Raw genomic sequence first — 72,089 nt, 5'->3', positions numbered from 1 at the left:
GGCTGTAAGAGCCGGTATATTACCAGGGAGTCCCCTTTGGGATGATATGCAGAGAAAACCTATAAGGACAATAACCGAGTTTAACAAAAAGGCCTAGAGATTTGTAAATGTAGAGGAGGCAAGGTCAGCATTAAAACTGATCCCTCAGCCCATAACTGCAACGACAAATGTTAACTCAGCCTTGACCTCGGGTACCCCATCAACGTCATGACCCTCTAGAGATAACCCTTCAAAAAGAAAGAAAAATGTAGGGAATAACTCTGAGGCGTACGTGGGGAAAAAGAAGAAGGGAGACAAGTACTTCTCCATTTATACGGTGTATACCGAGCTCAATGAGACTCGGGAAGATATCTTCCTCGCTAATGAGAATCAGGTCCCGTTTAGGCGACCTGGCCCAATGCGAAACCAGAAGACAAAGATAGACTCCAATAAGTATTGCAGATGCCACAGGGACATCAGACATACTACTGATGAGTGCCAACAACTGAAAGACGAGATCGAAAGCTTGAACACAAGAGGATATTTTAGACAATATATAAATTGGAATACCAATCAAACATCATTTGGACAGAGGGTAGCGTCTGCGCAACCTACCCAGCAGAATAACAATTCCCGAGCAAGGGAGGATGATCGACCTCCCCAATAAATGGGGAGGATGTGGTAACCATCTCTGAGGGACCACACCTTGCCGGATCAGGCAGAAATGCCCAGAAAAGATACGTAAATGAGCTCAAGACTAGAGACGGTTCTCCTTATGAACCTGAACCACGAGCTCCAAAGCTACAAAGGGTTGAATCTTAACCCATTACTTTTACTGAAGAGGATGCATCACATGTATATTTTCCCCATAATGATCCCCTGGTCATCACCCTTCAGCTCGCAAATAAGAGGGTACGCAGAGTCTTGATTGATAACGAGAGCTCTGTTAATATCCTTTATAAAGCCACTCTAGAAAAGATGGGATTCACGCTTTGAGATTTGAAAGCCTGTGCAACAACGTTGTATGGGTTTTCAGGGGAAGGGATTACTTGTACAGGATCCATCGAGCTCCCCGTAACCTTGGGAGACTATCCAGTCTCGGTAACCAAGATAATGGAGTTCGTGGTCGTGGACACCCTGTCGGCCTACAATGTATTGCTCGAGAGACCAGCCTTGATTGGGCTGGGGGTAGTGTCATTTATTAGGCATTTGGCCGTCAAGGTCCCAACGTCTAGTGGCATTGGGACGTTGAAGGGAGACCAGCTCGCTACACGAGAATGATATAGCATACCCATGAGAGGGAAAAACCAAACAAGTGCACAGATGCTTATAGTTATTCGGGAGGTGGACAAATCTGTATTTGAGATAGAAGAAGAGATCGACCCTAGGGTTGAAGAAAAGGCTGATCTCGAACCATTGGAGGAGCTTGAAGAAGTAAAGCTCGATGAGAAGGATACCACAAGGGTGGTAAAGATAGGGAAAAATATTTCCGAAAATGAAAAATAGCAATTAACTTGCTTTTTGAAAGGAAACCAGGATTTGTTTGCATGGTCACACTCGGATATGGTAGGGATTAGTCCAAGTATTATGAGCCATGCACTCATTATAGATAAGAGCTTCCCCCCGAAGCAACAAAAAATGAGGCTCATGGATGACAATAGAAAGAAAGCCTTAAAAGAGGTTGTTGAAAGGTTAAAACCAAGTTGGTTTATCCGTGATGCTTTCTATCCTGATTGGATAGCCAACCCTGTGCTGGTCCCAAAGCCCAACAACAAATGGAAAACTTGCATCGACTATTCCGACCTCAACAAGGCATGCCCCAAGGACTGCTTTGCCTTGCCTCGAATCGACCAGCTCGTAGATGCCACTGCAGGCCAGGACATCATGTCATTCATGGATGCTTATTCTAGATATAACCAGATTGCCATGCATGCACCCAACCAAGAACATACGAGCTTCGTGACCGACAAGGGCTTATACTGCTACAATGTAATGCCTTTCGGACTCAAAAATGCTGGAGCCACATGTAATGCCTCAAAATCCCTAATGCAGTTTAGGGGTTGGATTAGTAGGCCAGGAGGGCCATAATTGATTTATTATTTCATTAAACTATTATATGCAGTTTAGGAGTTGGATTAGTAGGCCAGGAGGGCCATAATTGATTTATTATGTCATTAAACTATTATATGCATGTTTATGTGAATTATATTATAATATGATGTTAAATGCATGCATGTAGGTCCACATTTAATTATTAGGGCATTTTGGTAATTTGGCCCGTTGAGGGCATATTTGTACATTTTGGTGCATGTTGTTCTTTATGGATGAGATCCCATTATTATGTGGATATATTTGAGTTATAAGGCATGAGACGATCTTAGGTTGCAAGCTAGCGGTTTTGTCATAACGGGGTCAATTATTGGGATATTGGATAATGAGAATGATTATTTGAGGATATATTGGGAGTTAGTGAGATCAGGAGGAAATTCTGGGAGTTTTGACTATTTTGTCCCCGGGGGCATTTTTGGGACCCCGAGCATTAGGATTTATTTGAGGTTGCTTAAGCTTGAAGTAGTTTGTCAGAAAGAAAACTACGTTCAAACACCTTTCTCTTTTTCTCGTTATTCCTTTTTTACCGTTCGTCGCAATTTCGAAGGAAGCTTGGGTTTTAGGAGTCGAAATCAAGCGAGGATCGAGGCATAGCGATCCTAGGAAAGATTAGAAGCTTCTTAACCGAAGGATTTAGTGAGAAACAACTTAATCAAAGGTAATCCAAGCTTTAAGTTTTGAGTTTTAGAGTTTTTAAGCTTTGATTTGGATTTTGTGTGTTAATGAATCTTTCATTTTTTTGAACCCCGAGATTTGATGATTTTGGATCATTGGGATGTTTGGAAACTTTGATTTTTTGGATTTGGAGATGTTTAAGTAGGTTTTTGGAATGATTAAAAGGTGAGAAATCAGGATTATGGCTGATTTCCAGGTGGGGGCCGCAGCCCTATTCTTGGGCGCCGCGACCTAAGCATGGTGCTGATGGTGGTGGAGTTGTGAGTTCTGGGGGCCGTGGCACTGGGGAAGGTGTGCCGCGTTGCTTGCTTGGTGCTCCTGCCTTGGCTGGGGGCCGCGGTTCAGGGTGTGGGGGCTGCAGCGCTTGAGGGTTTTTATGGCCAAATAAGTGTTTTGATCATGGGAACTCAAATCATAGGCTTTGGGATCGTTCCTACTACCCAGTTTAGTAGGATTCGATGTCTCGGAGGCTAGGTCTTGGTTTGGGAACCTTTGTTATTCATTTTATTGATGGAATCCCATAATTGGTTATTACCAGGTAACCGCTAAGGAATAAAAAGGTTGATCGTTCTCAAGGGTCGTTCTTTTACTAGTTCTCGCTCGAACCAGAGGTAAGAAAACTGCACCCTATGTATATGACATGCGTGGTTATTATAGAGGCATGTTGATTGTTAAATGTGGACATTGATTGCAAATTAAATACTTATGTATGGCACTGACTAGTCAGAATCGGCATCGGTTGCGTGTTACTAAACTAAGAGTCAGAAACGACATAAGCGTCATGAACGCAGAGCCGATAAAAGATTAGATCTAATCGACATCAATATTGAATGACTCATATGGAGCATTAATGCTGGACCGACCCTAAGTTCGATGAAAATTATAAGCGCTTGTCTGGTTCTATGACTAGTTACTCAAAGCTAGGGCCAAAGGCCCAGGTGACTGTTTTGTCACATGGCTAAGGGAACGGAATCCCACGTTAGTGACTCTATGGTCACTCAGTAAGTTTATGCTAGTGACTATTTCATCAGATACCTATCTCGTTTAAGCTAGTGAAATGATCACTTATTTGTAAAAGGAACAGAACCCACCTTAGTGTCTTTTACAAATGTCACTCCTTTATTTTGGACTGAAAGTCTTGGATGGTTATTATGATAATCGTTTGATATCATATTCTTGCAGTATTAAGTTTTCTTGCTGGGCTTTGGCTCATGGGTGCTATGTGGTGCAGGTAAAGGGAAAGAAAATCTCACCCAGCCTTGAGTGGAGAGCTTAGGTAGTGATGTGTACTTATGCGGCCGCTTGACCACCACGGCCAATGAGTTCTTAGGGGAATTAGGGGGTTTACCCTATTTTTGCCGCTTAGATCGGCGGGTTGTAAATTTTATAATGTAATGACCATTTTTCATTGTAAATAACTTGTAAACATTTTTTATGGGCCCATGATCAGTTTTATGTTTTAAATAAAATATATCATTTCCTTTTGATTGATTTTCCACCTTAACCTATGAATAACACCTAGAAGCACGTTTTTAACCAAAGAACTAGTTAGTGTAACATCCCAAATTTCCTAATGTGGCTTAGTGCCTGGATTAGGGGGTCGGGAGGCAATAATTGAGTTAATACGTGAATTATATTATAATATAATTATGCTTGTATTTTAAAGATATTAAATATGTGTATGTGGGCCCGTTTCTTATAAGAAGGGTATATTAGTAATTTGACCCATTTGGGGTATAAATGTGAATATGTGCTTGTGTGATTGAGACCACATTATTATGTGGATATATTTGGGTTACTCGACGAGAGGCGGTCCCGATGAGTAAGTTAGCGGAAAAGTCACAACAGGGTCTTAATACCCGGTTCGGGGTAAGCTTATGGGTATTCTAGTAATTTAGTACATTACCGGGAATTAGTGGGTAATGGGAATGTTTTGGTAACCGTGTGAGAATATTGAAAGTAGTGGGAATTATAGGATGCAAATTGTGGATAGCGGGATTTAAAGCAAAGGACAAAATTGCCCTTGTGGATATTTGAGGTATAAGCTAAGGACAAGGGGTAACTTAGTCTTTTCCACTTAGGTTTAGGATTTAGCTGGCTGGGATATACACAGAAAGTTTAGGAAATTACATGAAAAAAAGGAATTCAGCAGCTCCCTTTCTCTCTCCCTCGTTTATTCTAGGTGCCATGGAAGCTTGAGGAGTTTTTGGAAAATTGAAGTGGATCAAAGCTTGGGAAATCAAGGTGTTAGGCTTGGGGATTAGTTCAAGGGCGTTTTTCATCTCTGAGGTAAGATTTAAACTCAGTTGATCTTGGTGATTCTGTGATTGTTGATTGAAGTTTAAAGTTTATGCATGTTAGAAAGTTGGATGGTTGAGTTTGTGAATTTTGATAAGTTTTGTTATGATGTATGGCTGGGTTTTGTTTTTGGAAAGGGTTGTGATAACTATGGGAATTGAATTAGAAGGTTAGAGTGGAATTGGATGGGTTTTAATTGAGTTCGGCTGTAGAAAAACCCAGAAATTTCTGGGTTCGTGGTGGTGAGTCGCAACCTGCGAAGGGATTTTTGAGCCAGCAGGGCTCGGAGGCAGGGGCGGGCCGCGGCACGCATTGGTTTCCAGGGAGGCCGAGCCTCTGAAATTAGAGGCGGGCCACGGCTCGGGTGTGAGGGGTCGCGACTCTTAAGGGGAATTTTGGCTTAAATGATATTTTTAGATTGAGAACCTAACCATTTGGGCTTGGGATTGATTCTACTTCCTTGTTAAGTGGAATTTGATGTCCCGGGGGATAAGAGTTGGTCTGGAAGTTGTTATTTACCTGTTATTGATGGGAACTTCCTTATCGCGGTTGTGACTAGGTTTTCGCTAAGGGCTTGAATCGGGGGTCGTACTCAGAGGGTCGTTGCTAATAACCCGCATACGGACCAAAGGTAAGAAAGTTGCACCTGTTATGTGAATGCATGATTAGAGCTTAGTTAAGGTGATGAACATGATTATAATTATGTTGCGAATTTCTGATTAGATACGCTGTAACGTGCATAATTCTGATTATGCTTATGACTATTGAGTGAATATATTATAATGCATTGTGTGATTATTTGATAAGTATGCTATATGAAACATGTGACTGTCTGTTATGATTGTGAAGCTTAGTTTATAAACTAGGGTATTATTAGGATGTTAAGTGGGGATCAACTTATTAGTTGAGAATATGATGGGCTCTAGGAGATCCTTATTGGTTGAGAATCCCAAGGCTTCAATTTATAAGTTGGAGGCACGTGGTGGCTTGACTTATAAGTCAAGGGCATAAGGAACTTAGTTTATAAGCTAAGATTGGCATAATGCACGTGGAGTGCAGGCCACCATGGCTGGGCCACCCTGGGAGTGCAACATGCACTTGACTGGCTCGGATGCCAACAACTTGAAAGAAAGTGCAACATGCACTTGTGTGACTCTATGGTCTCCAATTGGGTTTAATGAATGCACCAGATTCAGTTATTACTGTTTGATGGTTGTTTTATTCACTGAACTGTTGATTATGTTTTCTTGCTGAGTCTTCTGGCTCACAGGTGCTTTGTGGTGCAGGTAAAGGTAAAGAGAAGCTCAACCAACCATGAGTCGGAGGGCATTAGCAGTGGTATGTACATATGCAGTCTGCTCGACCACCACGGCCGAGATGCTCAGTGGAACGAGGGTTAAACCCAGCTTTTTCCGCTTAAGGCGGCTTATTGTGTAATCTGAGTTTTGTAATAAGCTTTTAAACTAACGTTTTTGGGATCCCATGTAAAGAACATGTTTATAACTTAATGGAAATGTTTATGAGTTGATCAAAATTTTTAATACCTAAACCCTTAGTGGCTTAATAACATGTTTAGTCCAAATGACTTGTTTAGCAAGTCCAGCAGTGGTTTTAAACACACTTGGTAATGGACCCTAATTAGCAGGGCGTTACAGTTAGCGAGTTAAATCACGGTTCAAAGTTCACCGTAACTGTCTTGGGGTAACCAGGGCATTACACCACATACCAAAAATTGGTAAATAGGATGTCCGCTGAGCAGATGGGGAATAACATGGAAGTTGATGTGGGCGATATGTTAGTCAAGTCCAAACATAACAATAACCATGTAGACGACCTCGCTGAGTGTTTTACTATACTCCGAAAATACAACATGCTCATTCGAAGTATCCTCGAGTAAGTTTCTTGGATTCATAGTGAATGGTCGGGGTATAGAGGCTAATCTCGACAAGATCAAAGCGTTAATTGACATGCCCTCACCTCGAAAGCATAAAGATGTTCAGAGCTTAACTGGACGAATGGCGGCCTTAAGTAGGTTTATCTTGAAATCTATAGACTCATGTCTTCCATTCTTTAATCTTTTGAGAGGGGGCAAGAAGTTTTAATGGTCGGACGAGTGTGAACTTGCGTTTCAAAATCTTAAGAAACACCTCGCTGAATCGTCGATCTTGTCTAAGCCGATCACAGGGGAAGTTTTATACTTATACTTCACCACAACTGAGCATGCCATTAGTGCAGTACTTGTACGGGATGATAAGAAACTAGAAAATCTTGTATACTACGTCAGCAAGAGGTTACTGGGGGCAGAATCGAGGTACACATTAATGGAGAAACTGGCTTTCAGCCTAATGCATGAATCTCGAATGTTTCGACCCTATTTCCAAGCACATCCTATTCATGTGTTTACTGATCAGTCGTTGAGGCAAGTATTATCCAAGCCAGGAGCATCTGGGAGATTGTTAAAATGGGTTGTCGAGCTCAGACAGTTCGAGATCACTTATCATCCTAGAACAACAACCAAATGACAGGCTTTAGCAGATTTCATTATCGAATGCATAGGGATCTCCAACAAGGAATTTGTAACCCCAGCCCGTGAGCTGTGGAGGCTTTACATCGATGGGTCCTCCAATGAAAATGGATCAGGGGCAAGGATCATTCTAATCACCCCAATGGGAAATCGCTTCCACTCGACGCTAAGATTTTGTTTCGAGGCATCAAACAACGAGGTTGAATACGAGGCGTTGTTAGCAGGTCTTCGGATAGCTGCCGAGCTCAAAGAAAAAGCTATTCATTTCTATAGCGACTCACAATTGGTTGCTAACCAAGTTCTGGCTGAATATCAGGCTTGTGGCATAAAATGGCAGCTTACCTGGAGAAATTTAAGGCAACATTTGGGGGGTTTGAGTTCTACGCTATAGAACAAGTTCCCCGGGAACAAAATTCAAATGCAGATGCATTGGCCAGGCTCGCCACGACTAATGAAGCTAACACACGCAACGTGGTCCCAGTGGAATTCTTACCAACCCTAAGCATAGCTGAGCCTGAGGAAGAGGATGTAAACATGATTGACTCACAACCCACCTGGATGTAGGGGTGAACATTTGGCCCGCAAAACCCAAAAACTCGCAAAACCCGCCCAACCCGAACCCCGAGAACCCGAATTTTTGGAAAAACTGTTCATTTCGGGCTTAATCCAACCTAAACCCGAAATATGTCGAGTCAGATTCGGGTTTAAAATGCAGTAAAAACTTTTTTTAAAAAATAAAATCTGAAAAAGAAATATGATAACTCTAAAAACTTTTTCTTCTTCTCTTTCACCCTCACTCACGCACGGTCGGGCCTCCCTCACTCAGCAGAGCCACCTAGCTCCCTCACTCACACTAGCTCCAGCTCCCCTTCTTCTCTCTCACGCACGGTCAAGAGAGGAAAGACCCACCTAGCTGCGCAGGGAGCACGCCAGCCGCGCAAGGAGCACGCCAGCCACCAACAGGGACCGCCTCCCTTTGCCACTACCAGCCAACCTCGTCCCCTCCCTTCGCCGCCACAGCGCCACCACCACGATCGATTGTTTCTGGTTTGGGTTCCAACCTCTGAAATACTCTCTTATGCATTTTCGATTTTGTTTTTTTATTTTGGTGTTGCTGTGTGAGAATTTGATGTTATTTTGGTGGACTAAAAATGGCTGCTCTTTGTTGCAGTTTCATGTTTAATTTTAAACAATTAACTGTTCCCCATTTTTGGCTCAACCCTTTGTTTAAAATTATACATACCACTTGAGGTTGAATCTGAGTTTTGCTTGAATTGGACAAGTTTTTGGTAGTGTTGAAGCATAATAGTTGTGAAAATGATGGAAGATTAAAAAAAGGGAGATAGGAATGTCTGAGTCAAAGTTTTGAGTCCAGCTTTGATTAGTTTAAGCTAATGAAACATATCTCCTCGAGTTCAAGAGTGCTGGGACGTTTGAGTTTTGAAAATATTCATAGACCATACCAATTTAATTTGTGAAGTGCTAAATGTATTGCAAAATACCTCATTACCTTCGACTGTTTTTGTTTTGAGAACATCCCCAAAATATGCAGTGTTAATTGATTGCCTTTCTGGGTTTTTATTTTTTATTTTTTTCTGTGATATTGCTGAATTGTAGATTTTGTGTTGAATTTTTGAATGGGTTGCATTGCTCTTTGCGATTTTTTGGTCTAATATATGTTTATATTGCTGAATATGTTTGGTCTAATATATATTGCTGAATATGTTTGTGTTTATGTCTAATATATGTTTATGTTTATGTATATGGTTATTGACCTTATATTATAAAATTGGCAATAGTAATATGAAACTCTGGCTAATGAATAAATCTAGTTTTGGTTTTGGATCATCAATACTTGAAAATCCTTGTTGGTGGAATGTACTTTTACCAATTAGACAATATAAATTATGGTACAATTTTATAACTAAAGTACACTAAAATTTATAAGAGACTAAAAAAAAAACAAGGACATTCAAAGTACACTAAAATTTATAAATATTTATTTTAAGTGTGTGAATATTTTATAATTTAATATTTATCTTTTATATTAATAATATTTGTAGAGATGACCAATGATCCTACAAGTGTTGCTGGGCCAACTTCATCCTTTGTCAATTTTCAGTCTTTAGCCTCATCTGCACAACAATCTATGAATTGAAAGAATTGCTTGTAAGAATTTATTCGTGAATGCCTTTACTTAGTATGTTGTTATTTATTATCCTTGATTTCTTTTCTTTAATATTTTTTTTTCTTTGAATTTTGAAAGGAATGAAGGAAAGGAAGGAAGGAAAGGGCATGGACTTTCTTTGTATTTTGAATTTTCATGGAGTTTATGTTTATTTATGGTTGTAGACTTATGGACTTTATTATGGTTTTGTAGTTAACTAGTTATGTACTTTAGTTTATTATGGACTTTATATTTGTTTATGGTTGTATTTTTGGACTTTGACATTTTTTATGCTTGTAATTTGTAATTCGGACTTTGTTTGTATTTTAAGTGTTTTTGGACTTTTGATTGACATTATACTTTTTCAAAATTTTTAACACCGACCCAATTTGTAAAAAAAAAAAATTAAATATCAATTTGTAAAAACAAACCATAAAAATTAAAAAAAGTGTAAAAATATGGTATTTTTGCAAAATTGGGCTTTTCGGCCCAAAACCCAGCAGGCCTAGCTCAACCCGAACCCAACCCAAAAAAACCTGAAACTCGAAAAATTCGAATCGGTTCGGTACTATTTTTCTCCACCCGAAACCCGAACCCGATGAACCCAAAACCCGAAAATCCGACCCGTGTGCACCCCTACCTGGATGACCCCGATAGTTGACTACCTCGAGCCGAAAGTCTCCCAACAAACCAGAACGAGGCTAGAATGTTTATGTACCGAATACCAAGATATACCATCTTGGAAGGAAAATTGTACAGAAGGGGATAATCTATGCCATTACTTAGGTGTGTAACTCCCCCCAAGGCAAATAATATTTTGGAAGAAATCTATGAATGATTTTGCGGAGACCTCACCGGGGGGCATAGCTTGTCGAAAAAGGTGATTAGGCAAGGATACTTCTATCCAACGATCAAGGTAGACTCATTCGAGTATGTCAAACGCTGTGATAAATGTCAACGGTTCGCTTTGATACCGCGGGCTCCACCCACTGAGCTTACCATGATAAGCTTCCCATGGCCATTCGCGATATGGGGAATCAACCTCATAGGCTCCTTGCCAACTGGAAAAGGTGGAGTAAGATATGTTGTAGTCGATGTCGACTATTTCACAAAATTGACCGAAGTTGAACCCTTAGCAACCATCACCTCGAAGAAAGTCCTAGATTTCGTAGTGAAAAATATCATCCGTAGATATGGGGTGCCCAGGAAGATTGTATCGGATAATGGGACCCAATTTCACAGTGATTTGTTCACACACTTTTGTGAAAAGAATGGGATAATAAAAAGTTTCTCCTCCGTGGCCCATCCCCAAGCAAATGGCCATGTCGAAGCGGTTAACAAAATTTTAAAAAGTTATATGAAGAAGAAGATAGAAGAAGCAAAGGGGAGATGGCCATAGGAGTTGCCTCAAGTCCTGTGGGCATATAGAACAATGACAAGAACTTCGACGGGACATACCATTTTCTCCCTGGCTTATGGGTGCGAGGCAATGTTGCCCATCGAGGTCGAAATCCCAACTATAAGACGTTACACATTTGACCAAACCTCGAACCACTCCCACCTCGAAGAAAGTATGGACCTGATCGAAGAAAGACGGGATGAAGCCTAGTTGAAAAATGTTGCATACCAGTAAAGGGCTACGAGATATTTGAACAAGAAGATCCGAGACAAGAAATTTGGATTGGGAGACTTGGTGTTAAGGCGTGTGTTTTTGGCCACACGAGACCCATCTGCTGAGTTACTTGGGCCTACTTGGGAGGGACCTTACCAAATCGAGTCCATTATTCGACTTGGAGTTTATAAGCTAGCGAGGCTGAATGGAGGATTGGTTCCGCGAGCTTGGAATGGTGAACATCTACGACCTTATTGTCAGTAATGTAGGAATGATGTCTATTCATTTTAACAAAGCATGTATTTGATTTTTTTTATTTTTATCAATAAAGTATTAAATTACATTCAAATGTTGTATTTTTATTGTTATACTTTTTTGCAAACCCTCAAAATTCAATAACCTAAGATCGCAATCATAGGATATTAAGGGGCATAAGTGGTATACAATCATACCATAGGCTCAAAAAAATATAAAAAATAAAAATTAACTCTAATAGCAATGTCTGGATTACTAACCCGACATGAAGAAAATAATAAGTGTATGGATCACTAACCAAACACGCGAACTTTCTAGATTATTAACCCGACATGAAGAAAACAATAAGTGTATGGATCATTAACCAAACACGCGAACTAAACAAGTCTGAAACAAACCAGCAAGACCTAATCGACAGTCAAAAGTTGGAATTCTAGATAAACCAACTATAAACTATAAGTCGAAACTAGGGTTGGAAATTTTTATAAATGAGTTTTGACCTCGCAACCTCGAGATCATACTCGAGGATGGGGAAAAGTAACTGGAAAAACAAAATATAACTAGACTAACAAGGTTACATATGAGAGAAGTATTTTTCAAATACATGGTAAAAGTAAAGTTCGCCCTTGGTAATAATGAAGTCGAATATGGGTATTTCAGACAAACTATGCATGAATGTATGGAAATTCGAACGTAAACCCAAAATATATATTTGTGAAAATAAACAATTATAAGAGCAAGTCCTTAGTAACATGCTTGAAATATTTTGTCCCAGAAGTATGATGCATAATGTAAAGGCAAAAAGTTAAAGGTAAACAATGTGCAAAAAGGTTTTCGAGCTAGAAAATTGAAAGCACAAAAACTATTACTATGATATAGAGTCATAAGATAAGTAAAATAGCTCATAATCAAGCTATAAATTGTCTTTGCCACAAGGGCACAAAAAATATAATTACAAGTAATAATGGTTCGCAACCCATGATTCTGATTTCAGGGGTTAGATGCCCCTTCAATTGCAGGCCCGGAAACTTTCGCTGCTTCCTCAGCCTCGAGTCTGACCTCTTCCTCCTCAAGACGAGCTTGCCATTTAGCAATGAATTCGATCTCCAGGTTGGCAAGGAAGATGGTGTCGAGGTCTGGGTTGTTAACCCAAATTTGATACATTGCCATGTCTATAGCATGATCCTTTTTGGTCTTGAACTCCTCAAGAAGATGAGCCTTCTCACCCTCGATAACTTCGAAGGTCATCTTCTTTTCCTCTTCCAGTTTGGCATTGAGCCTTCGATTCTGCTTGATCTCGGAGTCCCTGGTCTCGACCTCCTTCAAGGTCGCCTCCAGCTTCGATTCAAGTTTGGGAATCCTTTGGACCTCTTTCAAGGTTGCTTCCCGTCTCGACTCAAGCTCAGGAATCTCCATGATTGTTACATCCCTTGTGGAAATTTCCAGTCGAGCTTCTCTGAGGTTGTCCTCGAGCTTTAACTGGGCATCTCAAGCCTCCTGCACAAGCACTTTGTTCGTTGCAACCTCGTTATCCAGCAAGAAGTGGTACTGAACAAAGGATATGAATGCCTACACATAAAAATAAACAAAAAGGTCAGCAAAGTACAAGTCAAAAGTTAGTACAGAATAAGAAGGCTAAAACAAAAATGACTGACCGAGGAAAATAGCTCACCACTCTTGTCAAAAAGAGTATTGGCATCTCGGCAAGAGGTCAGGAATTCCCACTGAGGGGCCCCGAGGTTGCTGAAACTTTGACCCACGCGAGTCAAAGCATCAGAGCCAAGGTTGACTCCAGGGGTTCCAGCAGCATTATCGACCACGAACTCGGGCACATAAGTCGAGATCGATAAGAAGTGGTCTCGTATGGGAGCCTAGACTTGTCTCGCTTGGACTGCAGGAGGAGGCACAACCTTGAAAGGTGTTGTGGACTCGGTGGCCTGATTCGGCCCAACGGCATGACTTGGGTCTTGGGGCACTTGGGACGGGGGGACTACCTCGGTCTTTCTGGACAGTTTGGGGGGACAACCTCCCTTCTGTGACACTCTTTGGCGTTTGTTTGCCTTCGAGGCCATAGGCTTGTTAAGCACATTATCTAGATCCAAGTCCATGTCACCTGAAAAAAGAAATGGTTGTATGTAAGTAATCGAAAAAAGGTTACTACAAGAAACAAGACTCCAAGATAAAAGAAACCTAACTGGTACTTTCGGTCGAGCTTGAGGTTGGAGACCAAGAAATTCCCCTCTCTTCTGATGACTCTAGGGGAGTCCCCTCTCTATAAGTGGGGGATAGTCTCGAAAGGTCCCTATACACATTGGTCCCATACTGTACAGCTACCCCATCCTAGACCTCATTTAAGCTATACGTGGTCTGGTATTGTCCTAACCAGCTATCGAACCTACAGACTCTAAGCTCAACTCTTTAACATGCTAAGAATTTATCCCTAAGGTCCTCGAACAAGATCATCACGTCAAGCTTGTGCTTAAGCAATGACAGAGACCACATGGAGTGGTCCAACACTACTTTACCTTCATCAGCCGAGATCATTGAGGCCTCGTCGTGGTTCATTACCCAAGACTAGTCGTTCATGATAGCGAGAGGCAGCGACACAGAGTTGTGAGCCTGAGGTCTTCATCCTCGGGGGAAGTTTAGCGGTGGGAAGTGGCACATCTTCCCACCTCTAGTATTTTTGAATCCTCGAATCATCCGTGGACTCGCCTTTGCTTAAAAGGCCACAAGCTCGGAGCTTGTCTTCATGGAGGAGGTAAGTGAGGGACCTTCGACCATAAGGGAGCTGGAGAATTGCTGCCCTATGCTCCTTCATGGATTTTGTAGGAGTAGGTCGGTGGTAGTTGGCTGCATGCAAGAATATAGTGAATATTCTGAGCTTAATTACTCCAAGAAAAATGGAAAAGATGTGTTGAACTACTTACAGATGCGTTGGAAGGAGTAGAATTGGGAATGAGCAAGCCCATCTGTCCAGAAGAATGTCGTTTTAAAGTTTTGAGGATTGTTTGGGATGTCCTCGAATAATCGCTTTTCCTTCGGATAGCTCGACAGGTAGTAGAACCCGTCTCCTCCAAGAGCTCGAGAAGGGTTGCTCTTAAGGCAAAAGAAATATAATATCTCTTGTGTTGAAGGCCTGTCCCACTTCGTTTCATGGTAAAGTGACATTAGGGCTGACAAGACCCTGAAAGAATTGGTCTGAAGTTGGAAGGGGGCGAGACTGGCCTAATCCAAAAAAAATTGAAGTAATTTTTCAAGGGTAGCAGGGCCTCAGCCCTCATATGTTCGCAGCTCCAGACATCGAGCCTAACTTTACGATTGGGATTGCCATCTCCCGGGGCATAACTCCTTTCATTGGAGGTGGCAGGACGGCACGTCAGTGTACTAGAAAGCTTGAGACTGTGGTAGGCTAGTAGCTCAGAAATATGACTGGTGTGCAATCCCCAAGTGATGCATGTCCATACTCGAGTGTGGTAGGTGGCACGTTTTTTGAAAAATGGATTTCAAAAGTTTTCTTCTCATAGGATTCGAACCAACACTTTTGAGGGGGCAAAATGTTACACCCAAATTTCGACATTGTCATAAATGAGCCTCAAATATAGGCTCGTAAAGCGTAAGCTCAAAAATAACAAGCAGTAGTTGGACACTTGTATATATTTGCATGATTCCTGGCTTGTTCTTGTTGACGATCGGGCACAAGTTCAGAAGGCTCAAGCTTAAGCATCAAGCTCGAAAGAACGAATCGTCTCTGATGCATATGGGTGTTATTCGAGCCTTAGTTGCAAGCTCGATGAAATCTTTGGCTAAAGAAGAGATTGACTTGAATAACAAGCTCGAAGTGTTGGGCGATCTCGAAAGCGCGTAAACCTTGCATTCGGGGTTAGCAACGCGCTTTGAGCACGGCAACTGTTAGGAGATTCCTATTCCTTAGGGATTTTTTATTATCTAATATTAAATCCCAATTATCATGGGATATTATGTAATTAATGAATTTATTTTTATTTATTTCAAATTGGAATTGTAACTTCTCGAAATAAGGGGAAGATATTCTGTCAACCAGGTCTATAAATAGCCTGGGGAATTTCATTTGTGGATACGTACATAAATTGAACTGAGAAAATTATGCTGAATTACTTTGATAATGCTTTGAGAGAGTATCACGAATCAATAACATTGACTCGTGGACTAGGCAGATTTTAACTACTGAACCACGTAAAAAATCCTATTTTTCTTTTCTTATTTCTTAAATCCTTGTTTAGTGCTCTTCAGATTTAAGTTGACAAAAAATGACATCAACACTTATAATTTATAAAATAAAATCACATGGGTTCTCCTCCGGCTAGCCATCACCACAGAGGGGCTCATTACTAAACCTTATTCCATCGTTGCCCCGTCAGGGTCAAGACTATAAGGCGACCACACTCTATGGTGTCATATAACATATCTGATGTGGAGGAGAAAGCTAAAAATAATAATTGGTTCACTCAAACCTAACCCACACTAATGGGTTGCCATATTGAGCCTAACTGTAGGCTCACATATAAACTCACCTTCTCGAAACAGTGGCACATCTTACCATATTTTTCATACCTTGATAAAATCTTGTCTTTAGCTATACATAATACTTATTAAGATACATCATAATTTCATTATCATAATCTCATGCATGGTCTCATATCATATACTATACATATAACTTTATATGCCATGCATATGAACTAAATATGATATGTCAATGTACACATACTTATCATTCAATAAAAATCATCATGATAAACTTCACATAACACATAATTTTTGTGTTGCAGTTGAGTACTTTACTTACCTTGTTTCCAAAATATATTTCACCGTGTAACAAATAGTGTCTCAGGTGTCGATGTGCTTATCCTGACAAGGGCATGAATTATTACATCATTTCAAACTTATGCTTTCTTATAATTTCCATTGTCATATATATATATATATATAATCCCAAAACATTCATAATTTATCACAAAATTATTATATATCGATTTCAATAAAATCCTAGTTTTCAAAATCATCACCCAAATTAAACGATTCTTGTAATGCCCCAAAATCCTTAATGCAATTTAATGGTTGGATTAGTAGGCCGGGAGGGCCATAATTAATTTATTATGCCATTAAATTATTATATGCATGTTTATGTGAATTATATTATAATATGATGCTAAATGCATGCATGTGGGTCCACATTTCATCATATGGGCATTTTGGTAATTTGGCCCGTTGAGGGCGTATATTTTATGCATGTTGGTGAATCATTGTTGAGGCCACATTATAATGTGGACTTGTTCGAGCCATTCGGCATGAGACGATCTTTGAGTGCAAGTTAGCGGTTTAGTCATAACGGGATTAAGTTTGGGGCTCGGGGTGTGTCTCGGGGTAATTTGGTGATTAGAGCGTTGCCGGGAATTAAAGGGTAACGAGATATGAATTATTGTTATTTGAGAATTTTGAGAATAACGGGAATTGGAGGGTGTTAATTATGATTAACGAAATAGGTGGGAAATGACGGTTTTACCCTTGGGAGCCTTTAGAAAACTTTAAATGACCTAGGGAAATTTAGTCTTTTCACCCCAAGGATATGTTTGAGCCATTGAAGGCTATGGAAGGTTAGCCAAAACAAAGTATCAAAGTTTTTCTCCCGTACAACTTGCCTTCTCATTTTCTCTTCCTTTTTCCTTTGGATTTTTGAGCTTTTCTTGAGGATTCAAGCTAGGGAAGTGGATCTTGAGGGCTTAGGATTGTGTTCCACCATTGAAGAGGATCCTAAACTGAGCTTGAGGTACCATTAAAACTCTAGCTTTGCTCTGTTTTTGTTTTGAAATTCAGTTTGGTTTTCTAGGTTGGTTAAAGGGAATTAATGGGAGTTTTTGGCTAGGGTTACTTGGGTTGTGATGCCTAGGACATGTGTAGATGGTTTTTGGGTTCATTTGGGACTTAAAATGAGGTTTGGAAGCTTATGGTTCAGGTTGGAAATGGTGGAGTCGAAGGGGGAAAGATTCAGGGAAAAATTCGCTGGTTGTCGCGCTACAGCGCTACTCAGGGGGAGTCTTCTCTGCTTAGGGTGCTGGGGCGCTAGGGGGGTAGTACCATGTTTCCTCATATTCTTGTTTTGGGAATTTTTTAAGGGTTTTTGGCTCGGGGTTTCAATTCCTAAGGCTCGGTGTAACGACCCGAATTTGCTAATCAGGCTTAGGGCCTTGATTAGTGTGCCTGGAGGGCAATAAGTGATTTAATATGCTTATATGTGAATTTATGTGTATATATGATTATGATGCATGTTTAATTTAGTTAAATGTGTATGTGAGCCCTGTCTGGATATTAGGGGCATAAATGTGGTAAATGAGATGTATGTTGTATATGTGTGATATGTCTGTGCAGCACGACCCGAGACAGTCCTGGGGAGCGGTTAGCCAGAGAGTCATGGCGGGGTTGAGATTTGGACTCGGGGCGAGTCGAGGGGTAATTCGGGTATTAGATGATTTATGGGATTATCGGGACATAGAAATAAATATTTGGAGATATATTTGAGGATAGAATGCCTAGGCGGGAACATTTGGGGAATTTACCATTTTTGCCCTCGGGGACGTTTTGGTACCCCGAGCCTTGAGGTAACCCTTTAGACTTAAGTTATATAAAACAAAAAAAGGGAACTGTTTAGAAACTTGTGAAACCAACCCACACATTCCTTGAACTAAAGATAGCTCTTGCTTTCTCTCTTACTCTCTAAGACAAAATTCAAGAAGGAACTCAAAGGAATTGGCTAGGAATTAAAGGGATTTCAGCTGGGATACTCTAGGAGCTTGAAGCTTTGGGATTGAGGATCAAAATTCTAGGACTAAGCTCAGCAAGGTAAGCTCTAAACACTAAGGTTTAATCTTAAACTTTTGCTGGTTTTAGGGGATTGCATGTTAGCTAAGCTTGATTAATCTTTGGGTGTTTTAGCTAAGTTTTGGAGCATATTTTAATGAGGTTTTGATGTTGTTTCTGTGCTAGAGTAATTATTCTGGATATCTAGGAATGTTAGCTTGGTTTTGTTGGGAATTGGCTTGAAGGAAGGATGGAAAACTGGTGTAGAAATCTGGGTTCGCTGTATAGCGCCGCGGCCCTAGAAGGGGTGCGCCGCGGCCCGCGTGCGAGCGTGGCCATGGGAGGCCGAGGAATTCATGCGCGCCGCGGCCCGTGTGGGGGTTAGTGAAGAGCTAGCCTCTGTTTTGAGGCTAGCCGCGACTCTAGTGGGTGGGGCCGCGACCCTTAGTGTCAGTTTGGGTTTTTAAGGTATTTTAGGCTTGGGAACTCAAGGGGTAAGGCTCGGGATGGATTTTATCATCCGGATTGATGGAATTCAAGGTCCCGGAGGTTAGGGATTGTGGCCCGGAGTTATTTATTGGGTTAGAATTTGATGGTCGGATATTGTTATATGTTGTGACTAGGCTTTCGGCGAGGCTCACGTTAGCTGATTGTGCTCGGGACATCGGTGCTCAGGAAGCTCGGAACTCAGGTAAGAAAACCCCTGTTTCCATAGAGCTTGTGTGCAGGGCTGAGCCCAATGTGCTGAATGGAAATGATACGCAGGGCCGAGCCCTATATGCTAGAATTGCAGAGTGTAGCTCTTTATCTGTTTATGCTTGAATTCCGTACTTGTTGGTATATCATGTTTGATATTATATGCGTGATCGGCAAGGGCCGGGAACGGTGTAGACCGAGAACGGCGTGGGGCCGAGAACGGAATCAAGCACGTTAAGTGCTAGGCCGAAAACGGCAAAAGGCCGGGAACGGCATTGAGCACGTGGGGTGCGAGTTGCCAAGGCGAGTCCCTAACAGGATACCTGGGATATCCTTACGGTGTGGTCCGCGAACCCAGGGCTTGGTAAACGCCTGGGACGGCTAGGCCGTATGTGTTTAGCCATTGGTGGCCTGTTTATATGTTTGACTTGTGTATTGCATATGTTATCTGTTATGGGTTTTCTTGCTGGGCTTCGGCTCACAGATGCTCTGTGGTGCAGGTAAGGGTAAAGAGAAGATCAACCAACCGTGAGAACAGCTGGCGTGAGGCGGCGTGTACATGTCCGGCCAGCCTGGCTGCCACAGCTAGGGGATTTTGGGAGATGCTTGTTATTAAACTTAGACTTTGTCGTTTAGTCGACTCAGAACTGTTTTATGTTGTAAATATTTTCTAAACTGAGTTTTGGGATCCCAAATGTAAACTTTTATGATTTGCTATAAAGAAAAACTACTTTCTCCAATGTTTTCCTTTTGATTGTGGCTTAGTTACACGGTTTGACTTAAAACCTCGATTAGCGAGTTGAAAGCACAATTTTAAACTCACTTAGTAACGACTCTAAGGAGGTAGGGCGTTACACTCGGGATCAAATCTACTCACCGTTTGGGTACAATTCAGGGTCTCGGGAGTGAGGTTTAGGTCAAGACCCTTTTATTGTTGATTTTCATTAATGGAAGTTATTATTGGTTATGACTAGGTAACTGCTAAGGAATCAAAAGGTCGATCGTTCTCAAGGGTCATTCTTTTACTATTTCTCGCTCAAACCAGAGGTAAGAAAACTGCACCCCATATTTGACATGCATGGTTATTCATGAGGCATGTTGAGTGTTTAAATGTGGACATTGATTTCATATCAAATTCTTAGAAAATCATGCTTACTTGTGAATGGCACTGACTTATTAGTCAGAATTGGCAATGGTGTTAGAACTGATTGTGAAGCTGTGACTTACTAGTCAAGTTCGACAGTAGTACTGAGCACTGGTCGTATGTTATTGAGCTATGAGTCAGGAGAGGCATAAGCGTCATGAATGCAGAGCCAAAAAGATTACATCTAATCAATATCATCATTGAATGACTCATCATGAGCATTAATGTCGGACCGACCCCAAGTTCGATGAAAACTAAAAGTGCTTGCCTAGTTCCATGACTAGTCACTCAGAGCCAGGGCCAGAAGGCCCAGGTGACTTCATCATCACATGGCTAAGGGTACAGAACCCTCGTTAGTGATTCCATGGTCACTAATTTGGTTTACATTAGTGACTCGCTCACCAGTCACTCATCTGGTTTAAGCTAGTGACTCAGTCACTCATTTGTAAAGGGTGCGAAACCCACATTAGTGACTTACACATTTGTCACTCACCTGTTCTGGGCTATAAGTCCTGGATGATTATCATAATCATAATTTGATATTATATACATGCAGTATTGAGTTTTCGTGCTGGGCTTTGGCTCATGGGTGCTATGTGGTGCAGGTAAAGGAAAAGAAAAGCTCACCCAACCTTGAGTGGAGAGCTTAGATGGCGATGTGTACATATGCAGCCGCTAGACCACCACGACCAAGGATTTTCTCGGAGGAACTAGGGGGTTAACCCTATTTTTGCCGCTTAGGTCGGCGGGTTGTAAATTTTACACTGTAATGACCGTTTTGGATTGTAAATAACTTGTAAACATTTTTATGGGCCCATGAAAAGTTTTATGTTTTAAATAAAATATATCCTTTCCTTTTGATTGGTTTTTCACCTTAACCTATTAATAACACCTAGATGCACGTTTATAACCAAAGAACTCGATTAGCAAGTTAAGCACGATTCAAAGTTCACAGTAACTGTCTTGGAGTAACCAAGGCGTTACAATTCTCCATGTCTTTTCTAACATTTATAAACATATCAAACCTCTTATCAACTCAATCAAATCACCTATAATCAGTTTATACTCCAAGAACCACAAAATTCTCATAAAACGTAAAACCTTCACCTACCAAGAAACTTTTTGGCAGAAACAATCTCTTCTAGCTATTCTAAACTTCAAACCACTTGAGATACACCAAGAGATATCTTAGATGGTATAAAACATCATAATTAACATCTCAAAAAAATTCAAAAATGTGATCTAACTCCAAAATACCAAAACTTACCGTTAAAAGACCAAAACTGAGCTTAATTCACTTCTTCGGTTTGATTTTCACTAAGAACTCCTTGGAATCTCTTTACTCCAGCCAAGGAACATTTTTTTCCTCTCTTTCTCTATGTTTTTTTTTCCAGAGATATGGTCGTGAAATGAAAAAGCATAATTATAATCATAAATTTTGAATGATTAAACTTACTTTTACCAAACTTTGACATTTTACATCCTAATACCTAACTTTATTTTACTATAAAACCTCATCTCTTCATAATTTCGGCCTTATCATCTGCTAGACCACTTTTACTAATGTGTGAAACACTCACATCAAACCTTAGGTCTATATGAGTTCATATCCAATAGTTATGCTTACCCGATTGAGCGTAACGCACTTATGCTAGGCTCATTTTGATTTTAGGTCTATACTGCTAATTATGTATACGTCCCATCAAGACTTGATCCAAGGGTCATAAAGTCACTTTCATTTTATCAATGGAACCCTTACCATACCTCAAATATATTTGGTAAATCCACCAAGACTTCATTTACACTGAAATGCTAGAAATCGACACTATACTATTTTCCACTATTTAACATCTTTTGCCTTCTATATCTCACTTAAATTCATGCCTTGTCTATACTTTTCATACTTTCACATATCTTGAGCACATTAAACACCCATAACAAGACAACTTAAATGTTACAGGGATAAAAATATAGAACACACACATAGCAAGCACATACACGAATTTCATACTTATGCATGGAAACACTTGTATAATAAAAATATGCATATGCAAAAATTACAAAAACAATTGTATGATATGTAATGCAATGCAATCATGTCATTATTGGCTATATGTTATTGAAATAACGTGGGTGTTATAACATCGACCAGCGCTCAGCGCGCTATTGCCGCCCTTGACTTATAAGTCAATGCTTTCGACCACCCTTAATGCGCTATTGTCGTTCTTGACTTATAAGTTAAGTCTTTTCAATCAGATAATGTAGACAAGCATATATCATATAGAAAATATCCAGATACAGAGCATTCAACATGCTTAATCAATAATTGCATGCATAATCATAATCATGCGCATTCTTAGGGGCCCAAACCCTAATCAAGTCTATATACAACATTCAGGCCAAGCCCTAATCATTTACATCATGTATTGGGTGCAGTTTTCTTACCTCAGGTTCGAGTGTATTGTATATTAAGAACAACCCTCGAGCATGATCCTAATTCTGAGCCTCTAGTGATAACCTAATCACAACCAAGTATAGAATCTCGTCAATAATGAGCGAATAAAGGCTTTTGGGTTGAGTCCTAGCCTCCGGAACCTCGAATTCTACTAAACTGGGTAGTAGGATCGATCCCAAGCCCTTAGGTTTGAGTTCCCGTCACTTAAAGCCTATCCCGACCAAAGTTGCACAAGCGAGCTGCGACTTGACCCTAGGTCGCGGTGCGCCTCCAATCCGAGGCCTCCCCCTGCCTCTACCCAGGGATAAGCACCGTGACTCAACCCTGAGGGTCGCGGCACGCCTACGCCAAACAGAGTCCCTGCGCCCTAGGTTCACACGGGTCACAGCGCCCCAAGAACAGGGTCGCAGTGAGACCGTATGAACCCAGAATTCCCCTATTTTCTTCAGCCAAACCTTACCAAAAATCACCCCAATAAATTCCCAAAACCACAATTAAATCCCACCAAACATTATCAATACATTAACACTCTCAAAACCCAAGCTTAACTCACTCAAAACCCCCACCAAATCTCTGACTTAACACCTTGAACTTCAAGCTCAAGAACACTATAAAACCAAAATAGAATATAATTAAAACAAGAATTGAAGCTTACCTCAACTATGATTATATCCTCCTATCTGCAACTAATCAAACCCCAAAGTCAAGCCTTCAATCCAAGCTTAAGTTCTCTGCTAATTTCCTCAAAATCAAACCAAGAATGAGAGAGAGTTGAGAGAAAATGTATGGGGAGAGAGAGTCAAGCCTTCAATCCAAGCTTAAGTTCTCTGCTAATTTCCTCAAAATCAAACCAAGAATGAGAGAGAGTTGAGAGAAAATGTATGGGGAGAGAGAGTGTGTGAAGTTCTATTCTTTTCCACTATGTTCTGAAATGAGAAAGGCTGGGTATAGCTATCCTTAGGAAAGAAATGACTAAAATACCCTTGCCCCTAGCTTAACTCAACACATGCCCCTAAAGGCAACTTAGTCTTTTGCCACATATCTCGTTAATCATAATTAACACCTCATAAAACCTGTTACTTCCAATATCCTCAAATAATTACCAAATAGTTTCTACCCAATCAATCCCGGTAATGTACTAAGTTACCAAATTATTCCTAGGCTCACCCTGAGCCCGATATTTGGCCCTATTATGACTAAACCACTAACTTGCTCCCTAGGATCGCCTCGTTTCGAATAACTCAAATATATCCACATAATAATGTGGTCTCAATCGACACACACACAAATATACAAATATGCCCCCAATAGGTCAAAATTACTAAAATGTCATTCTAATAAGAAACATGCCCACATGCATGAAAATACAGTCATATTATAATATAACTCACATAATTCATATATTCATGCATCAAAATCACATAATAATGCGTTAAATCAATTATTGCCCTCCTGGCCCCATAATCAAGGCACTAAGTTATATTAAGGAATTTGGGACGTTACAACATGCTTATCTTAAGTGATAACATGAAAGGGATAGTAAAAACAAAGAGGTTTTATCATCAACCTTCAAGATGAAAGATCTTGGAGAAGTTGATACCATACTTGGTATCAAAGTGAAGAAAAATAGTGGGGGTTTTGCTTTGGGGCAAACCCACTATATTGAGAAAGTATTGAACAAATTTAACCATCTCAAGGTTAAATATGCCAATACTTTATTCGACCATTGTGTAAAACTAGAAAAGAATGAAAGAAGAGTGGTGGCTCAATTGGAGTACGTGAGTGCTATAGGGAGTCTTATGTATGATGCCCAGTGTACTAGACCTGATATACCATTTGCGGTAAGTAAACTTAGTAGGTTTACAAGTAATCCAAGTGTTGACCACTGGAAGGCTATTGGGAGAGTCCTAGGTTATCTTAAGAAAACCAAAGGACTAAGCCTTCACTACTCCAAATTTCCTTCAATCTTGTAAGGGTATACGGATGCAAGTTGGATATCCAATCTAGAAGACAACTTGTCCACCACTGGTTGGGTATTTACACTTGGTGGGGGTGCAATTTCTTAGGGTTCCAAGAAACTCGGGACTCTCCAAATCACCCAAAATACCCCTTGGCTTGCCCTGAGCCAAGTATTTCTCCCTGTTGTGACTAAGCCACTAACTTGCTCCCTAAGATCGTCTCATGCTGAATAACCCAAATATGTCCACATAATAATGTGGTCTTAATCAATATGCACATATATATACGAATATGCCATCAACGGGCCAAAAATATGGAAATGCCCTTCTAATAAGAAACGAGCCCACATGCATGCTTAATACACCTAAACATGCCAATATAGTCATATTATAATATAACTTACACAATTCATATAATCATGCATATAATCACATAATAATTCAATTAAATCAATTATTGCCATCATGGCCCCCTAATTAAGGCACTAAACCTTATTAGGGAAATTTGGACGTTACAACAAAGATGCAGTACTTGAAGGCCTGACGAGGCACTTCTCCAAGTGTCACTAGCAGCTTGATCTACCTCATTGGAATCAGGCCTTCACCTAAGAACCCATAAAGTGTTGAGCTACACAAGGAAAGGTCACTTGTCATCAACCTAATCTTCTCGAAGGCTGACTTGAATAGAATGTTCACGGAACTACCATTGTCCACCAGGATCCGAGCTACCATCTTGTTGGAAATTTGGCTCTCGATCACCAACGAATCGTGGTGGGGGAAGTGCACTCTCCGAGCATCATCCTCAGAGAAGGTGATGATCTGGTTCGTCATCCAAGGCATTTGAGTTGGGAGCTATTCTAGCGCCAGCACTTCATCATCATGATTTAGGGTCCGCGCATAATGATTCTACAAGCCCCTTGACATGCCCCTGGGTGGGGTCCTCCAAAAATGGTCCCTACTCTTTCGTTCATCGGAGGAGGTCTATGGGCTGCTTGTTGTGGTGCAGCAGACACTTGGCCTCGGGCCTGAGGAGGCACCACCTGTTGTAGAGGAGGCATGGCCATGGCCGGAGCCTACACAGGACGTGCTCCAACCCGACATACTGATGCAGGTGCCCCAACTTTATGAGATTCTCAATCTCATCTTGAAGTTGTCTGCACTCGTTGGCATGGTGTCCAACGTCATTGTGGAACTTACAGAACTCCAGGGTGTCTCTTTGCTCCCTTTCCATCTGAATGGGTTGAGGTCTCTGGTAGTGGAATTGCTGCTCCATGGCAAGGAAGATATTTTCCCAAGAATCCACCAAGTCGGTGTACTCGGAATACTGAGGAGTGTACCTCTCCTCGGGAGCGCTAGTTTACTTGGGATTCTTGCCCTTGCCTTTTCCCCCACGCTTGCTCCTGCTGGGGCCCTCGTTGGATGCTGCTGACTGGGCTAGAGTCGATGTTCTAGCACTAAGAGCAGGCTAAAAAGCACTGTATCCAGTGGGAGCTGCTCCATACCCAGAAGGAGCGGCACTAAAACCATCCTGGGGAACAACAACTGGACTGTAATGAGGGGTGCTTAGAACACTCATTTTTGCTGGAGTGTATGGCTAGAATTGACGCCCCATAGCTATGGTAGCTGGAACTGTTGGAGCTGAGAAGGAAATCGGTCCTCCAAATGCTCCAATATGGGCATCTTCCCAATGAATATATTCGTGGGCCCGAGGTATGAAGTCGTCGAGCCTATGGCATCCTCGCCTCTGCAGGTCGGCCCATAGTGGAGAACTTGGTTGGATTCCAGCTTGCAAGGCCATCAATTGTTGGCCATCATCGACCCTCATCCTGGATGCTTCCTCCTTAAAGCGTTTGCGTACGCCTTAAGGGTCTCGAGAGGTCCTTGCTTAATATTGGCTAAAGCATTAACTTTAAAGTGCGCCTTCCGAGCAGCTATGAATTGTCTTTGGAAGACAGTGGAGAGTTGGCGCCAAGAGTGGATTAATCCTAGTTGGTGCTTCTTGAACCACTCATTTGCAGGCCTCGTCAAGGTTAATAGGAAGACGTGGAATCTTGCGACCTCGGAGACGCGGTGGACTGAAATCAATCTATTGAACTTAGATAGATAGTCGGAAGGGTCTGTGGCTCCATTGTAAGGAGTGATGTCTGCATCTTGAAGCCTCGTGGTAATGGGCTTCAACAATGTGGGGGGCACATAGCTCCCCTTCTTCATCCTCCGAGTTAGAGTCGTGGTCCTGTCTCCTTACCATCTTCAGCATGATTTTCTTTAAACTCTCCAATTCCATGCGGAGAAGGTTGTGATCTTGGTTGGCACTCCATGCTGGGTATGCCTTCTGGTCGGGCATAACTTCTCTCCTTTGTGCATTGAGATTATCTCAGAGGTCCAGTTGTGGCTGTCTCCCGAGGATGTCCTCGGGAGCCGCTCTATTCCTGTGAGCATTAAACTCTTCTCGTAGGTAGGGCTATGCATTGTAGCAACATCCATCCTTGGGGAATCCAACTTCTGTTTCCCCCATGGAATGACCATATTCATTGTTAACCGAGATGTTAATTCCTTGTCCTCGTTTGGCAGAGCATTTCTCCTATTAGCCTCTTGTTCGGGGTTTCTTTTGGGGTTGCCAAGGCATTGGTGGAGCACCTCCTCCAGGCATGTCGTGGTCTATTGCAACGCACCTGGGCAGAAGGCCATGGGCTCCACAGACACTGGCGACCTGACGGTGTCTTCGAAACCCAAGAAATTTAGGATCGTTGGCCCTTCTCGAGACCTGAATGGGCTTGAAGGCTCAACGAGTCCTCTTCCTCTTCTGAGAGGGCACCACTTTCTCATTCCCATGAGCATGATGGGCCAGGGGAGCTCCAGATCCATCTGGGTGCACAGGTGGCACACCAGCTGGCGAATCTTGCACCATATCAGTGGGGTGCTCGGGGGGCACGCCCACTAGTGAGGCATGTGGCACTCCAGCTGGGTGCGCAAGTGGCACGCCAGCTAGCTACCTAGGTGGTACTTCGTCATGAGGGTCCACTTGCAGCCCTTGAGTTGCCAAAGTAGCCTTCATGGCGTTAACCAACTCATGTAGGGCAGCGATACTACCCTCCTCGGCCTCTATCTTTTGGTGCTGGGAAGCGATTTGACCTTTGAGGGCCAACACTTCTAGTGGCTCCTCCATGTAAAACGACTGGGAGTACTCACTTTTGTAGTAGTCGCCTCCGTCCTTGCCTTCATACCCATCATTTCGGTCGTAACCACCATCCAGAGCCACCTCCAGATTAGCAGGTGAAGGTGGTCGACTTGGTTCTCCTCCCTCACAACGGGAGGATGGATGTCTTCAGCAATGGAAACATCAAAATGTTGACTGTCTTTTTCGCTATCAACTAATTAAACAAAAAGTTAAAGAAATGCAAGAAAGAACACAATGATTTACGTGGTTCAGGCTATTAATTAACTCTAGTCCACGAATCACTTGTATTAGGATTTGAGGAGCTTAGGGGTTTAAAACTCCTATGAAGTTCATGCAGCATTTTAGCAATGCTCTGAATACAAAAAGTGGGAATCACATATCATTTACAAAGTGTGTCCTAGCCCTATTTATAGATGGCTGGGGACAATTAATTCCCTTAATGAGAATTTACTACAAATAGTCTCCCTTGATGTGGTATTAATGGATAATAAATATACATTCTCGTAGTTAAGGAGTTGATGGGCCTAGGCATATCACAGTGGGCCCATTTACGAGGTTACAACCCATAACTTTTTGGGGTAGCACATCTCTGACAGTGTCAGGGGGTAGTTGCACGTTTTCCTATGTCAAGCGGCGTTGGGAGACATCCTGCTTGTCGCTTGTACGGACTCAACACCGCGACTTGCGCAACAGTGAAATGTTAGACAGCTGCTTATGGTCCAGGGTCGCTACGCTAAACACCTGGCACTCTACTCCAGGCCCGGAGGACGATGCTTGCAGGCCTGGAAGACTTGAATGTAGGACATTGAGAACCTTCTAACTGTAGTTCTTGAGACGTAGTCCTCCTTGAGGACATACTTCTCCAGAGGTGATGCACGGTCAACACGGGGAGAGGCTTTCCTCCTAAGGAGCTCTAAGCGAGCCCACAAGGGCTTCATTATCTTCTGTGAAGCTTAATTACTCTTTAACAACTGTCACATGTTACTTAGAGAAAACACAGACAATAATTATTATTATAATAATATATAGTACATAATCCTACCTTTTATAATTATTTGATAAAATAAATATTTAGTAATATATATTAATATAAATTTAAATATTATAAAATATCATTATTATAATAATATTTAATACAAAACTAGATATTTAATAATTATACAAATATAAATTCAAATGTTCAAAAATATCATTATTTTAATAATATATAATACAAGAGTAGATATTTAATGATTATATTAATATAAATTCAAATGTTATAAAATATTATAATAATAATAATATATAATACACAATCCTATTTTTTATAAAATTTGTGAAGAATAAATATTTAATGATTATATTAATATATATTCAAATATTATAAAATATCATTATTATAATAATATTTAATACAAAACTATATATTTAATAATTATTGTAATATAAATATAAATATTATAAAATATCATTATTATAATATATATATAATACATAATATTAATTTTTATTAAAATTTTATCATTCATCTAAAAAGAAAATATGTTATTTAAAAAAAACATAGATAATATTTTAGTTTAATTTTTCTTTTAATATGTTTGTGACATTCTTTATATATAATATTATTTATTTATTTTATATGACAATTATAAAAAAAATTAATAAATTTTCTAAATAAAAATAAGTAAATGTAGATAATATGTTGTTTGCACCTAATATACTTAAATACATTTGTATAATATATATATATATATAAGTTGATAACTAAACTAATACCATATGATTACAATAACATGTATCACGTTCTTCTCACTAACTTGATTATGCTATGATCTAAATAATAAAAATAATAATTCACTTTGATTTTTTATTTTTATTTTAATAATAATTCCTTCTTTTATCTTAAAATATTATATAACAAGAGGAGTGCTGCTACCAACAACCTCCTATTTCAACATCTGTTCCCAAAAATATATGTCAGAGTATTTTATTAGGAAAATGAAAAAGAATTGTATATTGCTGTCAAAAGGTACATGAAAATGGTCTTATGGACCAAGAGAAACCAACAGAAATAGTTAGCCCTAAACTAACATAGTCAACAAGTCTAACTAATACTAACAGAAGTTTGACGGAAAAGTATTCTAATAGCCCCCCTCAAAATGGAGTGTAGAGATTTTTAACACCCATTTTGGTAATAAGGGAAGTATGAACAAAAGGAAATAAAGCTTTGGTAAAAATATCTGCTAGATTGTCTTTGCTTGTGACATGATTCATTTTGATGATGCCTTGGGTAACCTTTTCCCGAACTATGTGACAATCAATGTCAACATGTTTGGTTCTTTCGTGGAAAACTGGATTCTCTGAAATGTGTATCGCTGCATTGTTATCACAGAAGAGGATGACAGGTGTTTTGTGTTGTATGTCGAAGTCTTTGAGTATTGCGAGTTGCCAAGTAAGCTCACAAGTGGTATTCGCCATTGCACGGTACTCAGCTTCAGCAGATGAACGAGAGACTGTACTTTGTTTCTTAGATTTCCATGAAACTAATGAATTTCCAAGAAATACACAGTAACCAGAGATGGACCTTCTAATGTCAATGCAACTACCCAATCAGCATCAACAAAGGCTTTGAGTTGAAGGGCTTGATTGAGAGTTTGTTGGTGTAGAGAGAGGAAAAATAATCCTTGGCCTGGAGTTTCTTTGAGGTATTGAAGAACCTCTTGAGCAACATGTAAGTGAGGAAGCTATGGTTCGGAGAGGAATTGGCTCAATCTTTGGACAGCAAAGCATATATCAGGCCTTGTAATAGTAAGATATAAAAGTTTACCAATGAGACTTCTATAAAAAGTGGCATCGGGTAATGGTTCACCAATATCCTTGCTTAATTTAAGGTTAGATTTCATGGGAGTGGAGGAAGCCTTGGAACCTAAATAACCTGTATCAGACAATAGTTGTAAAGTGAAAGGACGTTGGGAAATAGAAATGCCATTTTTATTCCTACCAATTTCTAAACCAAGGAAGAAATGAAGAGGACCTAAGTCCTTGAGTTTAAACTTGTTGTCCAAATTTTTTTTGAAAGAAACAAGAGCTGATTCATTATTAGTTGTAATGAGAATGTCATCTACATATGTTAATAAGGCGAGGAATACACCTGATTTGTTTTTTATGAAAAGAGAGTGGTCGGATGGAGATTGAGTGAAGCCATGTTGTAAGAGTGTGGTGCTAAGCTTGGAGTACCATTGTCTTGAAGCTTGTTTAAGACCATACAAGCTTTTGTTGAGTTTGCACACCGAATTTGGAGGAAGTTGTCCATTGTGTACATAACCTTGGGGAAGTTTCATGTACATAATTTCATCAGGTCACCATGTAGAAAAGCGTTGTCGATATCCATTTGGTGTAGACTCCAATTATGGATAGCTGCTAGAGCTAGGATGATTTTGAAGGTGTTGAATTTCTCAACTGGGGCATAAGTGTCAATGTAGTCAACGCCTTGCCTTGTTTTTTAGTGTAGCCCTTAGCTACTAATTGAGCCTTGTATTGGTCTATTTTACCAGTAGGAGTGTATTTGACCTTGTAAATCCATTTGCTGGCAACTGTGTTGGAACCAGGAGGAAGAGAGACAACTTCCCAAGTGTTATTGCGTTGTAAAGCTTGTGGTTCAGCTGCATAGTCGATTTCCATTCTGGTAATGTAGATGCTGATTTGTAGGTAGTTGGTTCAGCAATGGTGTTTGCAGCAAGTATGGCAGCTTTGAAATGAGAAGATAACTTGTTATAAGATAAATAATTTGTAATAGAATGAGCTGTAGAAGAAGTAATATTATTGCAAACATAGTCAGCTAAGTGTGGAGGGCGTGAAGTGTGTCTGCCAGCCCGAGTTGTGGTATCTTCCTTGTTTAAAGTGGGAGATATTGGAATGGAAACTGCGTCAAATTTAGACCTACAACGTGGTAAAGTAGATGGAGGAAACATGGAATCAATCAAGTTAGATTGGTTAGTACTATGAAAAGGAAACATGCTTTCATGGAATTGAACATCACGAGAATAAAAAATTTGGTTTGTCTAAAGGTCAAGTAAAGTATAAGCTTTCATGCCTTCAGGATAACCAACGAATACGCATTGTTTTGAGAGTGGAGAAAATTTATGCCGATGACCAACTAAGGTGGAGGCATATGCGAGACACCCAAAGGTCTGTAGATGGTCATAAGAATGATCTTTTTTATGTAAAAGCTGAAAAGAAGTTTGATATTTCAGCAACTTAGATGGAGTTCTGTTAATGAGATAAACAAATGTTTGTATTATATAACTCCAATAAGAAAATGGTAGAGCAGATTGAAAAGAAAGAGCACGTGCAACATTAATTATGTGTTGGTGTTTTCTCTTAACTATTGAGTTTTGTTTAGGAGTGTCAACACAAGAGTGTTATTGTAGTGTTCCTTTTGTTGCATAAAAAGAAGACAAATTTAATTCTTTAGCATTATCAGAGCTAACCATTTTGATGTCGGAAGCAAATTGTGTGTTAATAAGAGTGAAAAAATTAGGGATAATAGTGCTAGCATCTGACTTAGCCTTTAGTAAGTAAATCCATGTGTATCGAGTACAATCATCAACAATAGTGAGAACGTATTTATATCCTTCTATACTGATAATGTGAAATGGACCCCATATATCTAAATGGATAAGATCAAAAGGAAGTGCTGAAAGATTATTATTAGAAACAAAAGGTAATTTCCTTTGATTTGAAAAATGACAGATGCTACAATGTTTTTCATAGGGATTTTGTACAGAAAAATCAAAAGACTTATTTAAGTGTCCTAACCGAGTGTGCCATTGAGTGGCATCAAAAACACTATTACACAAGATAGGTTGACTAAAATCAAAAGCAAGAGAGCTATCTTGTTGAATAGTGTATAGATTACCAGACTTTTCAGCTATCCCAATCTTCAAAGTCTCCTCCTGAATGATGCAATAATCAGAGTTGAAAGTTAAAGTGAATGCAACATTTTTAGTGAATGCAAAGACAGAAAATAGGTTAAAATGAAATGGAGGGATGTAAAGAACATTATGTAAAATAATATGTGTGTTTATTCGGACAGTTCCAATGGCAGTGACAGGGATTCAGATTCCATTAGGAAGACAAACATGCTTTGGAAAAGGAATATAATCAAAAGAATAAAAGCAAGATTTACTGTAGCAAATATGGTGAGTAGCACCACTGTCAATAATCCAATTAAATTGAGAGAAATTACCAGCAAAGTTTGAAACAGGGGCTGGAGTAGAATTTGAAGTTGTTGCACCTTTGTTCAAATGTTGAGTGAACAAGTTGATTAATTGTTGACATTGAGTTGTCAAAAGGTAGGGATCTGGGTCTTTGGTGGTGGAAGATTCGGTGGTGATGGAAGCAATGTTGGCAGCTTTGAGTTTTTCATGAGGCTTTCGAGGAGCACCATATCCAGGAGGGAAGCCATGTAAGAAGTAGCACTTGTCAATTAAATGTCCAGGTCTATTGCAATGGGTGCAAAAATTTCGGGGCTTCTTAGACCTAGGAGGGTGATATTGAGTTGTAGGTGTTGTTGCTGCAGCAATGGTGGGAATGGAATGAATGGTGGTAAAGCCAAGAGTCCGCTGGCTTTCTTCTTGAATGACCATAGAAAAAACCTTAGAGATGTTTGGGAGGGTCAAGTAGAAGAATCTGAGCACGAATGAGATGATAAGACTCATTCAACCATATCAAGAACTGTAAAACTTGATCAAGATTGTAAAAATCATTGAGCTTTTCCATTGCTCCACAAGTGTGGCAGTAGGATGAAACTCAGCAAATTCATCCCAAAGAAATTTGAGTCTAGTGAAGTAAGTTTGAACATCTTGGTTGCCTTGCTTGAGAGCAATAGCCGATTCTCTAAGTTGGAAAACTCTAGGCCCATTGCATTGGTTGAAACAATCAGACAAATCTTTCCACATAGCAGCTGCAGTGGTACGAAACATGATGCTTTCAGCAATATTGGGGGAAACAGAATGTAAAATCCAAGATATGACCATGTTGCTACATCTGAGCCAATGGGATAGGTAAGAATCAGTGGGAGGGGGTCGGGGAAGGGATCCATCGACGAAGGCGGTCTTGTTCTTGGCTGCTAAAGAAACAAAGATACCTCTTTTCCAGGATTGATAGTTGGGACCAGTAAGAAGAGAAGCTGTGAGGATGAGATTTATGTGATCTGTCAAGCTCAAGAAGTAGGGAGTGTCTTCGACTTGGAGACGAGGCCTTGTGTTGAGGTGCTTAGGAATAGGAGAAGCCCTTTCTTGAGGAATTTCAGTGGCCATTGATTCTTGATGCACGCGAGGAAGAGCGCTGGTTGTGGTTTCGCCATGGACATGATGATATTCTGGGCGATTTGCAGCAGAGGGGACATCGCCGGAGGTGGTTTCGCCATGGGAGGTGGAGCTTCTTGTTCATGGTCTAGCCATGGAAAAGTGGAAGGGCGGCAGAGCAAAGAAGAAGAGGGGAGAAGATTAGGGTTGTGTATTATTCTCTGATACCATATTAGGAAAAGGAAAAAAATAATTGTATATTATTGTCAAAAGGTACACGAAAATGGTCTTATAGACCAAGAGAAACCAACAAAAATAGTTAGCCCCTAACTAACATAATCAACAAGTCTAACTAATACTAACAGAAGTTTAACGGAAAAGTATTCTATATATTTTTTTCCAATTTTTTTAATGACGGTGTTCGTTGTAGTTATGGCATCCAACCTATAAATTTTTAAAAAATTATTAATAGTTTACAGTGCCGAAAACAGAGTTCCTGATCTTTCAGCTTACATTAAAAAAATACAAACCTATTTTTGGCACTATAAACTATTCAAAAAAATTCGAAAATTTGCATAAAAGATTTTGTAACTACAACGAACACCGCCAAGAAAAAATTTAGAAAAACAAATACTGTGTTATGTGTTTTTGGGGTAGAGATTTACTAGAAATTGAAATAGGAGATTAAACGTATCACTCCTCATATAATAATCTTATCATAACACACTTTTCTCTTTTTTATATTTTATCTTAAAATCATATGTTTTAATTATAGAGAAATTATAGAAAATGGCCAAAAATAAAGGCATGAAGAAGCTAATGTCCTCATTTTTAAAATTGTAGAGAAATGACCCTTCTACATTATTGATTACTTAAATTGCCATTTTTATAATTTATTTATTTATTTGGACTGTATGACTTTAATATAGTGGTATATGTATATTAGTTTTGTTTAATTAGTTTTTATTTTAAAGTTATATTGATTTTTTAAGTTTTTTATAGGTTGTTGGTATATTATTTTCCAATTAGTGTATATATTTTTTGTGGTATGGTATATAATTTTTTTTTTGTGATATTTAGTTTCTATTTTATTATATACATAGTAGTAGTATATAATTTTGTATTATAGTATATACATTTTAATGGTAGTATATAACTTTGTTAGCATAGTATATATATTTTTTAGTAATAATTTTGCAAGTTTTGATGGTATATTATTTTTCAACTTAGTATATATATTTTGTGGAATAGTATATCATTCAACAACCCATAAAAAACGAAAAAAATCAAAATAACTTTAAAATAAAAACTAATTAAACAAATATAATATACATATACCATAATATTAAAATATTTAGAATAAAATAGTAATTTGTCATATTTGGTAATATGTGATATTAAAGAGATGATTATGCTATTTTACTACAAAATTAAAAACACGGACATTTACTTACTCTCACACACCATTAAGGGTCATTTTGCACCATACCCATTTAATTATAAGTACTACAAATAAATATAATTTGGTGTCATGAATTATTTTTGGCATATGTATATCATTGTCATTTTTTAGTTTTTACCATAAATATATTTCTTATTTATCGGTTGTTTATTTTAATATTTAATATTCTTATTATGCTCAAATCTTAACTATTGAATCATTTTATCTAATGATATATTATTGAATTAAGAATTGGTATAAAAAACGGTGCTTATTGAATGTATCCCTAGTTTTATAATTTATAATGTTGTACAAATACTCATATTTTAAATTAAAATATAATAAATTTTTTAATATGAATAGTTTACTTAAGGAGGTTTTAATCTTTCCAGAATTTTAAAAATAAATTATTATTGTCAATTCCTTCTTGCATTTTCTATCAATTTTTATTAAACTAAAATGACCCTATAATAACAAAAATATAGAATTTCAATCAAGATTTCATATAGACGTTTATCTGTAGGTTAAAAAGACAACATGTGTCAAATATTTAAAATAATAATTTTTATTTATGTTTACGTTACAAAAAAGAAAGCACGTTATAATTAAATCAAAATCTAGTAAACGAGTGCATGGTTAGAATTATCAAGATGTACAAAGGATTTGTAATGGAGATTATGTAAGATAATATTTATGCATAATATACAAGGAGTATGAATTGAGATTTTAAGTTGGTAGAAAGGATCAAGCATTACTCCTCACGAATTTGATCTAGAGTTTCCTATCGGTCGATTAACTAAATGAATGTCGGAAATGAGATAATCATTATTATTATTTGGTAAGTTCCTTTTTTTTTCTTTTCTCATAAAAAAGAAAGAGAAAAAAAGTACAATTACAATAGAAAAGGATATTCTTTTTTAGTCTTTCTTTCTTGCATTTATGTTTACATTAATATTTAAGTTAATTTGTGTTTTCAATGCATTTTTTTTTATGATTTATTTGGAGCTTTTATAAGTTTTTCAAGAAATTTCAAATAATTTATAATGCAAGAATAGAGTTAAAATAGTTTGTTACGCTTATGATTAGTTTTTTTATACCAGTAAAAAGTCTTATGTTTGAACTTTGTTTTTGACATTTTAAATTATTTAAAAATTTATAAATACTCTAAATAATTAAAATATACACTACAAAAATTAAGCTGAAAATCATCAAGCTACAGAAAACAGGATGGGTGTGCACGGAAAAGAAACCAATAGTTTATATTTATGTTCAAGGTAATTTGAAACTGCAAGCACATGGTTTACTTTTGAGTTAAGTTTTTGTTGTTTTACTATAAGTGACTCTCACTCGAATGATTTATCATATTTCGTACAAATCAGACTAAAAACATATATGCATCAGTCGAGTTGTGAAAAAAGACGACAAAAAAGTAATTGAGACTAACTACTTATAATCTGGTCTTTCTGATCGTCGGAACTTGTAAGTCCATTGTAGCATCTCTAATGACGAAAATGAACATAAATAACTGTATTCTGTACATGTTGTAATTATCAAACGAATTGCACCTAAATTTTGGAGTAGAAAGCTCTAAATTACTACTATTTATATTGAAAATGAACATATATAACTGTTATTTTATTTTTGACATATATTAACAACTACAAGCCACATCAAAGTACTTTGGAATATGACTGAAACTTACCAAGTGAACACGAAGCTTGACAGTTAGCAGTACTTGGAAAGGTATCAAGTATTTGGCAATTAGGCCTTAGCCCTTCAAGAACCATTTCGTTGTGAAGTCTTAGGGCCCTTTTCTTGTCTCCCTTCTCAATGTAGCTAGCCATCATTGTCTCATACAAACACTCGTCTCTAGCTAGTGAACGGTCTTTCATAATCTGAAAATGTTTCTCAGCTTCCTCCATTTTACCCGACTGACAGAAGCTCTTTATCAATGCTGCAAAAACAGATGATCCCGGAGATAGTAACATGTTCTCCATTTCATAAAAGAGCTTGACAACTTCTTCAACATCACCTTTTTTCTCATAGGCATTAATGAGAGTAGCATAAGTGGTTTCATTTGGTGTGAAACCTTTTTTCTCTAATAATAGAGTTAATGTTGCATTAGCTTTTTCCATATCTCCATTTTCACAAAGCTTTTCAATCATCTCATTGAAAGCAGAACTACTTGGAATGAAGCTCTGCTCCACCATTCTTTTGCAACTTCTTAAGCTTTCTTCTAATATTCCTGCCTTGGCAAATCCCTTAATAAGGTAATTGAAAGTCTCATCGTATGGCTTCAAACCCATGTCCTCCATATCTTGCATCAAGCAATTTGCTTCTTCAATTCTTCCCTCTTTACAGTAGCCTCCTATAAACAGCGTAAGAACAAAAGGGTTTGGCCGAAAACCTCTCTTGAGCATTTCTTCATACACATCCCAGGCAGGGCCTAAATTTCCTAGCTTCACTTTAACATAGACAATCAAAGAGTAAGCAATGGTGTCAAAGACCATATTCTTTTGCAACAATCTTTTCAATATCTCCATACCATCTTCAACTCTGCCTTCATCCAAAATCCTCAAAATCAAATTGGTGTTGACAATCACAGAAGGAGAGCATCTATTCCCATGGATCCTATCCAACATTCCAATTACTTTTTGCAGCTTCCCTTCCATGCACAACGAACTAATTAATGTTTGAATTGTTGTTCCATTTGGGTATATCCTTTTTGTAATCATATGCTCATAAATCTTCCAAACTAGAGTATTCTGGCCAGACTTTTGAACAACGTGCACCAAAGTGTTGAAAGTTGCAAGACTTAATGAGAACCCATGTTTTTCCAAATAGCAGCAAACATCAAAACCAGCCTCAAACATTCTCAATCTAGAATAAACTTGTATAAGCAGATCAAAAACAAATGGATTCGAAGCAGTGTTTTTATAACTACTAAGTAGTGAATCCACCACTAGGAATCTAGAAGAATCTCCTGAATTTTTCTTCAGAACTGATTCAATCAAAGCTCTAGCATCCACATTCAGCCGAGCTTGGACCAGAATATGAATGGCTATGCAATAAGAGTGGATTCCATGCTCAGATTTGTTTCTGTGAGATGACCAATGAAAGAAACCCAAAGCCTGCTTTGCATCAATAGGTTCCTTCAATTCCAGTAGTACTTTCTCAACAAGCAGTTCATCAAGCTCAACGTGATGAAATTTTTTAGTGAGTATGTCCCAATTTAAACCGCTTCTGAACGAATTACATATGGAAGTGACAACATTAAACGATGTTGCCTCTGTATGTATCAGTTGGAATTTTTCTAACTGCGGACCACCTCGATGTAGTTTCCCACAAGATTTCAAGGATTTGGAGATTAAAGATGGAACTAGTAGACGGAGTAAGCTCATATTATGTGAAATCACCTCAATGTAATACTGTCAAATGTCAATGATCTGGTTATATTAGTCCTAAATATCAAACTGGTAGTAGTACTAAGGATATAGGATTTGTTGAAGACCAAATATCAAGCCATAAGTTTTTCCTTCTTGAATTAGAATAGTAAACAAGCAAATGTTAAAAAACACTTGAATCGGTATGTAGACATGCATACCTTAAAATAAGCCAAGCCTATTTATACATCCTTGAAATCGCATGTAAACATAGCTAGCTTTCATTGAAGACAGATGTGTCATAAGGATATCTTATCCTTTTTCAATTTAGTGTTGCATATGCTTTTCTGAATTTCCTTGCATAGCTCGACAAGTCATGAGACCTTATTCAAAAAAACAAAACAAAAAACAAAAAAGCAATGAGATGGAGAAGAATATATGGCTCACTCCATTAAAAGATAGTTGATAAAATTAACAGCAAATATAACTCTACATGTGACTTAATTTAAGTACTTTTGGTGTGAAATTATCAAACAATATGGCGGGGAAAAGAAATGTGTAGAGGGTCATCCCCCTTTAGAAAATAAAAAGAGGGTAAAGCACTGTTTAAAATGGCTGAAGTAAAGAGGTTAAAAGCCTATAACTATATATATATATATTTACATGTATTATGAACTAATCATTCCGTGTCATGATTCTTGTGCACATTCTTTGCACCGGAGACAAAATGAATTGTGATTATTATGCCATATAAACATTTAAAGAAATTAGAGTTAATGGGTCTCCTGGTTTAGTGGCTTGCTTTAATTCTTTTCTGACTCATTAATTGGACTTATATAAGAACCTCTAGCAAAGTTTCCATATGAAACACACACCAAACTTCCATGAAAAACCAAGCATAAACTTTTTGCAGGGATCTTCATGCTTTTGACTTCTCAGACCCTCCAGCAATTACTTAGCTTATTACTAACTTCAGAAATCTAGAGTTGTTATATTTATTAATCGCCAGTGTACCACATTTAATTTAATATAACTTCCTACACTATCAGAGTCAGGTTAAAGCTATCTGTGTCTAGGTTAACACCATTGCTCTAGACATTAATAGGATTGACAGCACCATCGTAGAGAAGGTGCCTAAAGTCTATATCTGAAGGCAACTTATCTCAACAAAAATGAAATTAAACAAACTTGCCCAAATTTGTACAATGTTGGCTCACTTATGCTGATAAATGAAGGTTTTCCTTTTCAGTTTTATCTCAGAACATAATGTAAGTCATTAGAAAAAGAAGAGTTGGGACTAAGATTTCATTCTGTACTAAATCTTTGTACTCTGTTTTCTTAAAGATCAGAGAGTCAACCACTCCTTATCAGGCTAAAGGCCCATTTTCCATGTGGTTTATCTTAGGGCCAGTTTGGTACAGCATTTTCCTAATTTTATACAAGGCTTAGAAGTACTTAAATTCTCACTTGTATAACTATAATACCTTATCATCATGATGCAGAAGTTCAGTATCAGGAATATAAGCATCTTCTCTCATCTTCACCTCCAACTTTCTCAGTAATTCGTAAATCTGGTCAGAGTCTGGGTGAAATCTATCACCAGCAACAAAGCTATAGATTTTCTTTCCTGCTTCAACCGTACTTTCACCAAATGTCTTCTTCAACTTCTTTTCCTTAATTAGAGTTCTAAGTTCTGCCACACTTTCCCATTTCTCGTCCACAGCATAGATATTTGATAGCAATATATAATACCCTGCGTGGTTAGGATCTAACGTGAAAAGATTCCTGGCTGCAACCTCTCCCAATTTGACATTGTGATGAATACGACAAGCACCAAGTAAAGCTCCCCAAACATGTGGCCCAGCTGGAAATGGCATTTTGTTGATAAGTTCCATGGCCTTTTCCAACTTTCCGGTGCGACCTAGAAGATCAACTATCATTCCATAATGCTCAGAATTTGGTTTCAGTTGGTAATGCAGCATTGTATTAAATATTTCTAACCCCTTTTCAACAAGACCCGAATGGCTACACGCGGATAAAACAGAGAGAAATGTAACACTGTTGGGTCTAACACCTGAGTTCTTAACCATTTGATCAAATATATTTACAGCTTCTCTTCCACACCCATGGATTGCATAAGCTGCAATCATGGCACTCCAGATAAAAACATCTTTGTTCACAATTCCTTCAAATATTTGGATTGCATTATCTAGGCTACCACACTTTGAGTACAACTCTATCAGTGAAGCTCCAACAAAGATGTTCTTGTTAAATCCCCTTTTCTTCACACAACAATGAAGGCAGAGAGCTTGCTGAAGAATCCCCAACTGTGCACATGCTGCCAGAATCTTCACCATAGCAACAGCATCAGGTTTAATATCATATAATAGCATGTTACAAAATATCCCAATTGACTTATGTGCCAATCCATTATGAGCATAACCGCCTATCAATGCAGCACAAGAAACCACGTCTTTCTTGGGCATTCTTTCAAAGACATTTACTGCTCTGTCAGGGGTGAAACACTTCATGTACATATCAATTAGAGCTGTAGATACCAAGACATCCAATTCAAAACCTTTCCTAACAGAAAGTTCATGAATCTTTATACCTTCTTCTAAGGTACAGGCAATTGTACATGCCTGCAATGCATTAACAACTGTCACTGAATTGGGTTCAATTTTCCGGTTAATCATTTCATTGAAAAGATCTAATGCTTCCACAGATGCCCCATTAAGAGCACAACAAGCAATAATTGAGCTCCACGATATCACATCTTGTTCTGGCATTCTATTAAACAAGCTAGTGGCAGATTTCATGGAACCTGTCTTTGCATATAGATTCAAAAGTGAATTGACCAAAGATAAATCAGTATGAATGCCCCTCCTAATGACAAAACCATGTACGCTACTACCAAGCTTAAAATTTGATAGCTGAGCACAAGCAGAAACAATACTGACAAGTGTCACTCTATCAGGAGCTAAACCCTCCAACATAACCATTTGGGAGAAAAATCTTAATGCTTCTTCAGGACTGCCATTTTGCTCATACCCAGTAACCATTGAAGTCCACAAAACAACATCAGGTAGAGAAAATTCCTTAAACACTTGTAAAGCATCATCCATAAGCCCACTTTTTGAGTAAAAATCGACTAAAGCTGAACCCACATACATGTCCTGACCAAACTTTTCATGTTTCTTTATGAACCCATGTAATGTTTTGCCATATCCTACAGCCCTTAACCCTGCGCATGCCTTAAGAGCAATGGGTACTGTGAAATTATCAGGCTTTTCATCATCTGCTCTTCCAGTAGATACCATGTTGTAAAAGAGACACAAAGTCTCTTCCCACTGTTTATCTCTACAGTAGCTCCTAAGCGCAGCGTTCCATAAATAAACAGTCCTATGGGGCGTTTCATCGAACACTTTGCGGGCATGCTCAAGTGATGCATATTTTGCATACAAGGCACTGAGCTTTGTCGCAAAGAAACTATCATGAGCAAAGCCAGCTTTGAAGGTTTGACAGTGAAGCTGTGCCACTGATTTCCAACTATTACAAGATCCAAACAGATTAACAAGCAGTTCCCTCCTTTTCATATAGAAAAATAAGGTGCCTAATAATAAAGGATGGTGTAACGCTGGATTGAAAATGAAGGATTTTAGTTTATAACTCCATAGATAGCCATTATAACTTAGCTAATTTACAGTAGTGTTACAGTCCTTTCACGCTCGGGTTATATAAACAAATATATATATATATATATACATATATAACGCTTGCTCTGAAGATAAAAGAGAAGACAGCAAACATTACATACCTGATAGAAGGTAGCAATAGCGAGAGAGCGAATGGTTGAGAGAGATAATGTGGCGCGGCTTAAATTCTGAAACTTTACTCACAGCGAACCACAGTTCCACACTTCAGTTGGTTAGGATATGTTAAAACATATTTTTAAGACTAGAAAAATAACAATTGTTTTGTGAATTTAAAATATAGGACAAATAAGAATTTGTTTCCCCCTTCAACTACTATAATTAATGTAATTGTAGAGTTTTGTCCCTACAACTTTTTTATTTTGCAAAAATCATCTTCAAACTATAGCAATTATTAAAAATATGTCTATGTTATTTTGTTGGTCCATTTTTTTAAGTAGTTTGTTGACTTGGCTCTAAAGTAACACTATTCAAGAGTAAATAATTTGTTGATGGTACGATTCGAGAGTTCACCTAGAATATATATATGCATAAATAGTGGTCTAATGACAAATTCTAATTATATACATTTGCATTTTTAATGTTAATATGTGTATGTTTAGTGTCAATAAACTTTATTCTAATTAGTTTCAGTTAGTTAAATATTTCATGCTACAACTATGTTTTGTGGTCTGCGACCATATCAACAAATCATTCAAAAAAATAGAAATTAGCGTCAAAACCTCCTATTTTTATCTTCTTATACATTTAACCCTTACTTCTTTATTTTTGCCAGTTAAACCTTCCAAATCCACGTTTCGTTACCATATTTATTGTTTATGTCGATTCCCCCCACTATCTCCCCAAACCCTCATATGTGGCCCATTGAAACCTATCCAGCTCACTCATAGGTGCCCGCATAGATAATTAAATTAGAAAAAGAATAAAAAAATACATAGATGAAAAAGAAAATAAATTAAATTAGAACAAAAAAAGAGGAAAACTATCATCATCTCAATTGTCGAAGCTTTGGTTGTCGAAGCCCTAGTTTGACGAAGATGGAAGCACTGTGACAAGTGAAATGTCATTGTCGGCCACCAAAACCAGTAGTGGTGAAGACGTCATGGACGAATGCAAACTCAGGAGAAGGTTTCTAATCTGCTGCAAACATCCCATGAGTTTATCTTCTCTCTTTTTTCATTTTTTTGCATTAGTTCTTTCTGATGTTTAATGGTGGTTGGTATATGAAGGAGCTTGGATGCTATAATTATTGGCGATGGTTGGACCCAGAAATGTGCCAACGTTCGACAATTGTGATACCCAAGCTGCTTAGGAAGATTCAAGAACTGGAGAGTGAAGTTTCCTCCTTATCCGAAATTGATGAACCCCCATATTTAATGGACAAAAAACCATCAATGATGCATAGCAAGTCAATGTCTATGGAAAGAAATCAATCAGATATGGAGAGCTATGGTGAATGCAGCCCAAAAATTACAGTTTCTGAGAACAAATTCAAACAAAGCTTGCAAAATCCTCTTCTGATTTGTGTTGTATTTTTCTTTTTGTTGTTGTGGCTGAAATATTGAAATGGTGTTTAGGTTGTAACTGTTGGATTATGTATCAAACTCAGCTATAAATGAAAAGTAGCACTTATTTTGAATGAAACAATTTAACTTTCAATTAATTTGTGTGTATAAAGTAGTCAATGAAATCAACATCTTTCATTTAAGTAAGTTTCATTTCTATAATCATTGAAATTATAAATACATGGTAATTGTCATTTGTTCATAACACATAAAAAAAAAAGACAACAATTCTAACATATACCTAGTTTCCCTTTGTTCCCAAACAAAAAATTATTTGCCTATATGTCCAACATATACACAGGTGTCTTTTTTTCCCAAAAAAATGTCTAAGAATTTACATAAAAATATAAAATCTTGCAAATGTTAGTAGTAATCCTAAACACTAGGCCCTGCAGCACTTGGTGCAGTTGCCCCTACAGCACTTGATGCACTTTCCCCTGCAGCACTTGGTGCATTTGCAACTTCCCTTGCTTGTTGTTTCTCCTTTCTTTTCCTCATCTTCAATGTTTCTTAAGTAGGGTTATTACTTGGTGGGCGGCTTCTTTTTTTTCTTTTGCAACTAAAACAAGAAAAATGAATTATGTTAAGTGTCAATTGCAGCCAACAAGATTTCTCAATTAATTTTGGCACTGAAGTGAAATATGCAGTACCTCAAGGGCTGCTACATTTGTGCATGTTGTCCTGAAGTGTCCTGGTTGCTTGCAATTGCTACAATGGACAACTTGACATGTTTTCTTTGTCTTGGTGGTTGTAGGAGGGGGTGGCTCATCTGCATCTTTCATTTGTTTTTTCATAGGCCTTCCTGGTAGGTTGTTGTCACCTAGAGGAAAGACTGGATTGAGACCAGTTTTTGGCCAATTGTCTGGGCTCGACAAAGGCTCCACTGTGCCTACAAAAGCTCCTTGGAATAATACTTTGTGATAACACTTATGAATATACCCCCCATATTTCATGGTTGTTGTTGCGTAAATTTAAGCAAAATGCAAGTGTACACTGTCAACAACAAGTAATACAGTAGCAAGTATCAGATATCGTCTCCACAATGACTATTTTTATGCTTTTCAATGTGAAAATAAACACTAGTAAAATGATTCAAAAGTACGAAAATAAAATTGATGGTAACTACACTAGGCAAAGAGAAACTAATTAAATGCAAAAAATAAAAAATAAAAAAACCAACTGGAAAAATAATAGCAAGAAGTTTCAAATATGAGATGTTAAGCTAGAACAATTTTCCCCCTAATATGCAAAATACTGACAGTAATGCTGGATCAATGCTGCAACAACATAGCGTTTATTAGTCAAGAATCCCAATTAATTTCATAGGCTTTCGTCGAAGCCACTATGGTTTCAATCTTCTAATTAAATCACATATGTCTAAGACTATGCATGGTAATAATATATGTCTATATCACTACAATATTGAAATCAAAGAAACCAAGCATGCATCATTCAAATTGTGTGTCAATTACTCCCAACCTTTCAGAATTGAAAATTAACTCTATTATTTACTAAAGGTGATCAATCATTAGCAAATATTAAACAAGATAAATATTTGAATTAATAAATCTCATATTGCATTAGCGTCAAAATAAAAGTGTCAATATTTTCACATATTAGGGTTCAAATGATCCTAACTATTTGGATTTTAGCTCATAATCATAATCTCAAAAACACATAAATAATAACAATCCATAATCTGAAATTAAAAAGATAAAATTAAAAGAAACTATAAATAAAAATGAGAAGTTCAAGCCAAATTAATGTCTCAATTGACTATTTCTTCTTTCTTTGCCTTTTTCTTCTTCTTCCTGTCTCCTTCCCACGTCAAAAAATGGCTGCCAAATTGAGTCTAAAAAAATATACTAGGCGGTCGTGTTTTTCTTTCTGGTCGTGTATATTTCCCTCAAAAAAATGGGAAACAAGACAATTCCACATCTATCTTAGGTTAGCCCCCCTCCTCTGTCACGTGGCCTTCAAAATCCCTTATTGTTTTCTTTTCTTTTGATTGGGCCTTTTTGTCACAAATGGACCAAAGTACAACTAAAGCTCAAATCTTCTTTTATCAATTAATTTTAGCCCAATTAATTTAATTACAAAAATTGAGTTAGAGACAAAAAATAGAAGCTTCACACGTGGACCCTCAAAATAGAGTAGTTGTCAGGATGCTATACAGCTACAATGCCACAGCATTCCTCAAATTCTGATTCAACTTCAAGCTTTAATTCTTTCTCAAATTGCTCCAAACTTAAAGACCACCTATCAAGATAATAAACCAACATTTTTTTAGAGATTTTTCCAGCATTACTATACTATTTAATATTATCTTACTTTAATTAATATTTAATAAAAACACAATAAAACTACTACAAAACATCACAAATCACTCTACCTTTATTGAAATCTAAGTTTAAAAGCACTAAAATAACTCTATATTCTAGAGTTATCAGTTGCAAAACCAAATGGTAGTCAATCCATGTCCACATGGAATCCATGTGAGCTCAAACATTCTACATGTGTAGCTACACTTTTCCAAATCAACTGTATAACCAGATCCAGTGTTGGAGTTAACTTGGAATTTTGTAGCATTTACACTTGCACTGTGCAATAACGAGTAATCTATTTTTGCTTCTCTATTACCTTCACAATATTGGCATGCACAGGATGCTTCCATTTGTCCACACTCTCTCTTCTCTTATTGAATCTACACATCAACCAATATCTAATTTTCTCTAGGAGTGTAATTATTGGTTTGTCCCTCGCATCCATGATTGTGTGGTAGAAGTTTTCACAGATATTATTCAGCAACATGTAACATTTCACTCCTTTAAAATAAGTCTTACTCCACTCAGAAGGCTCTTTAGCAGCCAGCCAGTTGCAAACCATTTCATTGACATCCTTTAAGTCTTTCATTTTCTTATCAAATTCAGTAGGTGTGGTTTCCCTTGCTACTTCCCAAAGCAATTGTTAAAGGACAAGGTTAGGGAAGTCCTTTTTGAAATTACCATGCAAGTATCTGACACATAATCAACTATTTGCTCCTTGGAAAATAGCCTCTGCTACATTTTGTATACCCTTCTGTTTGTCACTAATCATAGTGAATGTGGTTGGATCTGTGGGGATTAAATCATCTCTCAACTGCTCCAAAAACCAAGTATAGCTGTCAGTAGTCTCCTTCTCAACTACTGCATATGCTATTAGGAGGATTGAATTGGTCTCATCTATCCTAATTGCAGCCAACAATATTCCTTTGCAGTACCCCTTCAAAAAAAAAATAGCCATCTAAACCTATAAGTGGCCTAGAACCTTGTAAGAAGCCATCCTTGCAGGCCTTTAGACATATGTAGACCCTCTTAAATATCATTTTTCTCATCCTTCAACTCAGTCTGTGCCTTAGCTGTGCTTCTAGGGTTGGTATTTAAAATTTGTTTGCAGTAATCATCTAGTACTGCAAATTGTTGTACCACTAAAATCTCAAGTTGTTCTTTAGCAGTGCTGGGAGCTCTGTAGAACTTAGAAGTTGAAACCATGGAGTACTTTGTGTTCTGAGTCATCTCCCTAAAAGCAGAGTAATCCATGTTGGGATGCAATCTAAATTGATCGATAAAGTGCTTTGCAAGCCATTGTGCATCAATGTGCCTATTATTCAATACTATTCCACAATTGTGTGTGTCCAATAAAGTATTAACTCTGAAAGTTTTACCATTTGTCTTCACATGAGCATAGACCACCCAAGGACAACCAGCATCTTTACATTTAGCTCTTAGCTTATGTGCATCATTGGCTATGAACCTATACTCTCTATCTATGTGTATAAAATGCTCTTTCAAAGCAAATCTAAGCAACTGCACATTCCCAAATTCCATTCTCATAGTGAATTTGAAATCAAATACATTTGTTTTTGGATTATATTATGCTTTGGAGGTCTTTGGAGTACCTTGATCATCATCATTATGTACACTTGCTAAATTAGCATCTGATTCAATTCCATGATCATCATCAACAGCATATGTCTTAACACATAGCTCTGTAACACTCCCCCGCCAAGTGCTTGATATGTTGGGACATAAATCAAACTCAACATCTGGGGTTGTTTGAGTTTGTGTGGTACCTTGTGGATCAGCTTCACTTTCATTTAGTGGCATAGTCTAATGTTGTGATTGCCTAGCATTTCCTGGTTGAGAAAATGCTTGAGTTTCTGGTTGAGTCTCTGGTCCGAGATCTAGCTGAATTTCTTCACCTTGAGGAGGAGTTTTTGGCTGAACTTCTGCAGCAACAGATGCATTCTTCATCCTTCTTAGACTTAATCTTCTACTCCTTGGAGTTTCCTCAACAATTGTGGGTTCATCTCCACCTACAACTACCTTGGGAGATTGAGGTTCAGCTAGGACTTCTTGCAATAAAAAATGGCATGAGATTAAAACCAAAATGCATAAGCTAATCAAGTTAAGAAATATCTAAATTGGTCGATAAATTACCTCAGCCACTGAACCCTCAAATTTTGTGTTTTATGGGACATTTGTTGGGCCTTCATTGGCTGTTTCTGGCTCATCATCACTAATTTCAATTATTTCTTCTTCAAAGTAATCCATAGAGTCTTCTTCAGAGTAATCCATATAATATTATCCATCATACTTCATGCCCTCAAAGTCATCTGGGATATTCATTACAAACACTTTAGTTTCATCATCTTCTTGCCTCGAATTTTCTTCATTGTCAACAGAAGAATGTACTTCTTCATCATCTACTTGAGAAAGAAAATCACTCCATTTTACAAACAAGTTGTAAAAGTAATCATCTTGGTTCATTTGTCCAGGTGGATTGACAACAACATCAGCAGGGAGATCATATTCTACTTCCTCGAGGCAGCAACCCAAATTCAATTTTTCGGGACCTGCTTCAGGGATATGCCTTACAGTCGTGTCATCATCTTTCCACTCCACAGCAAATACAGGATCTGGTAACACCATATATATTTGAACATCCCTATAACTTCGATCCCTCATGTCATCTAAAATCAATCTAACCTCCTTCTCCCCCAATAACCATTATCCTCATATTCAGATGTTTCCCACAAGGCTTGAACCGAAAACCAAAGGGAAATTTGTAACCTAACCCTTGACCCATATCATCTAAATCATTCTTCATAAACTCACAATTGTCAAAATAGGCAACATACCCTCCTTCATATCGCTTGTTTCCAAAAGGAGTAAACCAAATACTCCCATGGTATAGCTTCATAGTGAATAGGTCAACTTTAGTCCATGCAAAGTGGAATTCAGTTTCAATGATTAATACAAGACCAAAAATTGGGACAAAACCCTTCTCCTTTTAACAAAGGAAAGGCAAAAACCATTAGCATTTCACCCCCACAACAAACAAACAGACAAAAAAAAAAGCATGTGCAACCATACTCACTGAACAGACATAAAATAGTCAAATCCACATGCAATCATACCCCACTGAAAATGGCAACTAGATTCCCTACAACCATTGAACCCTTTGTTTTTTAACACATTATTCAAACCCACTTTGACCCTATAAAACCCACCCTTAAAGCTTTTGACTCATTTAACCCATCGAACTAGCAAGCATTGTAGCATAATCATTATCTTCTACAACCCTAAAAATCTTAAGCAAGAAATCAAGGAAGAAGTTTAGGGTGCTTACCGTAGTCAGGAGGAGCCTCGTCTTCACTGCATTTATGAAATTCCATTTCTTCGCGTCTCCTGCTTCTTCTTCCTCTTTTTTTCATTTGTTCGTCTCCTGGTTTCTCTTCCTCTTTCTCAACTCTCTCTGCTTCTTCTTCCTCTTCGCAGTACATAAAAAAAATTATTGCTACTTGTTTTCTTTTTGAACCATGGACACTTGCCTATACTTGACAATTGCATTCAAACCCATTTGCCCATTTTTTTGTTCTAATTTAATTTATTTTCTTTTTCATTTCTGGGTTTTTTATATCTTTTTTCTAATTTAATTATCTACATGGGGTACCTATGGGTGAGTTAAACATGTTTCAACGGGCCACGTAGGAGGGTTTGGAGAGATAATGGGGGGGATCGACGTAAATAGTAAATATGGTAACAAAACGTGGGTTTGGGATGTTTAACCGGCGAAAATAAATGAGTGGGGATTAAGTGTATAAGAAGGTAAAAATAGGGATTTCTGCCGCTTATTACTAAAAAAAACATAATGTAATAAAGAGGGGGGGGGGGGCAAGTTTTCAATAGTTGTTGTAAGTCAGGGAGATTTTTGGCATGCAAAAATATTTGGGAGGCATAACTCTACAAGGGCCATAATTTGAGGAAAAAAAACTATTTGTCCTAAAATATATAATTTACAATAGGGTTTATACTATTTTAGACCCTGTGATTTTTCTTATTACCTGTTTGAATCATGTATTTTGGCAAATTACTTTTTGGATCTTGTATTTTATAAAATGCTTTAAATAGACCCCTAAACTCGAATATGGTCAAAGTTTTTTTTAACCAAATTCCAAATAATTAACTAAACTAACGAACAAAAGTAAAATTATTTTGCCTAATAAATGTGTTGTCATATTCAATTTTTTCTTCATCGAAATTAGATTTAGGGGTCTATTTGAACTATTTTATTAAATACAAGGTCCAAAAAGTAACTTATCAAAACATAGGATCCAAACAAGTAATAGGACAAAACACATAGTTCAAAAAGATATAAACAATTTACAATATATGTTTATCTTCCCCTTTGTCATGCTCACTTTCATTTCCCTTTTAAAAACTAAAATAAATCTTGTAATTTCAATTATACTAAACCATATACCTTTATAACTTACTAAACCATAAAAAAATTATGAATGTTTTATTTTTAACAAAAAGACTAATGCTCATTGATAAAAATTATTGATCACATTAGTCAAAATATAAGGTAAGATACATTCTGTCAAGTAAACTCATTATTAGTTGTAAGTGCAAATTTAGGCAGTTCATGAGCAGCATTGTTACAACAATGCAAAACATACACTAGAGTTGCACCTGGAATAAGAAATAATGAGTTTCAAAATTCTCTCAGCATAAAAACTTACTGAGAAGAATATACATACAATAATGTATCATCAACAAGCACCACTAAAGCATAGTCTTCAATACTTAAATCATCACCATCCAATTTGTACAATAGACAACTCAAGCAAATGTGAATATGAAAACATCGGCAAATAAATAAAAAGAGAATAATCAGTAATATAGCAAAATAAATTGATAACGAATTTAAAAAATAAAAACTAAAAACTACATATTGAAAGTGTCGAGAAAAAAAGTTATATATAGAATAATAATAGTAAAACAAGCATAAAAAGAAAGAGGGAAAATAAACTTATCTCTGAGGAAGTCTTCATATGAAACTGGTTATTTTCTAGAATGGTATAACAATCTCATAACGAAAATATGAATAACTAGTTGATAAATAAATAACGTGTAAAGAATAACAGATCAATGAATGATCAAAGAAATTTGACATATAGTCAAAACCATAAAATACATATTCATATATAAACGTTTTTTTTTTATTATTGTGCTTTTGTTAAACATATTGTGTTGAGCAAAGAAAATTTAGATAAATAATTATTTAACTTCAAAAGAACCATCTTAAAAAACTACCAAGACAAATTCAAACCAAATGAAAAAACGTTGCCGATAATACAGTAACAAAAAAAAAAGTGGGAAGATATTAACATAAAGGAAGAACATGAGTAACCATCAGCATGGATGAACTAAAACATTTTGCTATTGGATAAGCACAGAAATGTAGAGAATACTACTATATAATTCTAGAATAAAAGATTAAAAAAATAGAGATATCCGACCATTAAAGAATGCAAACAAAATAGATCCAATCACTTAGGGTATGATTGGTATAGAATTTGGATAAAACTTTATGATTTAGAAAACTGAAAATTTGTGGGCCCATGAAAATAATTAATTGTTAGCTAGTTTTTGAAAACCATATCCAAATCTATATTTGGACTTTATGTTGTAAAATAGAAAACGAATAAATCTCGTTTTCTTCGTTTTGTGAAATTTCTTCCTAAAACCCCTAAAAACAAAATCCATCTCTTCTCCCCTCCATCATTTGCGAAAGACAGAGCTTCTTCATCTCTCTCCCATCAATGGTGATTCGCTTCCCCTACTAACAACACCTAATCCACTCCAACTCCACATCTACCATCAGCCACATAAAATGGTATCTCTAAAACTGGTTTCAATGTCTATATATATATATATATATATTTATGTTTGAGAGTTTATCGTTATTGTTTCTGCCTTTCCATTCTAGTTGAGTCATGTGATTGGAACCCAAATATTGACGTGGGATTTATATTTCCATCATTTCTTCTCCGACACTGAATTGACGATTTTGGCGGTGAAGGGAGCGGCGATGGTGGCTCTGTACCGTTACCATATTGGGGACTAAGCGCGGTAGGGAGAGCTTTATTCTGGAGTTTATTCTTTTTCTGCTTGATCTATTATCCAGCAAACAAAATTAAAAAAAGAAAATACTGTTCTTTTTGGTTTAGAATTGATGAAGAAAAAAAAAAAATTGTAATTCTGTGAATATTTTTAATTGTTCTGTCATTCGTTAATTGAATTTTTTTTATTGTTGAGATTTTATAATGATAAAGTTTGACTTTTTATTTATTGTTTTGCTCTGTTGATATTTCTGTATCACTACAACACCTTCTAGAGGAAGAACTGAAAAGAAAATAAACAGAAACAGTCTAGCAAAAGAAAGAGAAAACACAAACAGAACAGAACGTTCCTAAAAAAACTCAATCAAGTATTCCTGCAGTCATTTTGGAAGATGTTATTCTAGTTTGCTTCTTTATGTCTTGAAAGATGTATAATTAGAAGATTGTAGTATGTATTGCATCAAATGCTGAGTTTTCTTCTTATTTTTTATATTTTGGAATAATGTCAATTGGATTCTACATTTAATACTGCTCTTTTTAGTTGGAATTATTTTGAAGTAATTTTATGCAACAATGCTTCTGGTTTAAGAAGAAAGAAACAGTGCACTCCACATGTTTGGGGAAATGCCTTAGAGACATAATGTATAGAATATAGAATAGAAATTTATATGCTTTAAATCACTATGGCTCAATATCAACTTTAGTAATTTTAATGTTACACTTTAATCCAAAAGCTCTAGTGTTTTTTTGTTTCTTTTGATTCTATACTTTTCTCTAATTTTCTCATGCTGAAAGTCTTTCATTTCATTGTAGGCTTAATGTTTAATAATCAGTCAAACAAAGTTTTCTTCACCAATTTTGTCTACATATGTGCATATCTTAATTCTTAGTTAAAACATTAAATGCAAGTCTAAAAGCTCTCTCTTGCCTTTAATTCTGATTTGGTAGGCTTTTGATCCATTGATTGTGAGCTAACTCAACTCTTAGACTTGTATGAGTTTGTGCCTAGATTTTTATTGCAACACAGAGAAAATATTCTTTGCATAATTATTTCTTTATTAAATATTTATAGTAAAATTGACTTTTTGATGGTTGTATGTTGTAAGGAGATGAAGCATGAATTTCTGAGGCACCAGAGATTAATTTTAGTCAAACTTATATGGCTCAAATGGGAAATGTTAGAGATAACATTGCTAGACAAATGTTGCTTAGTTATAACAATAATGTTTAGTTAATTAAAAAAATGTAACTTTAATTTAGAAAAAAAAATCAACATTAATGACAATGCAATATTGTTATGAATTTTATCAATGCACTATTATTAAATTTTAATTTATCAATATAATTAAATTTTACTTAATTAAATTTATTGATAAATTAAAATTTAATATTATACAACCTATGTATATAAAATTAAAATAATATTCAGATTCAGCTGAACCAATCACATATTTAGTTTCTGTTATATTTTCAAATTTAATACCAATCACAGATTTAGTTTTTTAAAACTAAAAAATAGTTTACTGACATTGAACCAATCACATTTTCATAACATTTTCATAAACATGTTTTTAGTTACTAAATTCAGATTTTCATTTTAGAATCTCTGTTTTGAAAAATACAGTTTTCTAATTGCGAACCAATCAGACCCTTAAAGACAACGGAATTACTAAAAAATTATCAGATGTTGAAATTTCTTATAGGAAAATCATGCTAACCCAGTTATCCGAAATGCAAAAAGTATATAATCTTGAAACGATACAAACATAATATTCTAAAGAATGTAATTGTGACCCAAGAGAAAACAAGAAACGATAGGAAAGCTACTACTACGATCGAAGGCCAGAGGAATTGACGAAGGCAAAAGGCAAAACATATGATATTTTCTATTTAATAATTTTTAATCACAAACAGTTCTCCAATTTCAAATCTCCCTAATAATTAAATCTATAATTTTGATATTGCGTAAAACTAAGACGGGATTAAAGAATATATGTATTGAACTTGGATTTGAATGAAAACTTAGAAATAAAATGCAGTTATTAAAAAAAAAAAAAGAGAGAAAATGACTTATCTGATGAAATTTGTACGTATTATCTTTATAAAAATGCATATCTCAATTCTGTGGCGGGGACAGATTATCTTCTTCACCAATGAACTGGGACCGACAGATCTTGGCAGAAGGGTTGGCACCAGCGATTTTTCTCCGGTCCCTTGTAACAACACTTGGCTACTGCAACACCTCCACTAAGAACTATAATGTGGCTCTAACCACCAACAATCAAAATAGTAATGGTGTTAAGAAGATAAATGGAAAAATTCTCAATTCTCTCATCTCTCTTCAGCTCTTCCAGTGCTCGATCTCCAATTTAAGTGATATGTTTGGTTAGAAAGAAAATTCACAACAAATTTTACAGATAGAGAAAAAAAAAAGTGCGATGCGAAGAGAAACTAAATACAATCACGTATTCTTTACTTGCACTAGGTTGTATCATTTTCAAGATAAAAGTTAGTACTTGTTAGAAGTTTCCAGCAATGCCTATTTAATCTTACTTTTGCTCTTATATACAGTTTTATGATTTTTTTTATCAATACTTTTGACATATATTTATGTATTCAAAATTTTGGGTTTGAATATTATTTAGATGGTTTTTATTTATGTTATATCAAATAATAAAACGCAAAATTTCAAGGTCATATCTACAGGTAAGTACAAACAAGATATGTTTATGTAATGGTACCACGTACATGTACATCATAATAATTTGTAAAGATTGGCATGAGAGGATTAGTAGAAATATTTTTTTCTTAAAAGATAAATTGGTGGATTTAGTTTGTTTCCCTTTATTATAATATTCGGAAATGTTTGTTTCCATTTATTATACTTTTCAGAAATGTTTGGTTTCCCTTATTATAATTTTCAGAAATAGCAATCAGGAAACTGATTCTTAATGTCATTAATTGTTATTTCCTTTTTGAGCTTGTTTTTATCCGACACAGGCCTGAGCTGTCCCCACCAATATCGCATCTGTCGGATCAACATTTTCTAAATAAGGCAACTCTTCGACAATCAAGAATAACTTATTTGATTCTTGCCTTTATCAGAAGAATTCTTTCTCAGCATTTGTGAGCACGAAAAATGACTCTATAAATAGGGCTCTAAAGGTAGTGAGAAAAGTGAACTCTTTGGTGTATTATTCATGAGCATTATTGTAATATTTGTGAGAGTTCCTCTTTGTATTCAAGATCATAAGTATTCACGTGATCTTGTAGAAATATGTGTGTTTAGTGTTTAGTGGTGAGTTTATACAATGTTCGTGAGTGAATACACATTGTAATTTGAACACAACGTTTCTAGTCTTCGGGAGAAGGTTTTTACAAGTCTTGCGTCAGGAGAATGCAAGCACTCGCTGACCATTGAAGGGAGTTCAAGTGATTGAGTGTTTCAATCAAGATCAGATTAGTGAAGAGAAGTACAACAAGTTGTGGCAAATCTCAATAGGGAGTCTTGTTTTGTTTAAGTCAATGTTTTTGTACTTGTGATTCTTTATTAATTGGTTTTATTCTCTGAGCGTGGCCCCAAGGAGTAGGTTATCCGAAAGGGTTTCTGAACCTTGTAAAAATGCGTTGTGTTCTTTATTGTTTTGCACTGTCTTTTTATTGTGTTCAGTTTCTGTCGTGACAAGTTTGGTTTCTGTCCCGACAGAACTGTAATCTGTGTAAACAGTTAATTACCATTACGCACTTTAATTAATTTACTTGGTTTAATTAATTTGGTAATTACTAAAAACGAAATTTCAGTAAATATATTTAGTTTGGTACGATATGAGTCGCATGATTTAATAAATATGTGTTTGAATTAGCATAAGCACGAACACACAAATTCAACATGATAAAGATGATAATTACACACAATAATAAAAAAAAATTGTGTGTATATTATATATTTATAATAAAATTATAAAATAAGTTAGGAATATGTAAGAAAATAAAAAAGATAAAAAAGTTTTTTCTATTCATCCTTAATAAATATAAAGTGAAACAATAAATACCATTTAGATTCTAAAATAAAATTATTGTAGTGAAACTATATTTCTAACTACACATTTCTCTTACCTTCAACCTTTGTTGTTAGACTGATTTTGTTCGTTTTATAGTTGAGCATGTCATTAGATTCATTTAATTATTTCTGCTAATAATTCAAACCAAAATTTAATTTTTTGGTATAACAAGAATTTTTATTCTCAAATGATATTATAGGGATTTGATACACGAGATGGAACATAACAATTTTTTTTCCACGAAGCTTTTTTCCCTTATTTCTAATAGTCATATTGTTTTCTATAGTGTAACTACTTTAGAGTTCAGAGCATTTATTTATCATGATCTGACATTAATAGTAGATATTGGTCTATACGTACATATATATATATATATATATTTTAGATCTTACATGTTACAATCAAAAATATTACAATGTTGTATATAACATGCTGTGACGAGCCCGACCAAAACCCCGCTACCCCACCCAAGAGTGATGGGCTAGACGTTGGTCAATATTTGTCACTAATGTAGTTGCTTGTATATGCATAGTGAAAGTAAGTAAATCATCCATCATGATATAATCAGATCTTTAGAATTATCTAAAAGTTATCATGCTCCTAGCTAAATTGATAATGGTTACATTATTATTGGATAAAATCACTTGGTGAATACAATGTACGATGCCAAATTGAGATTCTGGTGTCTCTTACCCAAACAAGGCAATAATGAAGTCAGTTTAGAAGATTGTTTTTTTAAAACTTTTTGAATGGTAGTGAGAGAAATTTTTATTGTATTGAGTCTTTCCTATAAGATTTACAAGTTCTAACTTTAAATTGTAGGATACTTAAAAACAATATGCATAATTTTATTAGTGTTGATTAGTTTTTTCGTCAACTTGCAAGGAGTAATAATTGAAGAGTGGTTTTGTGTATAAAATCAAAGTGGAATCTCTGTTTTGAATAATGAACCAAAAAAAGATAAATAAATAAAAGAGACAAAGATTTATAATGGTTCAGCCCATAAAAGATGACATACGTCCACTTTAACTAGTAATATTTGCGATGAACTTTGAACCCTCAAGAATAAGTACACTGAGTTTGATCTTTTTCTTGGGGTAGTTACAACATTGGAGAGTAGGAGCTCTCTCAGAAAATGAACATTTGCTAACTTATTTTTTTACCCTTGTCACATTTTGATTTGCATTATTTATGGTCGCAGATGGGAAGATCTGACGGTGGCAACTTGTTTCCCGATCAGACTAATTTTTGGTACACTCGGATGAAGGCAGGTTTCTGTGTCACCAAAAATGATAACTCGACAAGTCCTGTTCATGAAAAGGTTGAGAGCGCACCTTGGTACGAAAGAAGGCTCTGTTGGGAATTGTGCTCTTAAAGAAATTGTAGTTGACAATGGTATTGATGAATTAAATGAATGAATTGAATTATTGTATATATGTAGCTTATATACTATATTATTGTTAATAATATTAAGTAAATATCATAAAATTCTCAAGTTCGTCTATGTGGTCTCAATTTCATATTGGTATGAGAGGATCGAGATTGTGATTATGAACTTAAATAGTTCGCAGTAAAATAAAGTTATGAAATCTTTACATTAATTACTGCTAGTACGATCCACCAGTATATTATGAATACATGTGACCTAGATCCCGATTACTAGTGTAGTAGGACACTTTAGTGGAGGTACTTTGCATGCTTAGAGTATGTAGAACTAGACCAGATGTGATCTAATAATACTTGTTTAAATACTGTTCGTAATATTATAAAACACATCAACTGATGATCATATAAAAACTGATCTTAATCCTGAAGTTACTATGAATTCCTATACATGTCATTTGATCCTTTGATTCATGCATTACGGTTTGTCAGAATGACCAGGCTAAGAACTATTGTTTTGGGGACTCAATGAACACTACAAGAAAAAAAATGCTTTTAATAACACCAAAAATGTGTTATCAAAACATACCATAACACTTTTTGATGTGTTAAGACCGACTATGTTATCGTAGGTTAGGGTACTTTACATAACACTTTATCATTGTTATACAGATGTGTTATTATACTGTGAACGATAACACACTTTCTGTGTTATTTTAATAAATAGATAAGTGTTTAATTATATTATTTATAGTCGATTATATAACACATTTCAATACTTATAAATTTGTGTTATCTACACTTTAGTATAACACATTATTTATGTTATATAATGAAATTTGCATAACAAAATTCTTTACATAAAAAGTGTTATTGTAATAGATATTATAACACAATTTTCGTATTATTTTAATATTTAGATAAATTTAAATTCTCATTATATATTCATTTATATAACACTAATTTATTCTATTATATTTTAATTTTTTTTATATAATTAAAATTAGCTTTCTAATATATTCTAGCATCATCAAATGAGCTTGATTTTCAAATAACAAAAAGTAAAAACATTCAACATTGTGTTAACAATCCACAAATTAGTTTAAAACATTCAACATTGTCATCAACAACAAAATGTTCTTTAAGTATTCAAGTAGTCTTAAATATTCAACATATTGAAAAATTACTATTTTTAGCACAAAATATTCTACAGCTGCCCAACACAAAGCCTTCAAAATTATACTTGTGGACTGATTCTATTTCTGTAAACTGCAGTAGCCGTCTCCAAGTCGTAAACGAATAGCAACCCAAGCTTGGTGATTACGTAGATCAAAATATACTTGTGTGATATCTGTAATATTGAGCATTAAAACAATTAATATTCATGGTGTTGAATACTGGGGCATTAAAACAATTAGTTTTTGCAAAGATGGGGGTTTATGTCAAAAACAGAGGTTCTTTTTATGGTATAGAGTGGAGGAGGGAACATAAAGAATGGTTCAGAATTACATAGGAAACTCTCAAAGTTTAATCAAACAGTACCCAGACAATGAAATGGAAAAAAAAGATAGAAAATGGGATGTGGGCAACAGTGAGACCAAAAATGGTATGTGGATCTGCCCAACTTTCTTGTTCAATGTATTTCTACAAGAACCATCATTGGCCAAAACAATGGTCTTCATTTTCTGGGAATTGCTCTCTAAGTGAGTGTCCACTTCTTTCTGTTTTTCTGAAGCTAAAACTAAGCTTTTTTTTCCTTTCTTTTTTTTTTTGTTATTCACATGTTGAAATCATCAAACACCTATGGTGTTTGAGAAAAAGTCAAGAAGGAACTGAAAAGCAAGTAAAATTAAATAACTATCAATGAAATCACAATTAGGGGACCATTAGAAACATAACTACAACCTTTAAAAGCATCTCAAATATTGTTCATTATAATTTATAAGAAAAGTCATCTTTCACCTGTTGATATCTGTTTTTTGCATGTTTCTCTCTTCATGTGCGTGGAAAAATAACTAGGAAAAAAAAGGCCCAACTAAATCGGAGTTTGGACCTTATATACATTGAATTTCCTGTAACACAAGTATAGGAGCCAAGAAAGGGAAACACCATAGTTTTCATGCCTAAAACATAAGAAACACAAGTATCAGATTAAAAGTAAACAAGGAATTAAAGAATCAAAATAAATTCAAAGAGAAAAGCAGAGGCTACAAAACTAAATGGGTACTCACATGACTGGCGAGCATGTACAATAACAGATAGTATGCAGCACCTGCCTAAGCAGTTTAAGCAAATACACCGGCTGTTCGATTCAATTCTGAAGTTAACGGTAACACTTGAAGCAATCTGGGAACATATTGGAGTAAGACAATGAAAAACAATGCTTGTTTTGTAGGAAGAACATTTGACCCGTTAGACTGCTGAAGATATCTCAAGACCACTATCTGCAGAGATTAAAAATAGATCTCATAATTATTGGCAAAACATAGTTTTTTTCTTTCTTTTCAAGTGCAAGCAGGAAATGATTATGGGCTAAATTTGTTAAAAGGCCATACTAAAGGCAATAAAATGCAACCTCATCCCTAAAAATTCCAACAGAGAAGCCCATATACTAAACTATTTCAAAGAAAAAAACTCGTATTGGTTCTTATATTAGAATTCATGTTTTCTTTTCCAGTAATAAAGCTTGACAATAAAAAATTACACAGAACTTTGGCTCTAGAACTAGCAAGAACTATAGATTTTATTTTATACACAGAAACACATGTACAAGAGAAATGACTTAATAAAATTTAGACATGAAGACCAGTAGCAAACACATAATGAACTCTGAAGCAATATACAGAAAATAGATAACAAAATTAGATGCAAAATGAACAATAAAAGGCAACAACTAAGAGCAAAATGGGCCCAAAAAAACAGAAGTGATCTTCAATGAGAATATTTTTTTTCATTTTCATTTTCACTATCACTAGTAGTATATATATATATATATATATTGCTCTATACTATATAATGAGAATATATTAATAGCAATCCTTTATGTGTTTGTTTGTCTATTTCTTTTGATCATTATTTTTACTAGTAGATACTATACTGCTATATATAAACTATCATATTTAATGATATTCTTTTATTCTTATATATAAATATATATATATATGTATATATATACCCCTGCAGCAGCAGCAGCTAGCTGCATAAGTGCAGTAGCAACAATATTTAAAACCAAGCTAATTAGAAAAAAACAAAACAAATTCCAAACACTATAAACTTGTTAGTACATGGTTATTTAGACTTAATGCCTACAATTTCTATGTGGTCAAAATTAGTGACATATGATGTAGTCTTTATTCAATCATTACACATTCCTTATATAGTTATATCTTACTCATTGAATTTCCAGATCCTATTCCTACTTATGGCATCTGAGCTGGTAGCTATGTAAGCCTATAATATTTTCAATTAGTAATTGGCTAAGTGGATGCAACCTTCCAGTGAATATATGTTCTCTCAACCTTCCAGTGAATATAGTTGAGCGGATAATACATGGTTCTCTATATCATAACCTCCAAGAATATCTGGCCAAAACACACAGGGCAAAAGGAATGGATTCTCATTAGATAATCAGGAAGAAAGGAAGTTTTGAGGACAAGAATTGGTCTGAGAAATAAAACAGCAGTGTTAAAAACCTTCATCTTGAGCCATGTCAAGGAATGCTTGCAATTTTAAGGCCTCTCTATAGTACACATCCCTCTAACTATAACACCACATAAAACAAAAGTAAGCCATGTTACATTAAGGTAAGTAACATCTAATCACATTTATGTCTCATATTCTATTCCATTACCTGTTCGGCTTAGAGTTTGGCCCCAGAAAGAGGCCCAACTTCTAAGTTCTTCTTCCTTGTCTTCAGCTTTCAACACTTCCAAACTTGCACATTCCATTTGTTCCAAAAAGTTTTTCCATTCATCTGAAAGAAATAAATTTACATGTTATGAGTGTGTTCAAGTTAAAAAAATAAAATATATTGAAAAGTCTCAGCTTCCTGTAATTGATCATATGTTATATTTCATTACTTCAGCTCTGTTTCCCCTTGTGTTATTTCAGCTCAAGCTTTAAGTATAACTAATTACTCAACATTGTTATATCTTCATTTTGCTTAGGTTGTCACATCTTGCATAGTTTAGACATATTAGAATCAGAAAAATAATACTCAAAGGCAAGAAATATCACCTGAACGACAACATATTTTGCACTCTGGGAGCAGTGGGCATATTCATGAATAGGGAAGTAGAAAAGAATGATATGCGCCGGCGAGCATCTATGTTAGTAGGTACATCCAGTGCACCATCTTTGACAGTAAGCAGCAAAATAAGACACCCGATCTGCTGTGGAAAAGTTTGGTTACTAACATGTGTAATTTCTACGCACAATTGCAGGTGTCGGTGGCTGTGTTTTATGTGTTTAATTATTTGTTTGTCTTTGCTTAATGAACAAGGTCCTATAAATAAGTGGAAGGCAGACAGTGAATGTTACAAGTTTCATCACCTGCTCTTCCAATGGTGCATTGTCTGGAAAGGGAAACTGGATGGACATCTCACCAGCGTATTTTTCAAATAATTGTGGCTCAATATGTCTGCAAAAATAAGGAGAATCCTCATCCATGTCCTGGAAAGAGCTTAGCCATTCCATTATTCTGTGTGGTTTGAACATAAAGTATGGTAGTATTAGTATATAAAACATGTCAACTACTGATCTTACAAAAGAATGGTAACTCTGAAAGCATCCAACCTGGAAGAATCAACCATCATATCATTGGTTATAATTTCAAACATATCCTGTAGAACTTTCACTACTTTACCAGCATGATCTCCATTTCCCTCACCCTTGAAACATTTTATACCATAGGTTAGTAAGGTTTGGACTCAGACTACTGACTCCTTACTCTAAAAAATCAAGGAGAAGCCAGAAATATGCAGGCTTACCAGAAGTTCAAGCAACTTAGCAAATTTATCTAGCAAATTTGGAAGCTCAATCATTCTAAAGTCCTTAAGAAAACTTCGAAGTATATGGCTGGGGACATAGCTTAACAGATATGGAATCTATACCTTCTTATAGATTGAATGATGGTTCCCTATTGGGTTGGCTTTTGGAACTGAAAAGGTTATTGACGTCAAATTCATAATCAGATTATGAATTAACTTTCACTAGTAAAGTTAATGGTTCACTAGGAATCAAGATATAATTAAAAGGGTAAAACGGTAATTTTATTTCGACTTAATTATGAATCATCAATAGAGTATTAATTTGTATGTAATGATTATATCAATGGACACTTTATGGTTACAATAAAGTACTCAGTAAATATATGTGTTTAATTCTCAAGAGTTCAGTCTCATATTTATAGTGGAATAATCATGAGATTAATAAATATGATTATTGAATCAAAGAGTTTTGGTTAATAATATTTTATTTATTGAAGCTTGGAATTATTGGTCCTTAGGTCCGCGGGGCAGCTCTATCAATACTAATCAAGATAAGAGTTGATGCAAGGGTCAAACTGTGAAAGGGCTATTTGAGAGAATATTTATTCTTTGGGATAAATGATCAATTATGTGATAATTGAAGTTACACAATTTATTATTTCATTTGTGTTATTTTCGAAATTGTGTAGAAATAAAATAAATTAATTTTAATCAATTATTTTATTTAAGTGTGAAATGATAAATATGGACAGTCAAAATTAGTTTTGATTATTATATTTATTTAATTAATAATAAGATGATAATGGAAATTCAAATTTTAAATTTTGAATTTTGAAATTTAAGTTGTTATCTTTTCCTTAAAAAGATGATATCTTATTTGAATTTATAATTATTAATTTATTAAAATAAAAATGCATGAAAAAATCAAATCACATTTTTTCAAGGAGAGTGCCACACACATAGGGTTTCTTGGACAGCCATATGCATGTAGCACTACTGATGGTGATCAGTTATTGATTTTTTATTTTATTTAATTAATTAATAAAATATTTTGAAAATGATTTTCAAATGGAATGTAAAACTTTGTCTTTATTCATTATTATTATTATTGTTGTTGACGGTGAGAACTCGTCAACGATGTTATGTCAGAAAATTCAAAGCTTAGTAAGAAGATAACTAAATAAGAACATAGAATGGACTTTAGGAAAAATAAATGCAGATCAACAATGGAGTAAACATTCGTTTATTGCTTAATAGCCTGAGTATACAATGAACTTTCCAACCCCTTTGTATGAGGGGTGGAGGTCTATTTATAGCTTGGCTCTAATGGCCCCTGATACAAGGTGGTCCTCGGGGACAAGAAGGTACGCGGGTACACTGTCATGGTAGTGGCATAGGTCGTGGTGGAGCAGAGGATTGCAGTGTCGATACTTGTTCGTGGTTAGAGACATGCAGGTCATGCCACCACTTCTCGTACATCCACTACTTGCCAGGCACGGATGTTAGAGTCACGTCTCTGTCCTCCTCAAGGTCGTACATCCCGTACTCGTCCGGGTACCTCGTACGTGGTGGGTCTCAGGTCTTCAAAATAAGTCTTTGCAATAAATATTGTTATTTTCTACTAAGTATTTAAGAACTTATAGGTTCTTTAATGGTATAGTGTGGGTTCCCTTTATGTAGGCCTTGTATTCCCTATATTGAGGCATTTGTTAGGAGTCCTTATGCTGAGCTCGCAACATAAGGCATGAGGGGCTTTGATAAACAAGTTTAAGGCTCGTTTATGGTCTAGTTTTTAGGCTGGTTTTCGTTAGATTAGGATTATTTTATTGCAAAATTATGCTTGTTTGTTCATGTTTCAAGTTTTCCATGCTAAGTTGGTGAAAAGAGTGAAATGAAGTGAAAGTGGAAGAAAATATAGTTAGTTTGGAGAAAATCATGTTTTCGGGGTCGATATGTACGAGTTATGTTACTGCCCCTAGCGCTACAGCACGATCAAAGTAGCGCCACAACGCTTGGGAGGAGATGATGAAGTCTAATTGAATCTGTAAGTAGCGCCCCAGCGCTACATCAAGGGCGCTACAGCGCCAGTGAAATAATTTTTAGGGCATTTTGGCTTAGACTATAGCGCTACAACGCTCAATACACAGCGCTGTCAACGCGTTTTTCAGATTTTGAGCCACTTTTTGAAGGGCAAAACGGTCTTTTCACTTTGGAATCTTGGAAGACTATTTAAGCAACATTATTCTGCGATTTTGAGAAGGAGTTATGATGTTGTAAAACCCTAGATCTAGAAAAGACTGCTGCTTTAGATTGTGTTTTTTGGTTTTAACTTTCTGGATTTTTTTTTTTCATTTGAATTCCTTAGATTATTTTCTATGAGTAATTATTTGAATGTTATTTCCATCATGTTATCTATGAACTAATTTCATTTATCTAGGGATTAATGTAGTCCCTAGGATTTCTATTTAATTTTATTATGATATTCTATTAATATTTCTTCTCTATTCCAATCTATATGATGTTTGTTTAATGCTGGTAAATATTTGATCACTATTTACTTGATTTAATGGTTTTTCTTCAAAATACGAAAGATGAGAATTGAATATGCTATCATTATATAGACATAAGTTGCACATTGGACGAAAGTACCTGTATGACTTGTGTAGTAAATAGGTTTCTTTGCTTAATGCCTTCTATATGTCAAGTTTATCACAGAAATGTAGAAAACCTGCATATAGACTGAGATCTTATATCTTGAAAAAGAATAGGAATCGATTATATTAACTTGCTATTAGAATAGGAAGAAGAGATTTAGAATTGATTAGTAAAATTAATAGAATGAAAAGTTGATGAAATTAATTTCTAAGTTTTTTATTATTGATTAGTTGATTCATTGTTTTATTTTCAGTTATTTAGATTATGTTCGTAGTTTAGAGTATTCATTTCAGTTTTAATTATTCATCTAAATTTTAAATCACCAAATAGAATTTGAAAATCAATAAGTGGTATTTGGAAAACAGTCTTCGTGGGATCGGCACTCTACTTATTACATATTACTTGATTCAAACACGTATACTTGCGTGTAAATTTTCATAGATCAGGCTTTGGCGTCCTTACATGCACCAGGGAGGTGTCATGGCACCTGGGTGAGTTGGGCCTCACTATGCGAGGCCCTTGCTCCTTGGAGGTGCACTGCAGGTAGCGAGGAGGTGTCACGTGACCTACATACAAATGTTGGGTGCGCACTAGGCACCTAATGTGCACAAGATGCCAGGTGCATGCGAGGCGCCTGGTGCACGCAAGGCGTCTGATGTGCGCGAGGCACCAGGTGCGTGTGAGGCGACTGATGCGCGCGAGGCACCTGGTGTGCGTGAGGCTCCAGGGACGTACGGGTGATGGGTGCGTGCAAGGCACTTGATCCCTTGTGTGATATTCTTGCAATGCGAGTGGGCCTCTAGGGCCTCACTCATCAGCAGAGTGGACCTTACGGGGCTTTAGTCATGATTGCTTTGGACCTTCAAGGGACCTTAAACACGTGATGTGGGTCTTATACCAGTGTGGAATTCTTGCCTCCCACTGGAATGGAATGGCTTCGTGAGGCCTGGGGCTTTGCAAATGTGTGGCCTCTTGGTGGCACGTAATAACCATTTGCCTCTATCACGTACTTGATGCCTTCGGTGCCCCTTCATCGTTTACTTCAATAAGGGAACAAACCTTTTTTCCTTGGTGGATTTTTGGAATCCACACTTGCCCCCTAGTCTATAGGGAGGCCTTTAGGCGTTCTTGTAGACTCCTCTCTTTCTTTTTTTCTCTCTCTCTCTCTCCTTTTTTTTGTGCCATCTTTTTAACATTCATGGTGCAAGTGCTTTTCTCCATTTACAAGATATGGAAAAACATATTTCATGAGTGGCGATCCTTAGGACTCCTTTGAAGCTTAATTAACACCAATCATTCTTTTATATAGACCCCAAGGGTGTCATTGCTATACAAATGTCGGGTCGCAGGAAGAAGCTTGAGGCACTTTACCCGAAGAACCAAAGAAATGTTATTTGAACAAGGTTTGCTCTCGGGTGGTGCTCTTAAGTTGTTACCATGGGTTCTTTACGTAGATCTAGCGCTTGTCAGATTTTAGAGTGAAGAGTGCTTTAGCCATTCTTTCTTGTAGCCCCTTCGTCTTTTTGGCTTCTTGTCTTTTACCAACAGGTCGACTCGACCAGGAAGTCTATCAGTACTTGCCCTTCGATTGATACCCTTGATGTATAATTGATGTTGACAAAAGATCTAACTTTGGCCGAAGCAGAGAATGATCGGCTTATTGCCAAGATTCGGGGACTTGAGAAACAGTCTGTTGAGGCCTTACACAAGATAGGAGCAGTTGTAGAGTAGACTTCATCTCCGTCTAAGAGTAAGAAAAGAGCAGAAGCTAAAGTTCTTATATGGAACAGAATCTTGGCCCCGACTTCTCCTCATTCGGTGACTGCGAGGTTGCTAAGGTTGCCGAGTGGAGTGCTCACGCCCATCTTTTGGTCCCATGTATGGGAAGCTTCTTTATTTTTACTTTGATTTGGTTGTAATGTTGCTTGACTTATTTTACCTGAGAGGTTTTTCCAAACTTTGTGTTTTCTTCATGAGGAACTTTTAACGAGTCCTGCTACGACTTATGCTTATCTTGTGATAGAGCATTATCATGTTCCTTTATGCACGCGGGCCTCTTACTAGCACCACTTTATTTTGAAAGGGTTCCCTTTGGGACCTCTCTACTGCGTGTGATTCGTGTCTATTGGTGCACCTTGACTACTTGTAAGGATATGTTGGCCCTTTGGGCTCTCACTATCCTTTTATATATTTTTAAGCGCGCGTTTTATTTTTTGCGAGAAGTGTCCTTCTCGTCATTAGGAATAGTACTATTTTTGCAAGCGTCTTCTTTGAGACCCTTTTTGCAAGCGTCTTCTTTGAGATCCTTTTCATAAGCGTCTTATTTGAGACCCTTTTTTGGTTTTTGAGGTGATCTCCCCTCGGGTCGGGACCCTTATAGGGAGATGGTCCTTGTGAACCTTGCGAACGCCTATTTTCAAGGCCCATTTTCCCTTGGTAAGGCAACTCAGTCAATCTAGAATTAGGGATCTCTTTGGGCTCCCCTTTCTTCTTCTACGACGTGGTCCCTTTGCAAGATGGGTTTGTTCGTGAAAAGGTCACTTTTGAGGGACTTTTTCACTTTTTTAGATTCTATAAGGTAGCTAGTCCTTATAAATTCAAATGTTGTCTCATAAGGTTCACCACTCTCACATATATGTATTATAAGTACTTATATATATATATGTCACAAGGCTAGACGCTTGTTTCACACTTGGCCAAGCACCTATTGAGGCTCGTGAGGCTAAGCGCCTACTATGCACATGGCTAAGTGCTTGATGAGGCTCGCAAGGCTAGGCACCTATTTTTCACATGGCTAGGTGCCTGCTGAGGTTCGCGAGGTTGGACACATAATTTTCACAAGGCAGGATGCCTGTTGAGGCTCGCGAGGCTAGGCACCTATTTTGCACATGGCTAGGTGCATGTTGAGGCTCGCGAGGCTAGGCACCTATTTTGCACAAGGCTGGATGCCTGTTGAGGTCGGATCTAATACCTCTTAAGTGGTTTGTCGAATCTTTCTTGCCAAGTACTTTGTTTTTCGTTCTCTCTTATATGCTTTGACAATTCCAAATCTCTGGAATCAGCTAGGTGACTTATTTGGATCTTTATGAGGGTCAATTGCAATGATTTGATGAATCCTACTAGCTTTTTCTTTGAAGCCTTTTTGTAGTCTTCTTCCAATTTTCAACTTGATCAGCGACTCCTCTATCACGGCGTTCTCTTCTACATGGAATCTTCAGATGTATTGGTAGAAGGGTGATTGGAGGAAGGTTTGCTTCCCTCAACATGCAAGTTCTTATGGCCCTCTTCTACATGTATATACTTCTGTGCTCTTTCGAAGAAGCCATCTAAGTTTGTAACCTCTCTCTTGAGCATGTTACCCCATAACTTGCTTCCTGGATGAACTCCGACTGTAATAGCCATCTTGAGTTTCGTTTTAGTTGAACTTCCCAGCTTTATTGCTTCCATATTGAACCTATGGATATAGCTCTTCAGAGTTTCATTCTCACCTTGTTTTTCTATTAGCGAGGCTGGTAATTGCATAACGTAATCACAGACTACATGGTGTTGCTGAAGAAATTCACTAGAGAATTGCTGCCACGACTTAATTATTCTTGGCCTTAACCTCTTGAACCACTTGTACGCAACTCCTTTAAGTGTAACGACAAAGCAATGGCACTTTTCTCTGCTGTTGACCCCCCTTAAACTCATCAAGTTATTGAAGGAGTCTAAGTGATACTTTGGATCTGTAGTACCCTCGTATAGAGTCATACAAGGCTCTTTGAAGCTGGTGGGGAGTTGCTCAACCTGGATCTCCCTTGTGAAGGGCGAATCATAGTCAAATTCTTCGTGATCTCTGTGCCCCCCAGTTGTAGTGATAATCTTGCCTCGAGGGCTTTGCATTTTGATGTCTAGTTCCTTCCTCTTTTTTCTTAAGGAGTCTTGTGGGTTCTCAGACTGAACCCTTGATTTGGTTGTGTCCCTCGGGGGAGCTGCGGGGGTGTGGTTTTACCTCGAACCCTCTTGAGTTAAATTTCTCCCTCAAGTCAGGTGAAGCTCTTGTGGGGGTATTCTTGGGTTCGCACTTCCCATAGGTGGGGTTCGCGCCAGGTTTCACCACTGGTGTACAATCTTCCTCGCGTTCTGGGCGAGGGGTACAATAAGTGGAGAGCTGCATTTTGTCACCATCCACGGGTATGGTGGTTTTCCTCGTGCATGCTTTTTTCTCCTATGCTAGGGAAGGGGTATGCTTGACCTTCCTTGTAGCAGGTCATTCAACACCTCCTGCATCTTCTCTATTGTGGCTTCCAGCCTTTGATTTTTTATGCGCAACTTGCGTATCTCATTCTCGTAAAAGTGATTTCTGGAGCTAGGACTCACGGAGTGCACCCGCCAACTATTGTCAGGCTTGTGCAAAGAGGGGCATGGATCTCGGTGGCCGGAGCATGGTGCAATCGGTGGTTGAGGAGGAGGGTGCGTACTCAGGCCACCCACACGGGTTATAGATGGTTCATGATAACCTCCCCTAGGTTGGACCGCTGGGAGTGATGCGTCATTCTCCTCTCCAGGGTTTGAATGTTCCTTCGGCATGCCTCCATTCTTAAGTGGCGGAGGGTCTCTTCTGGAGGCTTTTAGTTGGCCTCCGTCAAGGTGGATCTCAGCATCCTGAGATTCCCATAGGCGTTTTGAACACCTTGGCATTTTTTCTTGTCAAAATTTATGGAAGAACAATGGCTTGATAGTCGTCCTTCCCACAGACGGAGCCAAACTGTTGACGATGAGAACTTGTCAATGATGTTAGATCGGAAAACTCAAAGCTTAGTAAGAAGATAACTAAATAAGAACTTAGAATGGACTTGAGCAAAAATAAGTGCAGATCAGCAATGGAGTAAACATTTGTTTATTGCTTAATAGCCTGAGTATACAATGAATTTTCCAACCACTTCACATGAGGGGTGAAGGTCTATTTATAGCTTGGCTCTAATGGCCCCTGATACAAGTTAGTCCTATGGGACAAGAAGGTACGCGGGTACACTGTCATGGTAGTGGCATAGGTTGTGGTGGAGCAGAGGATTGTGGTGTCGATACTTGTTCGTGGTCAGAGACATGTAGGTCATGCCACCACTTCTCATACTTCCACTACTTTCCAGACACGGATGTTAGAGTCACGCCTCTGTCCTCCTCAGGGTCGTACATCCCGTACTCGTCTGGGTACCTCGTACGTGGTGGGTCTCAGGTCTTTAAAATAAGTCTTTGCAATAAATATTGTTATTTTCTACTAAGTGTTTAAGAACTTATAGGTTCTTTAATGGTATAGTGTGGGTTCCCTTTATGCAGGCCATGTATTCCATATATTGAGGCATTTTTTGGGAATCCTTATGTTGAGCTCGCGGCATAAGGCACGAGGGGCTTTGGCGTCCTTACACGCACCAGGGAGGTGTCATGGCACCTGGGTGAGTTGGGCCTCACTATGCGAGGCCCTTGCTCCTTGGAGGTGCGTTGCAGGTAGCGAGGAGGTGTCACGTGACCTACATACAAATGTCGGGTGCACGCTAGGCACCTGATGCGACAAGACGCCAGGGGTGCACGAGGCGCTAGGGGCTCGCGAGGTGCCATGTGTGCGCAAGGCAACTTATGCGCGCGAGATGCCAGGTGCATGCGAGGCAACTGATGCGCGCAAGACGCCAGATGCGCGCGAGGCGCCTGGCATGCATGAGGCTCCAGGGACGTGCAAGGTGATGGGTGCGTGCGAGGCACTTGATGCCTTGTGTGATATTCTTGCAATGCGAGTGGGCCTCTAGGGCCTCTCTCATCAGTAAAGTGGACCTTACGGGGCTTTAGTCATGATTGTTTTGAACCTTCAAGGGACCTTAGACACGTGATGTGGGTATTTTACCGGTGTGGAATTCTTGCCTCCCATTGGCATGGAATGACTTCGTGAGGCCTGGGGCTTCGCAAATGTGTGGCTTTTTGGTGGCACGTAATAACCATCTGCCTCTATCACGTACTTGACGCCTTCGATGCCCCTTAGCCGTTTACTTCAATAAGGGACCATATCTTTTTTCCTTGGTGGATTTTTGGCATCCACAATTATTATTAAAGATGATTAATTTTATTATTATTATTCTATATGATAGAAAATAGAAACAACAAGTTTTACATAGAGAAGAAAAACTATCATTTTTTCCACACAAAAGAAAAACCTTTATCTCTAGCCTATAATCAAGAGTCTCATGTGTTGAGAATACTTTTGATTCACAAATTTGATTCTTGTTCTCTATGTGTCCACCCACATCTT

At 37.2% G+C, this 72,089-nt stretch overlaps 2 protein-coding genes and 2 long non-coding RNA genes across 6 annotated transcripts; 1 reads left to right on the top strand and 3 right to left on the bottom strand.

The window, feature by feature from the left end:
- Nucleotides 1-33,595: 33,595 nt before the first annotated feature.
- Nucleotides 33,596-34,186, bottom strand: LOC133825630 (uncharacterized). The gene has a single exon (XM_062258544.1). The coding sequence runs from the start codon at nucleotides 34,184-34,186 to the stop codon at nucleotides 33,596-33,598; it is 591 nt and encodes a 196-aa protein (XP_062114528.1).
- Nucleotides 34,187-37,041: 2,855 nt separating this feature from the next.
- On the bottom strand, nucleotides 37,042-42,990 carry LOC133823967 (putative pentatricopeptide repeat-containing protein At3g01580). 3 transcript variants are annotated; one of them, XM_062256827.1, is made up of 3 exons: nucleotides 42,816-42,968; nucleotides 39,220-39,381; nucleotides 37,042-39,043 (listed from the first exon to the last, which is right to left on the bottom strand). In XM_062256827.1, exon 3 carries the CDS (start codon nucleotides 39,014-39,016, stop codon nucleotides 37,286-37,288), a length of 1,731 nt encoding a protein of 576 aa, XP_062112811.1. In that variant the 5' UTR covers nucleotides 39,017-39,043; nucleotides 39,220-39,381; nucleotides 42,816-42,968; the 3' UTR covers nucleotides 37,042-37,285. The 3 variants fall into 3 exon arrangements, with proteins under 3 accessions (XP_062112811.1, XP_062112809.1, XP_062112810.1); XM_062256825.1 differs by adding an exon at nucleotides 40,483-42,635 and having other exon boundaries at nucleotides 39,033-39,381; nucleotides 42,816-42,990; XM_062256826.1 differs by lacking the exon at nucleotides 42,816-42,968 and adding an exon at nucleotides 40,483-42,800 and having other exon boundaries at nucleotides 39,033-39,381.
- Nucleotides 42,991-50,494: 7,504 nt separating this feature from the next.
- Nucleotides 50,495-52,954, top strand: LOC133823965 (uncharacterized). The gene is made up of 2 exons (XR_009888475.1): nucleotides 50,495-52,499; nucleotides 52,593-52,954. It is a non-coding gene; the product is annotated as an uncharacterized LOC133823965 (long non-coding RNA).
- An 8,389-nt stretch (nucleotides 52,955-61,343) lies between these two features.
- LOC133821625 (uncharacterized) lies at nucleotides 61,344-63,233 on the bottom strand. Its single transcript, XR_009887713.1, has 6 exons — nucleotides 63,158-63,233; nucleotides 62,964-63,058; nucleotides 62,406-62,868; nucleotides 62,020-62,142; nucleotides 61,862-61,929; nucleotides 61,344-61,750 (listed from the first exon to the last, which is right to left on the bottom strand). It is a non-coding gene; the product is annotated as an uncharacterized LOC133821625 (long non-coding RNA).
- Between the last annotated feature and the right edge of the window lie 8,856 nt (nucleotides 63,234-72,089).

Source organism: Humulus lupulus, chromosome 3, assembly GCF_963169125.1.
Source record: "Humulus lupulus chromosome 3, drHumLupu1.1, whole genome shotgun sequence".
Lineage (NCBI taxonomy): Eukaryota > Viridiplantae > Streptophyta > Magnoliopsida > Rosales > Cannabaceae > Humulus > Humulus lupulus.
The sequence above is the reverse complement of the archived record's forward strand: the minus strand, read 5'-3'. Positions and strand labels throughout refer to the sequence as shown.

Excerpts from the sequence above, each read along its gene's own strand:
- LOC133825630 (XM_062258544.1), bottom strand. The coding sequence starts at position 34,186 with ATGGCCACTGAAATTCCTCAAGAAAGGGCTTCTCCTATTCCTAAGCAC.
- LOC133823967 (XM_062256825.1), bottom strand. The coding sequence starts at position 42,594 with ATGAAAAGGAGGGAACTGCTTGTTAATCTGTTTGGATCTTGTAATAGT.